This window comes from Coturnix japonica, chromosome 3 (assembly GCF_001577835.2).
Source record: "Coturnix japonica isolate 7356 chromosome 3, Coturnix japonica 2.1, whole genome shotgun sequence".
Taxonomy (NCBI): domain Eukaryota; kingdom Metazoa; phylum Chordata; class Aves; order Galliformes; family Phasianidae; genus Coturnix; species Coturnix japonica.
The window spans coordinates 24,803,750-24,874,142 of record NC_029518.1 but is presented as its reverse complement, the minus strand read 5'-3'; the positions used below and the strand labels follow the sequence as shown (position 1 = coordinate 24,874,142).

Sequence of the window (70,393 nt, the reverse complement as noted above, 5' to 3'; positions counted from 1 at the left end):
TAGAAGATCCTGGTGGCCAGCACCACATTTAGAATTTCCAAAACTGCTGGCCACAGGCTAAGGACAAGGTCTATGTTTCAGGGAACCACAGAACCAATGGGTCAGCCCTGAGCTCCCCAGGAGCCTACAGCAGCCTGGATGCCTTACAGGTGCAGGAAGGACACAGCTAGGGTATGGCCTGTGGTGCCTTCTGAGCCCAAAGGAGCAAACAGTGGTAAGGAAAGACATCAATAAAGAGGAGCATAGACCAGAGGGCAGGAGGAAAGTTCACAGAAATATATTGCTGCTAGAGGGGGGATTCAGAGAATTTACTAACTGGGGAGCTTCCATTAACATTGCACAATGTTTAGTCAGCTTTTATCCAAGTATTTTATTGAGGACTGAATGGATCTTCAACCCCTTTTTACTACTGCATCACAAGACTCAGATATTTGCTTATAGATACAGAGAGAAACATCAGCCAGGAATGATTTACATATATTGGCAATCCTGTCTGAGACAAAACAATGGATTACAGAACCTCTCTACAACTCCACCAGGTCGATATTTCTGTGGAGCTAAAAGCTAGACCAGCTGCAGGATGGCTCTGTTGCTGCACATTGCAAGCAGGATGGGAGGACTATTCAGTTGATCCAAGACCCAGAAGCTTGTTAATTTGGGACAGTTAGAGGTACAGTTACCCCAGTAATCACAATGGAATTATACCTGTAGAACAAGCCCAGAGAATCTGTCAACAGCATCTCCAGAGAATCTAAATCTAACCTGACCCACGCATTACTTTTCCTCTACTTAAGAACTAAATCATAGTTTCTTGTTTGACCAGTAAGATAACCGCCATCACCTTAAGTAGTGACTGGAACAGGATTTGCAATGCTGTAAAGGCCAGACACTGGGAAAGATTTCATTTTTGAGGAAGCTCACACAATTGAGAAGGCAGTCGGTGATCTAGAGTTTCCTTTGCATTTCCAGTCCCAAGGGCTTACAGGTCTACGATAGACCTCTTGCCACCAGCTCAAGCTATAAAGAAGGTCATGCTTTTAAACTCTTTTAAACCCCAACTCGACCCCTACTGTTAGCCAGCACAGTAGCCATCCCAGGCACATTATTGCTGCATTATTTTTGCTCTGCGAGTGAAAAGAAAGTCTTCAAGGCTGCCAATCCAGACTCTTTTTGGTAGGAATTCACTCATTTACACAAACAAAACCTGTAAAGCTAGAATGAGACTGACACATAAGATTTAGAGTAGAGTACAGAATAACAATGCTGTGGTTTGCCAGATAGCAAATTCACGTGCATCTCACTTGGCAACCAAGCAGAGACCTTAAAGATAGAGAAGAGTGAAAGGATGCCACCATTCACACACACACACACTGAGAGGTAAAGGACAGGATGGCCCTCAGGGCCTAGAACTGGCAGGATAAAAACGAAATATAAATAGCTTCAATTGCGGACTGGCTTTGAAAGTGTGTAATGATTTCTATGCCTTCCAGTTACCTTCTATTTCTCTTAGGGACTCCATTGCATCTGATGGGGCAGAATCAGAAGTGACAGAGGACAACAAATGTTATTTTCCTGCTGAAGGACTATGTGTTTTTCGTCTGTTTCCTCAAAACAAAGCCTTGACACTTCCATTCTCCACAGCCCACTCCATTTTTCCCTTCTCAGAAGCAGATTTCAGGGTTTTCTGGTTATATAAATTCTCACAAGGAAACTAATGTAGTGGAACTCACTTCTGATGCATGAACTATAGATGTCAGCTATGCCTCTCCCCTCCTCCTTCTCTCATCTTTATTGAGGTAGGAAGCCCCTTGCTCCTTCTGAGGGGGAAAGCTCAGTCCTGACAGAAAATGGCAAGCATAACAGCCCTGGATTTTGGAAGCTTCTCCATAGCGAGACCAGGGAGCATAATAGGCCAGCAGAAGTTGTTATATATTCACAGGTTGTCCCCAGAACGTGCATCAGCACTGCTCAGTGGGAAGATGGGCCTTCAGCTCCCAATCCAGGCTTTTCACACTCCTCCAAGGGTTCTACAGCAAGGGAGCCAATTAGCACTAACAATGGCAGAGGTGACTGAGTAGTATGGACACTTATGTATATGGAAATGACGGGTGCTGTCAGACGAGTGGAATACAAAATCATTCCCAGAGCAGCCCAAACGTGCCAGTCAGCTGGAGGCATCAGGTACCCAGAGAGAAGAGCATCAAATCCTGATCTAAAATTAGCACAAAGAGCATTTTTAGATCTTGTTCATTACTCCACCATACTGCTCTCACCCAGAAAAACATGAGATGTGCACATAATTCGTAGTATAGCCACATATATTGTTTGCATCCCTAAAGTTACACTCATCTATCTGGGTTGCTAGATGAAATCCTAGGAGCACCACATGGTTATCTTAAGCACCCAAAACTCCTGTGGTCACAATTCCCACAAAGTCACAAAGAATTAGGAAACATTCCATAGGGAGCTGTAAATTATAAAGATGGAACTGCAAAACCATATGTACACATCCATATATGTTACATACACCGCTTCACAGATAAATGCAGATACCAATACTAACTGCATCAGAATTTTTCAAATACATACCTGCATAGATTGCTTTCTCCATCTCTCGACAGTTTTTTTGGGTCACTTTGAATCACCAAAATCTCAGCAATACAAAAGGATTCACGGCAAGAGGGGGAGGCAAGAATCAAGACTTGTCATCTATGACTTCTGTAGCACTAAGAAGAATCTGTCTCATCTTTCTCTCTTCTCTACCTTTCTTTCCACTTTTACATCCTTCACAAGTATGACATTTCAGCAGGCATTCCAAGAGCTCATGCTTTCCCTCCACATCAGGCTGCTCACAGATTTTCTGTACCAACTGTCACCATTTCTTCCATCTGCTTTTCAAACAAAAGGAACTTCAGTTCTTTCACAGTCACACACTGGTGCTCACAGGTACGTGCCTACTTGCAGCATGACTCTGCAAAATTGCCTCTGTGCCTCATTAAAGCCTTCTAAAAACTCCCACGAACAGTGCTATAGCCTGTGTCTGCAGTTCTGAAGCTGCTAGAACTCTGAGAAACACCAGGCTCACATAGAATTTACAAAATAAACAGCACATAAGGGTCTGTGCCATACCAACAAGCAGCCACCTTCCCACCCTACAGTTGGAAGGCCAGGTGTCCTTAATTCCCATTTGCCTCAGCTGTACTTGACTAAGACCAGTCATTAATCAGTGCCTTCTGCAAGGAGTGATGCTGCTTATTTTGCACCCAACCCAAGAAGAACATAGGTTATCAAAGCTGAGAATACCAGCAACACTGACAGATGTAGAGAGAAGAAGTAAAGAAATAGTTTCTGAGAGCCATGGAGCTCCCATGGATCTGTTGTGCAAAGCTAATTTTTTAAAGATTGGAAATAAGTCTAGAAAAGTCTCTGAGCTTCAGACTAGTGGATCTGAATACATAAAGGAGAGCATTTCTTTATTCATTTAATTTCTCCAGTTTCTTTGAAGTTGCGGTGGAAGATTTGGATATGCAGAGATGTAGCTGGTTAGCTCGCTCTCTTCCACAGTAAAATCAATCCAGCAGACAAATAATTATATTTTACCCTACCTGCCTGTTCAAAAATACTTTGTATAGCCAGGACATCTCAGCCATATCAGACAAATTTGATTAAGATGGTAGAATATAAATGCAACTACTATGTTTTCACTGATGCTGGGAAGTTGAGTGGCACCTCTTTTTCTTAGCAAAACATGAAGGAATCCCAGAAAATGGCTTCAGATACTAAGCTTTTTAGGTTAGAATTATTTAATTTCATGTTATTTTCTTTAGGCATTAGGAGCAATCAGCAATTATGGCTGTTCCATACATGGAAAATAAAACCAACAAATGCTTGTAGGCCTGTTTTCCCTATCTGCTTGTTTGTGCGCTAGTATTGACAAACACTATAATTCTCCAGCCTTTTCTTTTTACACTGCTCTGAAGCCCAGACTGGGTAAGCTTCTGAACTATCCTTTAGCCTGCATGGGCTTCTTGGTATCCAGATCACCCAGTGTACAGGGTAAACTACAAGTTTTCTTCCTACAAGTCCCAGAGACAACCTGCAGACCTAGAGGTACAGATTTTCCAGAGCTACATAGGCAACCACTACTTGGCACTGACCCTTAGAGATGCTACAGGCTACAGCAAAGCTCCTCCTGCCTGTTCTCTCTAAGACCCGCTCCTCCCTGTCCTGCAATGTGGATACAACAAGGATGGAGGAGCTCTTGTGCTGGACCTGGAGACCTGTATACATACCATGCTGGCCAGCAGCTCATCAGCAGCAGCAAGTTGGAACAGCTGCTGTAACCAGTAATTATAGCAGGGTCTGGAGGCAGCTGCTTGTTTTTTACAAACCTCTACAGCCTCCTAGGGATACATTAGCACGTGCTCTGTACTAGTAACAGCCCAGGTTATCTCAAATTCCTCGCAATCCAGTATGTCTCACCTTTTCCTGCCAGTAACATGTACTTCATGAGCAAAAGGCCAAGTCAGCCCTTAAGGACCACATAATGTTCATAATAAAAGGATAGAGGGGCACCTCCCCAAAGATACATCACAACCATGCTTAGCCTCTCTCATTCTTCTCTCAAAAAGAAAATAGAGAAGAGAAAAATAAGAAAACTTCAGCTGAAACAAACTGTACTGTGACAATAATGGAAAGATGGTAGTTGTAAATACACAAAAGGTTATTTACAGGAAAAACTCACCCATATGGAAGCCTTCAATCTGCTGGGAACCACTGAAGCAAACTCCACCAAAGAGCAATCCCCAAGAGATGCTGCTTTAGTGGTGGTCAGCCCTTAAATGAGGTCTAAAGGAGATGGAGTCAAGCTCCACCCCTTCCGGGAGCACAGCTCAATTACTCTCACCTGTGCTCCCACAGCTGACCCAATACTTGCCTCAGCTGATTAATCAAAGGTTCAGGCTGTGATTACCAATTTCCCATACATTAACATAAATAATCCTTCTTTGTTGTTGTTGCTTTTGTCCAATCAGGGCAAGCCAAAGTGTGCATCTCAACAACATTTGGACACAAAACTGAGAGCAAGGCGCAGCTTCATTGACAGCTGGGGCTCCAAGGCAGCAGCCATCATTTGAAGGAAACTTAGGCACAAGGGATAACATGGCCCTGGAATACTTGTTACAACGTACAAGCTGTTTGTCCAGCTCACTGATGGGACCCTGTTCCTATTGCAGTGACCCTCCCAAAGGCACACAGAGCCTGGTGTAAAAGTGACACAGCCACAGCTTCTGAGCCGACTTCCAAAGGTAAGGCTGCTCCAGCAGCAGGAGCTGTTTCTGACCTACTGAGCCAAAGGGAAAAGACCAAGAGGCAGACAAATTGCTGAGGAAGGCACAAGGGAGGCAAGGTTCCAGGACCCCCACACCAAGGCCAGGCATCCCCCAGCCCTGTTCCCTCAACAGCAAGCAGGCTGGGGCAGTAAGCCCACCCCAAAAGGGATTTAATCATAAATCATAATGAGGTCGTTTTCTTTCACTCGAGTGTTTCCATAGCAACAAGCAGAGGCGATTCTAATCTCCCATATAAAAGATGCTGTGAAAATGACACGGTTTGGGGTTTGGAGTTTTTTGGGGAGGAGAGAGGATGGGTCTGCAGCTGCCAGCAGCCCCTGCATGGCGTGCAGCCAGCACCACCACGCGGCACACAGCTTGAGCATCATGGCTGGGCAGGAGGCAAGCCACAGTCATAGGAGAGATGTGAGATGCCCCTGCTGAGATCTCACTCATCATTTGCTTTGCTTCCCAGCTGCCAGCACACTTAAGAATGAGGCAGCACAGCCAGAAACAGAGCTAGTACTCATGCTGTGGCAATCCAAGATGGGACCTCTCTGGAGCTGCTGGTATGGCGCACATTGCAGAACAAGGCTGCACTTCCTGACAAGCCAAGTCTGCCCTCTCCATGTCTGCAGGGCCTGGCCAGAGGTGCGTGCCTGGAAGTGCCAGTCAGCAGGACAACAGGACATGGAAAGAGATGGAGGAAAACATGCATTCTGTATATGGATGTTTCCATATAGATTCATAGCATAAACCCATTTGTTTCTCCTTTCTGTTCCTCTGAAAAGTTTGTAGTCAAATTCCTGCAGCTGTGCATGGGGCATCAGATCATTCAACTGAGAGCATCTTCCGTGACACAGATTATTCAAAGCATAGTGGCTTCAGGACACAGGTGATACAACACAGTCACTGGGATAGAGGGATGTGAACCCAGGACAGAAGTAGGCTCATGCTTTAAAGCAGAGGCATGTAATCTGAATTGGCAATTACTGCCGTTTTCCTCCAGGAAAGTGCAAAGCACCCCCCAGACAACCATGGACTGTTAAATTAATTCAGTACTACATGCTTCAGAGGACAGATTCCACTCTAGTTAAAATGAGATGGGTGTTACTACTGTTATTGTTCCCACTCTCCTGCCCAGTTACCAGATACAGGTATGTATCTCAATTCATGACAAGAAATGTTCAGTCATTTCACAAGGCTATCAAATCCAACACATGACTCCTCAACTCTAATGTGGCAAGCAGAACAGAGGGGAAAATATCTTATTCTTCATTCACCACGGTCCCTGATAAATAAAGCAGTATGTAGAACAATTAGACCAGCACAGAAAAGAGCAAATCACAAGACTTGAAGCAGAGCTCCTAGGTAGTCTGGTAATTTAGGCAGAAGTGCTTCAGAAATATCAAACTGTTTATGAGATGTCGGATGAATACCAACACTAACACTGCGGTACCAACATCTCCTCTAAGGCATGCTAGCAGTAGCACCCATAAAATGTAAGACTTCCAGTTTCCCTAGCCACATCCTGGAGTAACATCTCATCTCTCTAGTTATGATATTAACATCAATATAATCTCCATAACATCAGTATCATTTGGGTCCGCAAAAGGTCTATTCCAAATTCCATACCAGGGTAGACAGAACTCCAAAAATGGGCTTTGCATTCACCATGCCATGCTTCCAAGCAAACAAACAACAACAAAATTAGATAAAACCTCAAGAATTTTTATTTCTGGAGAATTGTTTTTGTTTCCTTAGGAATTGCAAAGATACTCTCTCCAGGAGAGCAGGGGAGAAAACCCAAACCAAACTAAACCAAATAGAAAAGCCTGAAAGCCAAGTAATTTTGTTCCATATAAGCACAAGCGAACTGACGTATTTCACTCACATGCACGTACAAAAACATCTTAAGTAAAATATCTTTCACACATAACATAAGCATTAGTGTCAGAATTCAGCATATAATCAGATTGGCCTCACATACCCTATCTAATTGTATTTTCCTATTTTCTTTTTCAGTTGTAAATTTCTAAGCGGGGAACATCTCTTTTTCTGCACAGCATTACGCATATTCAAATTAGCATCAGCAGTCTCGGAATTAAATCACTAGGTAGCACGGTCTGACCTACACTAAAGTTTTCACACCGACAATGAACTTGGTTGGATGCCAGGTAAAAGTTTTCAAAAGGAATAAAAAGGTATTATTGCTAGAGGGAAACAAATGTGATGCGCAGCACTCTCTCACCTGCAACCCTCTATCATTCCCATGCAAAATACTTCAAAGCCTAGTAATTCATGGCAAAATAAATCTCTAAGTACATCAGTGCTACTGGACATGGACACATTCAACCCTCCATATTCCAATTTTCCATTCATTCACCTTTGGAAAGGGAGGAAGATGAAAGAATGAACAAGATGGTAAACTTCTGGGGCAGATGGGTCTGCAGAGCCCTTTACCAGGGACCAGAAAAAAAAGCAACTATGAGAGCAGAGCTTCATTCCAAGCCATTGTGTAATCTCAGTGTAGCTTAAAATTTGGGGATTACTTGGTCAATGAACTTCTCACTAGCTCCTCACACCTAGTAAAATCTTATTTCATTCGTCAGAAGAGCATACAGTCTGTATCTGGGCTGGTGTGCTAGACTTGAAATTTCTCTATTTCATGCATGATATACAGCGCTGTAAATTCCAAGTCTTCAAACGTTCAGAAGGGAAATGCTCACCTACAAGGTAAAGCTTCCATATGCACAAAAGGAGGCATCCAGTGCATGAAAGTCAGAAGCAACACAGCATAATGGGAAACAGGAGGTACAGATTTTACTCTGCCATTGCTTTTTAAATGTACAAACTATGCCGGTGCATTTCTAATCTCTGCATAAACAAGCTTCCCAAAGAGAATCAATAACACATCTCCCTTATACTGCAACAACACAGCTGAATCAATAGAGGGTTCAGGTTTGGCTTGTAGCAGTGTGTGTAACAGGGCGAAGTGAGTGTGGAAAGGGGATATGAAATACGAAAGCACGATTAAAAGTAAGACAGAGCATCTGTACTTGAGTAATATAAAGAAAGCACTTAAGACAGAGGCTTAAGCGGTTTAACTAAAGCCATGGAGAGCAGCAGATTTTCATTTTTAGCCTATCTGAGGTCTTGCAAATGAGCAAGCCATGCTGACAGCAGCCACTCTGTCCAATAGCTCCTGAAAATGGTGCAAAGGACTTTGCTTATGTGTCCTAAATTCAAAACTATTTCACAACAGTTTGGCAAATGCTTCATGTACAGGTGTTCTAATGTGGTATCAAAGACAGACCCAAGAGCCAAACCAGGCTGAACGTCAAGACCCTGGTCTAGCACATCCTGTGTGCTGTGGAGAACACTGGATCTGCTGTTTTAAGTAAGATGGGCAGTCTGCTTTTAGGTCAGTATTACAATTACAATGATAAGCAATACTGAATGTGTAGAAGAAACAAAAAATATCTGCCTAGCCAGAGGACTCCCAGACAGGAAAGGCTAAATTCAGACTGCTTAACTAATATAGATAGAGTGGATGCCTTTAGCTGAGGTAATCAAGTTGAATTCACTTTATTGGCGCACTGTGGAAAAATAGATACTTCTAAAACACCACTCATCTGACCTCTTTTAGACTCCTACTTCTAGGTCAGACCCATATTTACCTAAAAATGACTGTTTCCCTTCAGCTGCAAATAGGGCCCTGAGCAACAAATTTCAATGTGGAAGTCTAAAGTTCAGCCAGAGGACACCATCCAAAATGCTTTCTTTGTACTATGGCAGTCAAATAGCAAAGCCATCCTATAGTTGTTTTAAACAAAACAGCTTATTATGAACAAGTATAATACAGGTCAATAATATTTCAGCATCCACTGAAGCATATTCCAGCCAGCAGCAGTCATACCCAAATGGAAGAAAAGCTCACAGCTCTAACAAAACTCTCTAAAGGAACAAAGTACCTTTTTAATAGTAACTAAATCTCCAACAGACTTCTGAGAAGCAAATACTATTTTATTTTTTTTTAACAGTTGAGAAAACAGGGGCATTACAGTGTTCCTAGTAGTGACTCAGAGGGAATCAAAATAAAGATTTCCTGATACACTGGTCCTCTGTTCAACTACTGACTAGGCTTCAAATAGCTAGAATTTACCTCCCAGGAGGAGCTCTTAAGACCATGATGGGCAATTTTAACTCCAATGTCCATAAAAGCCTGTAGCCACACATTATTATTAGACATAGAGGAATTTAATGTTTGGCTTCCACTTCTGCAAAATGGAGAAATACAGTTAGGAAAAAAGAACTAAGGCTAGGCATGTTATAAGGAAACAAAAAAAAATACTGTGCCTGGAGCTCATCCTTTCAAGAGATAAACTTGCAATACTAAGGACAAATGGGAGGTCTGATAAATCTCTCTCAAATATCCCAATGGGTTACAGGTATAAAACCAGTTTAAGTGACTGTTCAGTCTTGATTCGTGTTCATGCTAGCTTCTTTTGAGAGAGATACTCACTGAATCAAGATAAAGACTGAGCTGATCAACTGAGGACTGTGCAGAACAAAAACTGTCATCAGTCAGCTGAGCCATAAAAGCAAGCTGTAAAATAGATTCTGCTTCAGACTAAGTTGTCAAGATAGCAACTGGCCTGAAGTGGCTACACTCAATCCAGTAAGAGTGAAGGAAAAGTTTGCACTGACAGCACCATCTCAAACCAATAGCAATAGCTGCTATATTCTCTCTGAAATACTCTGCCTTAAACAGTTGGTTGTCAACTTCCCTGATTAAACAATTGAGAAGCTAAAGAAGAAGCTCCGCTGATCTTGTCAGTAAGAAGAATCTTGAAGGTCCTGGCTTCTGCAAACAGGGAATTGTGGATTTAAAATCTTGTTTTTTCAAGGAACATCTTGGTGGGCTCTCATGAGGGACAACCCCGGTCTCCCCAGGTGGCCCAAGAGTGCTGTCTTACCTTCAAAGATTGTATTCTGAAAGTAGAACAGTCCATTCTGATGAGCACAAAGTAAAGCAGGCCTGACAGAAAGCCAGCACAAGTAACCAAGGAATTCCTGACTGAGCTCAGATGTACAGAAAGAGTACAAAGAAATGAAAATGAGAATGAGCTGGCCAGAAGAGATATAAAGACACAGTCCAAGCATGAAGGGAGAGAATTAGGTAAGACAAAGTTCAGCTGGAGGTGAAACCCATAGAAATGTGAAGAAGGACTTTTCTATGCACACTGGAAGCAAAAGAAAGGTTAAGGAAAATGCGGGCTTGCTGTTCAACAACCTGGAATCAAAGGCTGCAATTTGAAATTGATGTACTCAACACCATACACACTTTCACTGTTTGGTCTGCCCGCTGGGTCCACTAGAAGATTGTGAGAGGACAAGGTATTATGTACAGCAAAGGAAGCCTCAGTTAGCAGGAGCTTTAGCAATCGAGATGTGCACAAGTCCATGTAAACAGACAAGATGCATTTGAAGGCACCAAAGGAGCTGGCTGATGACACTGTAAGGCCACCCTCCAGCATCTCTGCCAGATCATCATCATCAGTGAAGGTTCTCCCCACCCGTAAAATTACCCTACTTGAGACTGTCTTGTTTCCAGCAACAGTTAGCAATTGTGTGGCCAGCATGGTGAAATTATTATTTCTCTCTGTACTGTACTTGTGAGACCTTAACTGGATGACTTCATCCACTTTCACGCTTCATCTTACAATAAGGGCACTGCAGCAATTTTCTTGGAAAGCCACTAAGATTGTTAGGGAACTGTAGCGCGGGAAAAGGAGAGGCTGAGGGAGCTTGGCTTTTTCAGATATAAGAAGAGGAAAAGCTAAGGAGAGATCTCATTGTTATATACGACCACTTAATATGTAGGTTAGAGAAGATGAAGTCAGACTGAACTGAGAGATGAACAGTGATGGAAAATGAAGCAACGAATATGAGTTGAAACATGAAAATTTCAGCTGGATGCAAGAATAATTTTTTCCTGCGAGGGTAGTCAAATGCTGGCAAATACTGCCCAGAGCTGTAGTCCCACCATCCTTGCAGATATTCAAAACTCAATGAGGCCCTGAACAACCTGCTCCATTTGCCTTGGCTGGACCAGAAAGCTCCAATCCCAATTATTCAGTGATTCCATGACTTAACAAATCTCCTCACAGCTATTTTCCACTTGTAACTTGTAAACATCAGTTTGCCAAAACAAGCACATACAGTTATCTTCAATCTCATGAGTACGGAAGCCAGCTATGAGGGGAGATGAAGTGCACCACACATCAAACCTCTTGTAATGATTTCATGCAAGCTCCCTCATACAACAGGGCCAGCCCCATTTATACATCATAGCCATCATAGAACTCTCTTAGTTTGTTTCAAGTCCATCAGAAATAAATCAAAAGGCCCCCTTTCTTCACATCTTCTTCATCTTTTTCTTGCAGCGCTGGTTGAAGACAGGTGAGGATCCCATCAGACTGTCAGCAGAATGAGAACCATAGCTGCTCTCAGAGCCATTGGGACTCTGCGCTATCCCAGCTTCACTCATGCCTGACATAGGCTCCTCAAAGACATCACTGCCTAAGACCCCATGGCCATGTACATTGGATTCCTCATTTTCCTGTGGTTCCATTTTCACCTGTGCCAAGTTCCAGAGCGGGGAAGCATTTACCTCAGCCCCTAGAGAAAGAAAAAGCATACATTAACAACCAAGTAAAAGGATAAATTACAAACAGTAAACAGACACAAGGGACAGTGGCACCAGTAAAGAAGTAAAAGCAAACCTACAGCTGAAATTGTCTGGAGAATAACCATCAACCAGTATGAAAGAATAAATTAAAAACAATATATGACAGTTTTGGTTTTTTTTTTAATAGCCTAGTAGTTTCGGCTGTAAAAAAGATATGATGCTATGCTTTCAGAGCAAATACGATGCTATTTTCTGTGTGTTTTCCTCCATGAAAAATAACAACTTAGAAATAAAAAGGAAGGAGTGTCTCAGCAGCAGTGCATATGCCAGCAGCACACAAACTGTACAAGCAGAACTTAAAATGGAACAGAATGGTTGTAATGGACCTTTAAAGATCATCTGGTCCAACCACTTGACCACTTCAGGGCTAACTAAAAGTTAAAGCATATTACTGAGGACATTATACAAACAACCCCTGAATACTGACAGGCAATGAATATCAGCCACCTCTTCAGGAAGCATGTGCCTGTGTGTGACTACTCTCACGGTAAAAGTAATTACCCTAATGTCCAGTCTGATTGTCCCCTGACACAGTTTTCTCATGTACTGCATCCAGTTACCAGAATCAGTGCAGACCCTGCCTTGTGAAAAGCATTCAGGCCTACACGACTCCAGCGAGGGACGGCCACCAACCCAGGGGCCAAGAGGGGTGAAAGTGCGCCGTGTGTCCCTGTCGTGGTTCCGGAGCTGCCGATAGGAAGCACTGCTTTTTACTGCCTCCCATTATGTCAAGGTAAACCTCAGCTGCTCTCAGATAGGGGAAATCTGTACAAGGAGGCTGGAGACTGGAAACAGGTACATGGTGAGTCCCAGGTCATCTTTATAAAGAAAAAGTTAAACAGTCCAGGGAATCATATGGATTTTTGTAAATATCTGATTAAAACAATTCCATTAAAACACAGAGAAAATCATCAAATATTTTATCTAAATTAACATGGAGGATCTTCCTTGGATTCCTACCATAGAATCATAGAATCACCATGGCTGAAAAAGATCTCCAAGCTCATCCACTCCAACTGTCCAGCATCTCCAGACTAAGCCAGGTCCCTTAGTACAAGACCTAAACTACCTCCAAGGACAGTAACTCTACCATCTCCCTGGGCAGCCAATTGCAATGCCTGACAGCTCTTTCAGAGAAGAAATTTTTCCTAATATTCAACCTGCTTTTCCCTGCTCCTTCACTGCAAACAAATGTAAAAAAAGTAAATCAGTAATAACTTTTCAAACCTTGGACCACAAAACAAACATCTTCAGGATGCTCTGAAAGTTCAATTAGCAACCTAAAACAAATCTTTGCCCTGTGTCATTTGCTTGTCCTTTTTTTGACCTTCTAACAGATCTGAGGGAGGACATTCACTGCAAATAACAACTACTAAATCCACCCCCTTCTAAGACATCAGTATGGTTCAAAACATAGGCCACAAATGTTTAATTCCTCTAAAACCTGTTTGAACATAACTCAACAGCAGCAAGGAATGAGTTCTTATCACATGAGTGGCCACATACACACTCAAGAGGACTCTTCCCATTTTTAATTCATCCCACAGAGGAAGACAGGCCAATCCATGCTAGTGTAACACGCTTTTGTTAGTTTTGTTTTTCATTTGGACTAGTGTGCAAACTGTGCACAGACTGAGGATTTTCTAAGATTATGAAACCATAATTCTTAAAAACAGCAAATGCTTTGTCCCCCAGAGTAGTAATTATAGATTGTATTATATCTTCTTATTTAAAGTTTTAAGAGAGTCAAAAATCCTGTTAAAAACATACTAATTGGGCCCCTTGTTGACATGTACATAATAAGTCCAAATCTTACCAAAGCCTAAAATCTTTTCTCACTTCTACATCTGATCCCTCTTTTGAGGGGTTAAATGCATATGGAAAATAAAACAAAGGAGCCATGTTTTCTTAAGTTTTGCAACTGTTTAAATCACAACCAAACCTCCTGTATGTATTATTACAATTCCCTGTTACTAACATACGCCTATCAATATTTCCTTAGGAATAAGTAGTTACACCAAGAACAAGTCTTCCAACCTGTTTGTATTGTAAACTTTCCTTTATGTAGGAATGGGGAATCTTTATCTAATCTAGCCATGCAGCCCAAACTAGGGCTTAGGGGGCAAGGGCAGACAACACAACCTGCATCAGATCAGTCGTCAGATAGAAAGCCAGAGCTGAAGTGCTTGCTGATGTCCAGCTGCCTTATTGAACAGTTCTTTTTCTGTTAACCACAAGTGAATGTATTCCTCTCAGCAACAGTGGACACATCATTAAAATGCTGTTAGTTCCACAGTGTTGCAGCTCCAGACTGCACAATAATCAAAGGTGCTCACTAAACTTATTGTTTCTTTCTTTCATCAATTGCTTTGCATCACTCAAACTTATTCCCTTCAGCTCTATTATCTGTCATCAAGAGTGTCACTAAGGACTAAGAGTACTTAAGCAGTGACACTGCACATTTCATCTTCAAAGCACTTCAGCTTCCAAGTACTTTACAAATGAGCTAATCCTCATTTGTCTGTCTGGGTGGAGGAACAAGATCCCCAATTTGACCTCTATTTCTCCAGCTGCACTGAAATTAGGCAACTAGCCCACAGTTGTAACCCCTGACATAAGCAAAAACACATGCAGAACAGACAAGGCTGAAAGGACATCTCGCCATCTGACACCGTTGCACTGCTACCCTCCCTACAGGTCTCACACTTGCATATTTGAGCTGGCGGTATCCTAATTGCAGCAGCTTTCTCTCACTTCTGGTGATATTACACTCTCCAGCCTGCCCATCTCTAGACTGGGACTTCTTACAGCGATGAGATTTCCAAAGACCCTTGTGAAGTGAAGAGGGATTTTCAGAGAGGAACAGAGCACTTGTATTCTTAATTAGAAAACATCAATTCAGTATCAGAGAGGCATTTAATATACAGCTAGCATGCTAACCTCTGGGTCTCAAGTGGTAGACGTTATACCAAGCTTGCCAGATGAATCACTTGCAACCCCAGATGAGCCAGAAGAACCTGCTATTCTCTCCCCTGCAAAAACGTGAGCACTTCACATCTCAGAAGTGCTATGGTAAACAATACAAGCTTTCAGAAACACAACTGATGGATTTGTGTCGCTTCTGTGTTTTTACTCCTGTTTTTTTATTACTTCAATAGAATATGCTACTTTTTAAAAGAGCTAAAGAACTGAGAGGTACACTCAGCATTCAATACATAATACATAAGTTAAGGTTCATATTTCAATGTTTTTAACCAGATTTTTAAGGGAAACATTTATTATTGCAAAGACTGGTAGAGTTCAGAAGGTTCTATAAAAAAAAAAACAACACAGATAACTCTTCGTTTTTGAAGAAAGAATAAAACTGGCATCTACAGACACAGAAATGGTAAAGCAGCTGCACATTGTTCAGTGCCGGCCACCAGCGTGCTTCAATGCCAACATATAGGGATGACTCTGAAAAACACAGTGCAGTCCCCATAACAACTACACTCATTGTTTCCCTTTCCATGGTGGCAGGAAACCTACAGCAGGCTTTCAGGAAACCTGCAGGAGGAGGAGAGACTACCACGAGCACATTACACTTAAACCAATGATAAACTTTCTAAAAGCAATGGCTGTCACTACCAGGATGTCTTCCAAGTATAGAGGACTGCACAAGAATCATTAATATTTTCCAAACTCATTCAGTGCCTAATCTACATAAAGTCCTGAATCTATTCTAGTCACAAGGAACACAGCCTTCAACATCTCAGTAACACGAAACTCTGGACAAGAATTCCAGACTACTCGGGAAAATAAGTACAAAACAAAACTAAAACAAGGAAAAAAAGGAACTCCCTACCTATGCTCCTACTTCACCTGAGTAGAAATGAGAATAAAACTCTGTTTATTTCTGTCTTCATTACATCAGACTGGGAGAAAGACTCCAGTACTCACTTCTGTAGCAACCAATAACAAAGTCAAGAATGACCATACCTTAAAAGTAAACACCATATAAAGAAGCTATTTTGTGTTCTTCAGAGGAAATGACTTGGCTTGGAAGCAACGTTAAAGATCATCTAGTTCCAAACTCCCTGCCATGGACAGGGAACATTCCATTAGACCAGGCTGCTCACAGCCCCATTGAACCCGGCCTTGACCACAACCAGGGATGGAATACCCATAGGCAATTTGTTCCAGTAACTCACCACCCTCTCAGCGAAGAATTGCCTCCTAACATCTAATCTAAGTTTCCCCATTTATTGTTTGTAACTGTTCCCTCTTGTTCTGTCACTATCTGATCACTCGGAACAGCTGAGGGACTAGTTCTAGTAGTTACACCAAGCAACTACCTGAAGTCTGCGGGGAAGCTTCTACTTCCAAATTTGCAGAGAATCGCTCACTTTGAGCTCCAAGAACTCCAACGGGCAAAGACTGGTCACCAGAAGCAAGATCTCCCTCCAGCTCCTCGCTTATGGGGAAAGTGATATCACTAACAGGCTCCTCCTTAATCTTCACAGGCTTTGTGTCTTCTGCTGCCTTTTCAGGGTTGACAATCTTCTCATACTCTTCAGAGAGCTGCTTGCTAACCTGTCAAAGATCAGGGGAGATCGAAATAAAAAAGAGGAAAGGTCACAGTGATTTCAATTACAGTTACATTGCAGTGTGCTTTCCTCTTAGAATATTATTGTCTGATATGGCTGAACAAATACACAGTTGTCAGCTACAGGGGAGGGGAGGGAGAGGGGAGGGAGGGGAGGGGAGGGGAGGGGAGGGAGGGAGGGGAGGGGAGGGGAGGGGAGGGAGAGGAGAGGAGAGGAGGAGAGGGAGAGGAGAGGGAGAGGAGAGGAGAGGAGGAGGAGAGGAGAGGAGAGGAGAGCGAGATGAGGGAGGGAGAGGAGATGAGAGGAGAGGAGAGGAGAGGAGGGAGAGGAGAGAGTAGGAGAGGAGAGGAGAGGAGAGGAGAGGAGAGGAGAGGCGAGGGGAGAGTGGCAGAGGACGAGGAGAGGAGAGGAGAGGAGAGGAGAGGAGAGGAGAGGAGAGGGAGAGGAGAGGAGAGGAAGAGGAGAGGAGAGAGAGGAGAGGAGAGGAGAGGAGAGGAGCAAGGGAGGAGAGGAGAGGAGAGGAGGAGAGGAGAGGAGAGGAGAGGAGAGGAAATAAGAGAGGAGAGGAAATAAGAGAGGGAAGGGAGGGGACGAGGAGAGGAGAGGAGAGGAGAGGAGTAGGAGAGAGAGGAGAGAGAGGGAGAGGAGAGCGAGAGGAGAGGGAGAGGAGGGGAGAGGAGAGGAGGGAGAGGAGAGGAGAGGAGAGGAGAGGAGAGGAGAGGAGAGGAGAAGATGGAGATCTGAGAGGAGAGGAGAGGAGACGGAGAGGGGGGGGAAGAGAGGAGAGGGGGAAGAAGAGAGGAGAGGGGGAAGAAGAGAGGAGAGGAGAGAGAGGAGAGGAGAGGAGAGGACGAGGAGAGGAGAGCGGAGGAGAGAGAGTTAGAGGAGAGAGAGGAGAGGGAGAGGAGAGGAAGGAGAGGAGAGGAGAGGAGAGGAAGGAGAGAGAGGGATGAGGAGAGGATGAGAGAGGAGAGGAGGGAGGGGAGAGGAGAGGAGAGGGAGAGGAGAGGAGAGGACGAGGAGAGGAGAGGAGAGGAGAGGAGAGGAGAGTGAGAGGAGGGAGGAGAGGAGAGGAGAGGAGAGGAGAAGGAGAGGGAGAGAGAGGAAGTGGAGAGGAGAGGAGAGGAGGGAGAGGAAGGAAGGAGAGGAGAGGGAGAGGCGAGAGAGAGGAGAGAAGAGAGGAGAGGAGAGGAGAGGGAGGAGTAGGAGAGGAGAGGAAGGAGAGGAGAGGAGAGGCAGTGAGAGGAGAGGAGAATAGAGGTTGGGAGAGGAGAGGAGAGGAGAGGAGAGGAGAGGAGAGGAGAGGAGAGATCAATTATTAATTAAGACTTCCAGCTTTAGTCTGCTTCTGCTAACAAGCATTTGTTTGTACCACTTGAATCCCCAACAGCAGAGCTTAATTCCCTCTTCTAGATAAGTTCCCAAATACAGAAGTTAGCGTGGACCTTAGCCTATATGAAAATCAGAATAAGCAAGACAGCAACTGGCTGTGGGATGAAAGTGAATTACATCAGCTGAATGATACAGAAAACCCAAATCCCAGAAGGAAACAACATCTGGGCATCAGGATGCAACCATTAAACTACAAGCAGCTTCACAGCCCTTCAAACCAGGGAAGACATTAAATAAATAAATAAACACCCAACAGCACAAGAGTATCTTTTAACTAAAGCAATCATGTAATCAGTCCCTTGGAATAAAAATACTTTTAATGAGGACAAATCTTGATGACGCTATTTTTATGCACGAGCCAAAGTCCATCACAATTTACATACTACACGTAGTTAGTTATAGGTGTCTCTGATTTATGCTACCTCTGTAACACACAAGGTGACAACCCTGGGATAAGAAGGAGCACGAGCAGCTGCTCCAAGATGAGTCAACTAGCACTCTCATACAGCATGACAACGAGGAAGAGAAAGATTATTTGTGGTAGGTTTTGGCCTTTGGTCATGGTCTACCTGCTTGATTCAAGTCTCGGTTTGTGATAAGTTTGTCTAAAATTCCCAGCTCAAGTCTTGCGTTCTTGTAACTCTTCTGTCACTCAAATAAAATGCACATTCAATTCCACATGGACCAAGAAAAACTATGCCCTTACTCATACAAACTACATTTCTATGGCACCTCTCACTCCCAGGAGATTTAACAACTCCTCTCCTTTCTCCACAGAAGTACAGTTCCCTGTAGATTGGGAAATCTTGCTAAATAACTCATTCAACACAGTACTAGTCCTATAAACTAATTGCTTAAGCAAGCCACCCCTTGTTAATGCCAACACAAGGCATTGTACATCTAAGTACTTTTTGTTCATCTGCTTCCTTATTTTATGAAATGGTAAGTAGACAAAAATCTCATTTAAAGCAAAAAATTCAGTTAATCTTACTGACATTACTGCAACTTTGGGCCATTACACAGCTGGGGGCCTCCCCTTAAACCTGAACTATCAACACAACACTCTTAGCCTCTGTAGGGACAGAAATAAGTCATCTCCACCAAAGAAATCCTATTTCCCTTTTCCTTTCTGACTCTTCTCCATACCATGGGGTTTTCTAATTGGAAAACCTCAATACTGTTAGAGGAATATACAATTGAACTGGAGCCATGCATCTTGGTGCTACCCACTCGCCACTGCTCCTCTCACCTGAAGCATATAGCTGTGATAATCCTTAATGCGGTGCTGCCAGAACTTCTGCAGTGAGAGCACACTGCCAATGCCCACTTCATGAAAGACCTGCTCCATGACATCCGGGAAAGGGGTGTGCCCAAGTCGGGCTTCTCGATCCACAGCAAAGCGCAGCAGTTTGGTGAACTTCAAGCAGTACTCGTGGGCTATATCTGTCAGGGTCTCCAGGACACTCTCGTTGGCACACTCAAAGCCTGTGTGAGCCAGAATAGTGGCCATTGACTGGTAGAGCAGCTGCCGGCAGGAGGACCAACTCAGCTCGGTCACAGGTTCCCCTTTTCCTCTAAAAAAAAAACAGAAAGGAGAAAAATAGCATACCTCCAAAAACTAAAATAATTTATCAGTTCAAAACATACTTTCAGTACGAACATGATCTACAGAGGGAAAGCAAGTTGTTTGGGGTTCAGCACAGTTTCTCCTTTACATAAGAATACATCTAGCGCAGGTTTATCAACTTTCCCTCCTTCCCTTACCCTCCAAATCAGTGCTACTGAGTCCCATTTTCACTTTTAATTCCATAAGAATCCTTGGGTGATTCATAAGTGTGGGATGCAAATCTTCTGAATCCTTAAGCAACTCCCTTCCCACCAAAGAGCTTTTCTCCCAGAGATGTGAATTAAACGGGTACTTGACACAAACAACAACAAAAAAAGGCATTTTAAATAACAAATGCAAATAATTTCCCCTCTCAGTCAATTACATTTCTCTTCCTTATTATCTCTGATGTCATAGGCCTAATAGTCAGATACAAAGGCTTCTGGGACAGACAAGATTTGAATTTATAATGCACAAGACACACGTAAGAAGTCAGAAATGGGAACAGTTCATAAAGCTACACTGTAGCCAGAAAGACCACTTCTGTATCCTTACTTCCAATAATCACAGAGCATGACAAAGAACAAGGTATCCCAACTTGTGACACAGCAAATAAACCCAAAGCCTCCCAGGAAGCCTGCAGAGCTGCCTTTAAAGCAGCATTCCTTGGCCTTGGGCCTGAGACTGCCTTTCTCTGTTCTGCTACGCAGGAATATGTGACAGTGTAGGACAGAAGAGACAGGACAACTGACATGAGCACTTCCCACATCATTCAGTTACAGTCAGTCAACCAAATTTTTCAACACTGTGTAAACAAGTAGATATTCCATGTAGGAAAAAAGAGAAGATGAGGTAGGAGTTTTAGCAAGAAATGCAAACACACTTCTACCATATTCCTAATCTAATAATTAAACTTATGCGATTTATTCGCCCATAGCAATCCCCAGCTGCTGATGTCAGAAATCAAGTGTCCTTTTGCTAAGTGTGGTATTTATTTACTTTCTTCCACTCCATTCGGAATCAATGGGTGAAGAATGCTAGCAATTTCACCCTTCATTTGTTTCTGATCAATTTCTTCCAACATCTCATTCAGCCCACTCTGAGACTTCATCTCACTCTCCCCATACACTATTTGTGCACAGTCTCTCCAGTAACAAGACCTTATTAAACAGCACGTAGGCAACACCAATGATTTACATAGAAGGCAGCAGTGATTCTCACTACTCTGCTTCTCCAACAAGGCATTGAGAACCTTTCAGCCTCATTAAGTCACCAGGTCACAGAGCTCCCACTGATCCTCAGAACTGACCCATACAAAACCACTGAAACACAGCAGTAGAAATGATAACATTTCAGAGAACTGACAATGGGAGGTTGAACTCAGAGCTATGAGGACCAAAGCCCAATGGTTCATTTTCAAGAACACCAGCTCAGCTCAACACTTTCTGCTTATTCAAGTAAAGAGGCAGAGGGGTGGCAAGCACAATATATTAAGAGCTGCAGGTGACGATATTACTAAGAGAATATTAAGAACAGCATGCGGATCTCAGGTCATGGATTCATCCCAGCTATTAATTGCTGGAAAATGACTCACATCCCAGTTCCCTACACAATTATGTGAGTACCATGGAAAGAAAACAGCCGGTGCTCTGTCAAAATGAATTAAAAGCTCATCAGTTCCCTTCTAAACCAAGTGCTGTTTTTACATCTCCCTAACTATCCCCTCCATCTCCCAGGGACACACTTCTGCAGCTTACAAAGAGCAATACTGGGAAAAGGAGGTTACAACAAAACAAAACGGGAAAAAAAAGGGGGGGGGGGAAACAAGCAAACAAATAGATGCCATTGATGTTTTGCCAGTCACACAAAGCAATAAGAGCAAACTTAAGCTGGACACAAAATGTGGCAGCCCAAGCAGAATATTCAGCCAATTCTGAAGAGGATATGCACATAAGAATGCATATCACTGTTCAGAAAGCAGCACAGAATGTCATGTCTCTTTTAAATTCCTAGAGGAGAAGAAACTAATTGCCAGCATTAAAATGCAGCTAGGTCACGGTGCTGAAAGGGATATAATCAACTTGAAGTCTAATCAATTAAAGACAGAGAAATTTCAGGTACTGTACTCAAATCCAACTCCACACCTCTTGTTCTTGCTAAGGTCAATCAATTTTGTTTTGTTTTTCTTATTTTTTCTTCCCTTGATTTCGTGTTTTCCACAACAAACAATAAGGGGAAGATGATTAAAAACCTGATTAGACAGGGGAAAAAAAATGGAAGCATTGCTATAGACATTAACAGAAAACAACATCCTTTTTCTTCCATCTCCTTTAACTTCCAGGTACCATCTAATAAGATGAAAAATAAACAGAAATGGGCATACAGACACATTTAAATCAAGAACATCTATCTCATGCCAAGTCTTTCCAGCAAACGGCTTCTTTCCTCCAGTCACCACAGGTAAAGTGCACTGGTCTTAGATTTCACCCAGATGCCCAACACCTCCAAGAGCATCCCCCCAAATACTATCATGCAGAATGCCACTCTCTGTAGCACTTGCTGCTTTCCCAAGAGGCTCTCTATCCAACTGCCATCTGGAACCAAGCCTATATTACCAATGTCATGTTAGCTTCAAGTAAACAAGAGAGCTTTAATCCCTAAAATTCTGTCACCACAGATCAACAAGACCAGCAGTTAGGCCTATGACTTGGAGGTGATCATCTCTGTGGAGGGTACAGCATGAAACTTATCACAAACACTGGCCACCTTCCCACTCTTCAGTTTTGTATTCCCAACATTTCCATGGGTCAACAACATTAGATGGTGTTCCGGACAGAAATCAACCTGTCAAGATACAAATTCATCAGGTCCAAAGCTCAGCCTTCTCCCATTGCAACCAAACCATCTGCAACATGCAGAACTTTGCATCAACACAAAAGAGAAAAATGACCAGTTTATACAAATCGGGCTTATTTTCATTATCCATAAGGTTTCAGAGCTAACAAAAGGCTCATTTTCTGCGTCAGCCAGTTAACATGACACAGTCATCCCCCCAAGGGCTCCACAGTCCATTCACCCAAGCTTCTCTCCTGTAAAGATTTTCTTCTGAAAGCAAGGGAGAGCTTATGGTCCATTTGCTGTGCCACCTCAGGGGAAAGAAAGTGCTTGGCTGAGTCAGTACAAAGATCAACAGCTGAGGCTTACTCACCTGAGGTAATGCACTGAGGTGCTCTTCCCCCACACAGGAGAGCATAAGCTACTGGCAGATGGAGGGAGGGATTGTTTTCTTACGAACACATTCGTTTTATGAAACATTTAAGCGTAGAGTTGAATTTCTACCAAATTAGGTGCATCAAGGTCGTTTCACTGCCATCTTTCCCAATACAATAAAATAAAGGAGAACATCAGAAAAAAAAAAGAGATTATAATGATCGGGGACTGTATCACAGAACAAAAAACACCAGCTCGAAATGAAAAATAAGCTTCCTTTTGAGAAAGGGCCTCTTTTCACCTCATCCTGAATAAGCCTCTTTTCAAATAGCTCTGCTATGCCTGCAGGAGGATGCGCAGGTATACACAGAAACTGTTCAGTAGATAATGGCAACAGGCAACAGCTAACATTTGGAAAATAAATTAGGTCCCAGTGGGACAACACAGAACACCAGAAAGTTTAGAAGGTAGAAATGAAATGCTTTATCCAACAGGCTAAGCATGTTCTGCCTGCTCTGATTTCTACTGCTCCAAATCCTCCCTCAGTGCTAACTTAGCTATCCCACCAACACGCACTTCCCTTCTTCTGTACAAACATTTAACTATTAGACCTTTTGCCATGAGCTGTCTTCCCATTGCGAGCTCCCAGTACAGTTCTCAGTTCAATACAAAGCACAAACACGATGTGGTCAGGAACACAAATGAGAGAATAATAGAGAAATCCATTAAGAAAACAACCATGTACATACACACCAAAAAAAAAAAATGAGAAAGTTAGGTTTCTTCCTACAGTGGATCCATATTAATAGTGGAAAGCTGAACACAGAGGAAGGAAGAGCTATCAGCCATATTATGGTAAGAATCTCCTGTTGAAATGGCAGTTGTATGTTACAGTTCCTTACTTATTCCTCATCAACTATGCTCTAAATTTACCTTCTGTTTTTATACCAGCCAAAATCAAATGTTAATCTCCTATTGTGTATTCCAAGAACTGTAACGTCAACGGTTTCAAATCACTGCGACCAGATGGCAACACATCCAGGAATACTAGAGGAATTCAGGGATGAAACATCTGAATAGCTGTGGTGAATCACCTCTTGCTTTAAAGTGCCACAGCCCATGAGAACCAGTAGGTAGAAAGTGTGAAAACACTCTTTCAATATATTTGGGGGGGAGGAAAAATGAAAAACTACAGGCTGGTAATTCTGTACTATTCTGGTACATCAGGGAAATTCACAGCAATGATAAGAACAGAGTTAGAGGACAGATGAGTAAATAAGATGCGTTCAGAAAGACTTCAGACAGCTCCTGTAAGTGGAAAACCTGCTTCACAAGGCTGCCACAGCCCTCCAAAGCCACTGACAAGCAAGTATATAAGAGATGTACATTGGAAAGCTAAGGACATTCCTCAGGGATCTGTGCCAGAGTCAAAGATTTTTTTGCACATACTTATCCACAGCCTGAAAAAAAAGCAGAAAAGGAACAGAGTCCTAATTAAATCTGCTGCTGGCACAGATTTCTGAAGGAGGTTGAAAAAAATCAGAACAACTGCAAAATAGCAGTAAATCAGGTTCTGCCTCCTCCACGCCACAAAAGGGATGTGGAAACGGGGATTACAGGTATGGTGTGGGGCAGAAGGCACTACAAAAAAAGAGAAGAAAAAAAAGCCAACCGAGGGGTTGATTTTGTTGATCAACAAAATAAAAGACAAGGCTGCGAGGTCTAAGGACAAAAATGAATAATGAGGAAACAGAAGAGAACATAGCTATATTGAAGAAACTTGTGGTCTAATTCAGGCTGGCCACTCTTCTTCCTATGAACAAACATACCTACACACTGCTTCCGAGACCTAAGTTATCAGGAAAGAAAATGGAACTAAAACATGCATTTAGTCTAACAACGTAACTCTGACAATGACACTTAAAAGGTATTGTAAAACTAAGCAATATCGTGTTTTATCAAGAAGAACAGTCCTCCCTCAATTGTTTTACCCACTAAAAACAAGCACTAACAAATCTTTTAACGTTATTCTTAATCCTGTAAGAATAGATGCTGTTCTTCATGTACGTGCATTAAAACAGCAAACACGCAACAGAAACCAAAAGCTTGCCTCCCAGAAAAGCAGAAACGTGTTTGGTTTAGCAGGCACACGGTTAAATTAGACTCTATACCACGACCCATAACAAATCAGTCGGCCACAATGCATTTCATGTCAAAACCGCCTATCTACACTTTGCAATCTAGTCCTTAAACTCCCCCATGTGGCTGACTGCTAAATAACATTTGTTTACCAGCACCATGGAGAGACCCAAGGGACAGCAAAAGTACAAAGCGGCCCCAAAATCACGGTTAGGGCCACTGAAAATTTAAAGTTAAAGCTGAAGGCACCAGGGAGGTCAGTACAGAAGACTGCAAGATACACAAGGCTGCTTCAGCTCTACAAACCGTAATACCATAAAGAGCAGGAGGCACAGGGCTCTAATTCATACTCACGGAATATCCCTTCACCCCTTCAGGCAAATCACTTTATTCCATCCCAGAAGGATGAAGGCGATGATTTAGGCTTACCTTCTGTTTCTGTACCAGCCAAAATCAAATGTTAATCCCCTATTGCGTATTCCAAGAACCGTAACATCAACAGTTGCAAATCACCAGGACCAGATGGCAACCCACCCAGGAATACTAAAAGAATTCAAGTTTGAAATATCTGAATTGTTATCCCAGCTGAAACCAGCGCAGCATGTAACTCTAAAAACAGCACTGAAGCCTGGCTCTGCTATCCAGACAGACTATGTTACCGACAGGAATGTCTTTCAGTTAAAATCACTGAATGCTACAAAGGCCATTAAAGATCCGATGCATTTAACCAATGATATTTTATGGATGTAAACTTTCCCCATCTGAAAAAAAATAAAAGGTATTGTTTTCTCCTATATCAAGTTTATTGGATCAGTCCTTAAGAACTGTGGGGATAAATCTCTGAATTTAAATGCACAGTCTAAGAGGAACCGTGAGATCCTGCAGGAAATAGAGCATCTCCTTATAAATAACACCAGGGTTAAAACATACGATGCCCCATTCAAGTGTTAAATTGGACATGAATGTGTGAATAATACGTATTTAAACATTTAATTGTAAATCTTTGTTGTGATGTTTACAGCCTAAGCTAGAAAGATGTTTGTCATTTTTACAGTGCCTCAGAAATGATTTCTATATCCATAGATGGGAAGAGCTTTGAGTAGTGTACATCAGAGGGTTGACAAGGAGGAGGTGACATTACTGTGTAAACAAAGATTGACTGCAAAGGAGCAATGCAACCTTCCTTTCTATTTCCTCAAGCCCATGGCTGGTGGAGCCAGCATTGGAGAGACGGGAACTCCCTTCACCAGCACTCACTGCCATATGTGACCAGACCACAAACACTGACAGTAGGATGAGATGGCAGCACCGTGAATCTTTGGGCACAGAGATCTTACAAGCAGTAATTAGCAAAGCATAATCTCAGAACCTAAAGATAATGGGCCAACAGCCAGTTGTGTATCTTCTGAATGGTGAGAACACAGACAGTCTAGCTGTAAGTGACCTAAATACAAAAGACTTTGCAGTCAATAACTAACTTTCTCAAAAGAACACTGAAGATGGCAAAACTGTTCACAAACATTAAGCTGAGTGCAGAAATCAGCACTATACATCTGCATTTTATGGATAGAAAGCAAAGACACATTTGTTTTAAACAACTTGTATGTTGTGTGCATCTCAACCTTTCTGTTCCTAGGCCTGCTTTATTCTTTACACACAATTCATCAGCCTTAGTGAACGGACAAAGCAACACATATATTTAAAAACACTCAGCTTTCCTGCAGCCAGGATTCATAGGATCATAAAGCTGGAAAGTCCACTAAGGTCATCTAGTCTAACCACCAACCCACCATCACCATGCCCACTAGTCATATCTTTCAGTGCCACATCCACACCTTCAACACCTTCAAGGATGGTGATGGCTCTACCACCTCCCTGGGCAGCCTTGTTCCAGCACCTCACTGCTCCTTCCGAGAAGAAATTTTTCCTAATACCCAACTTGAAAAGAAACAAGGAAATACCACACATACCTGTAGAAATCGCTCTCTGGGTCACTGTGCCTCAACTGGAATGGCATTTTGGGGGGCTTGCTGTCCAGAGGAAGCAGGTCATCAGGAAGAGGTGGGGAGGCCGGACGAGAGGGCAGAGGTTCGTTGTCTTCTGTCTTGATGCCCTCCGCTTGCTGCTGATTTTGTGCCTGGGCCATGGCGATGAGGCTGCGCAGCCGCCGGTTGTGCTGGATGAGCTGGATGGTGTGGATGGTGAGGCTGCAGGGCTCGGAGGGGACGTCCAGCATGGTGGTGGGCCGTGGTTTGTTGGCTGACGGCTGGTGCAGAGGAGGGTCCTGAACCTCCACCGTGCGGAACTCACGCTGGAGGAGGTCGAAAGAGCTGCGGTTGGCCTGGTTGGATGGCACCGGGATCTCACCCCAGTAACGCAGCATTTTAACACAGTATTGTCCTCAGAGTGCAGGGAAGGCACCCAGACACAGCAGGACGAGCTGCGGGGAGAAGCTCTTGGCTTTGGGCAGCAACAAACTGGTGCTGGCCTCGGAAACGAGCAAATAACTGATGTCAAGAAAACCCTTCCAAAGTCACCGTGAGAAACGCAGCTTTCAAGACAGCACAGCTGCCTCCCCTAAGGAGGGGGAACAAGAAAGCAAAGCAGCAGCGAGGGGGGCACGACTTCTAAGCAGCGCAGCGCAGCCCCAGTCCCGCCCTGGTGCCAGGGAACCCGGCGGAGAACAAGGCCGCACGTTCGGCCCCACCTCGATCACGACCCCGCCGTACCGCACGGCCCCGGTCCGTCGCCAAACGCGGCTCCCGCCGCACTTCCGCAAGGAGTGCGGAGCTCCCGCTGCAGCCTCCGCCCTTCTCCGCTCCTCCCGCCGCCCCCTGCCGCTCTCACCCCACTCTCTGCCCACAGCCGTGGTCGAAGCAACGGTGCGAACCGCAGCGCTGAGCCCCTTCCACCATCCGGAACCACAGCCCCGACGGCGCTCGTTCCCGGAGGACCCAATTTAGGATCGGACGCGACAAGATGGCGGAGGCCATGGAAACGGACAGCCGGCCTGCCGAGTTCAAGCGGCCGAGCGTCCCGCTGCCCGCTCCGCACAGCAGCGAGCCCAGCCCCGCACCCAGCCCCAGCCCCGCGCCGCCCCGTCCGGCCGCCTCCGCGCCGACGCCGCGCTACGAGGAGCCGCCGTGGGGCAGCCGGCCGCCCGCTGACGCCGGTTACGGGCTGGAGGTGCTGAAGGGCGGCGTGCTGCTGGGCTCGGTGCGGCTGGATGGCGGCAGCTGGTTCCTCGTGGGCCGCCTGCCCGGCTGCGCGCTGGCCCTGGAGCACCCGTCGGTGTCGCGGCACCACGCCGTGCTGCAGTACCGCGGCCGAGCCGCCGACGGGCCCGACGCCGATGCCGGCTTCTACGTGTACGACCTGGGCAGCACGCACGGCACCTTCCTCAACAAGGCGCGGGTGCCGCCTCGCACCTACTGCCGCGTACGGGTGGGCCACGGGCTGCGCTTCGGAGGCAGCTCCCGCCTCTTCCTTCTGCAGGTGGGTCGGGAGAAGGGTCAGACACTGCACAGCGGCTTCCCCGGGCCGCACGGGGAAATTCGGGCGGCTCTGCCCAATCTCAAGGGCTTGGAGCTTGTGGGAGATGCTTCTGAGACGTGGGGTGCTTTGGCTGCACGTGCATCTCTGAGCGGGCTGCCCCATCCATAGTGGTGTCAAGGCTGGGTTGGATAGGGCCCTGTGCAGCATGTGATGATGGAAGCAGCCCTGTCCATGGTATGGGGTTGGAAATGAGAGGACTTTGAGATCCCTTCCATCCCAAACCATTCTGTGATTCCTTGTGCCAAAAGAGAGCTTGTATTGGTAGGAGTCTAGAAACACTCAGACCGTTTAACTCAGAGGGTGTAGCTGCATGTTCCTCAAGTGCTTCTGTGTGGCACTGGTGGATATCCTTGCTGTCTGCCTTTAAATACAGCTGTGCTTGAGGTGCCTCAACTAAACAGTAATGCTTATCTCTTTTTGCCCCCTTCTTTGGCCACTGAAATTGATATATCCGAGCATGCAGGCTATAATAGTCCAGTAATTCAGCTTTTACATGAGCACTATGATCTGTTTATCTTTCTGTCTGTAATTTGCATGTCCACTGAAAAGACAAGGTTGTTTTTTTTTTTCATTCCGAAACACTCATAGAGTTGCTCTTTGTGACATAGGGACCTGAAGAGGACCAGGAGTCTGAGTCGGAGCTGACTGTGACACAGTTGAAGGCACTGCGGAAGCAGCAGCAAGCAAAGCTGGAAAAGACCATGCTGGGAGACGACTCTGATGAGGAAGATGAAAAGGAGGAGCAAGGAAATGAAGGCAGTCAGAACGTTGATATGAGCTGCTCATGGGGAATGGGTGAGTACTGACACAGAGATGAGCTGATACAACTTGGGAGCTTTTTATGTGAGTTTTCAGTGAGCTCAGGCATTGAAATTCCAGTTGGATTTCCAAGTGTCCAAAGCCAGTGAAAGTTTTTGACTACAGATCAGCCTATTTCTTTATAAAAATAGGAATTCTGTGAGAAGGCAAAACAGAGAGAGAACAACAATAGAGGGTTTTTTTCCTAAAACTGGGGAAAAGGGGGCTTGTCTAAACTTCAAAAGCAACATGGAACTGTGTATAGTTCATGCTATAACAGAAGCTATTAAAGGTTATAATCTTAGGATGATACAGCTGATGCTCCTTTCAAAATGACTGTATTTGTTTCCTGGTGTTCTCATTCTAACTTTTCACCACTTTGTTTGTACTTGCTCTTCCAGGGGAGGATGCTGAGGAGGATGAGGTTGAAGAAAACCCTATTGCTATTGACTTTCAGGATGTACAAGATGCCTTCTATATGAAAGATCCCAGGAAGGCTCTGCAGGGCTTTTTTGACAGAGAAGGTACTTCTTTCTTGTAGATTATTTTTCTTTAGTAGAGTTTGGTGTTTCCTATTTTTCTCTGGGAATTAAGGTGCGAAAGCAAAAACTTTATAGGTGGGGCTTTTTGTTTTGTCAGGGTTTTGGTGGTTATTTAATTTCTAACTTGTAATCTGGAGGCTGCAGAGAGCACCTTGTGTGGCTCTGGAGTGGCACTCAAACCACATCCATCTTTTGAAGCTATTGAAAAGTCCTAAACCATCCAATTGCAGATAGCGCTATTCAGAAGATAGAACTGGAAAGTATTGGAAAGTATTGAAAGACAATGAATTGACGTAAGCTTCCATTGGTAGCTAGCAAAACTTACAGAAGACTTAAGTGTTTTTTAAATGTGAAAAATTAATCTTTGAGATAGTATTTGTGAATCCAAATTGCAAACTGTCACTTCCTCAGTATTATTTACTTTTATATCTACAGGTGCAAGATTGCTTTTTCTTTGAAATATGTTTTACCAAACAAGTCACTTAAAGGTCCTTGATCTGAAAAAAAACCTTGATTGTGGAAAATGTCCAAATGAGCTTATTATCAATTGAAGATCACATCAGACTTTCTCTGCTCTAAAGATTATACTTTCTTATTTCATTCTTGCTAACTACATCAACTTCCTTTTTTTTCCCTCTCCAGGAGAAGAGTTAGAGTATGAATATGATGATCGTGGGCACAATAGCTGGCTATGCAGGGTTAAGTATGTATAACTTCATTCACTTCCATATGTAGAAACTGGCTTCATTGAATTCAGCAACAAAAGCTGAAGGAACTAGTTGTCTATCACACTTGCCAAGGAATTCAGCTGGAATTAGGCTTAAGGACTGATACTAAAAAGGTCAAGGATCAGTGTCTACTTTAGTGTCAACTCCTTTTTCTGGTTAGTTATCATTTGGTACTACTAAGAGATGAACACTGAGAAAACATGACACCAGGTGTATGGTGACAATAATGTAAAGATGGTAGTAAATATCCAAAAGGTTATTTACAAGGGAAACTCACCAATATGGATGCCTTCGGTCTGCCAGGAAACACTGAGGCAATCTCCACCAGGGAGCAGTCTCCAAGAGATGCTGCCTTAGTGGTGGTCATCCCTTAAATGAGGTCTAGAGGAGGTGGAGTCAAGCTCCACCCCTTCCAGGAGCACAGCTAAATTACTCTCTCCTGTGCTCCCACAGCTGACCTGACACTTGCCTCAGCTGATTAATCAGAGGTTCAGGCTGTGATTACCAATTTCCCATACACCAGGTTCTCTCAGTTCCCCTTGTTTTGAGAAATATATGAAATTGAAATGCAAGACAAGAAACTAGGAGACAGTGTTTTAATTCCTAATGGAAAAGAAGATGGAAAAAAGCATTTATTCTACTGTGCACCCCAGTTTGGTTATTTGATGGTATAACGTAGTTTTTGTTGAATCCCTTCCACTGGCCAGTAACGTCATTCTCCTACTAGGCAGGAGAAGGTGAGAAGTAAGCGAGATAAGTCTCAGGTGGGTAGGTACAATATCTCATTGTTTCTTAAGGAAACTGTTTCAATATGGCATAAAGTATTTGTTACTGGTGTTGCATGGATACAAGATGAATGAATAGAGGAAGATTTATAGCTTGGGCCAGCAAAGTAAAAATTTACTTATCAGCTTAGACAGTGTGTGCTTATGTTTGGATTAGTAGTGTATCAAATCAAATGTGAAAATAGGTAACCTACAATAAAAGACTATAGAGAGGTTGAAGAAAATGTCAGCATGACAAACACAATACGTGAGTAGCATCCATGAAAAGTTGTTTCTATTGAAGCTGTTCTGTGATCCTTTGAACTGAACAGATTGCCTGTGGATGATGCATCAGGGAAGCAGCTGGTGGCAGAGGTTCTCCATTCAGGCAAGAAGAAAGAAGCAATGATCCAGTGTGCACTGGAAGCTTGCAGGCTACTGGACGCTAGGGGAGTATTGAGGCAAGAAGCAGGTAAATAACCTGTTAAATGCTGAGCTAGTTCTAAAAAAGCAAGTTCCAGGAATTCAAAATTGTTATACTGAATTTCTTTGACTTCTCAGTGGTCTGTAAGTCATTTTATTCCTTGCTTTCTCCCTTGATCCTTTCCTAGTATCTCGAAAAAGGAAATCAAAGAATTGGGAAGATGAGGATTTTTATGACAGTGATGATGACACCTTCCTTGATAGAACTGGTGCTGTAGAAAAGAAGCGATTGAACAGAATGAAAAAAGCTGGTAAAATAGAAGAAAAACCAGAGACTTATGACTCACTGGTAAGAAGAATTATTAAATACATTCACTAAAGAATAGGCCTGGCATTATTACTAAGAAAAGCAAAAAAAACCTCTAGATCTTTTTTCAGATCTTTATCAACAGGCCAGATTAAAATTGATGGTTACAGAATGCAATGCTTTTTGATGTATTGAGGAAAAAAAAACTGGATCTAAAAGAAACCTTAGAATCTTAATAACAGAAAGTAATTTGTTACTTAAATGTAATACTTATACATCACAGAAACCATTATTGGGACTGGTACTGATATCTATCTTCTGCCTTATGCAAAAAGGATAACTGGCTATGGAGCATGAACTGCTTTGTTAGCAGGAATTGTCATGGCTTAAAACCAAGTTAACCTGCAAAGAAGGAGTCTTAGGCTGCTTCAGCTTCTCCAAGAGGAGGGTTCTGTCACTATACACAATCTTTAATGTGCCCCAAGCTAGAAGAGATGAGTTGAGTGCAAGTTCTACACAGGCGATATGGTGTGGGAAAAGTAGGTGGGCATAGGGAGGTTTAGAAAATTGTAATGATGGTAGAACATAGCTCTAAAAGCATTGTACGTTTCCTCATGTTCCAGAAAGTTCTTTCACACTGTTCAAATAACTTCGTGATACAATCTAGATCATTCTTAATGTTTTTCATCCCAGAAATTCTGGATCAAAAATCAGAAATAGAATAATAGAGATGATGTGGTAGGATATAAAAATCTCATAAGTGTGTGGGTTTTTTTTCCCTTCATAGGTTGCAAAGCTAAAGGAAGCTGAAAATGAGCTCTCTGAGATAACAGAAAAGCTGAAGGCTTCAGGGAAAGGTAGGACATGAAGTCTCTGATTGTAGTGCTTTTCATTAAAAAAAAAAATGAAGATAGTCATTGTTATATACCTTATACTGATACCTTATACTGAGGTGATACTTAGTCTCTTCTCCCCCCTCACGCAATATGTGTCTTACCATTATCTCGCCTAGGCCAATCCCAGCCAGCAGCTCAAGATTCCTTGGATGAATTCATGACAGAAATAAAATCAGGAAGCACCTTAGACAGTGTGACACGAAAGAAACTTCATCTGCGGTCATTTGAGTTGAAGAAAGAGCAGCAGAGACTGAAAGGGTTAATAAAGCTTGTCAAGCCTGCAGAACTGCCTGAGCTGAAGCCCCTGTAAGTTTTGGCTAAAGTTTGGGGGGAAAAAATTGCTGTTGTTACTTTCCATGGGCAATTCAGCACCTTCCCATTCAGTAGACAGTTTTCCAAATGCAAAGGCAGGTAATGCCTTTACAACTACCTGCCCTGTCGCTGAAGAGCCACTGCTGCTTCTGTGTGAACCCAGTGTGTGCTGGGTTCATCGCTTGCTAATGGCAATTAGATTAGAGGTTTAATTGCTTAATTTATTTAAATTTAGGTTTGGCCTCCAAGTGTTTATATATATACACATATTAATAATATTAATTAATTAATAATACATATTATACATATGTAAGTATATATGTGTATTTGAATTTGAGAGAAGCTGATAGGTTTGTTTTTTTCTTCTCTCCTGTAATAACAAGTGTCTGACTCCTAAAAGAGACATGTAGAATGGAGGAGTAATCTTTGGAAACCTCCTCTTTAGATGCTGCGAGTGAGAGAAATAAAGTCTTTATGCAAACACCTTTATTTGTTTGCACTTGTAAATATAAGACTTGATTAACACTTCATATACTGCTTTTCTTTGTATCTAACTTTCACTAGGTCTGGGAGTTGCAGTCTGGAAGCAAACAGCAAGTCTAAAAAGATTACTCTCCCTCTCTTTGGTGCTATGAAAGGAGGGAGCAAATTCAAGCTGAAAACTGGAAGCTTAGGGGTAAGTGCTCTGAGTCAGACATTAGATCTCAGATATCATCTCAGGCTACGGAGCCTGCAGGTGGAAACTGTGTTTATCACATGTACAAAAACACCATGGAGGAGCAAGCCTGCAAGATTGAAGAAATGTGCACAGTAGCAAGAAGTTACTGTCAGACCCAGGAAAAAACTGCATTCTCTAAGCACTTCTGCCAATATCTTTTCCTTTATAACATAACTATTTTTCATCCTGTGGGTATTCCCTACCAGTTGTCCCTGTGACTGTAACATGCATGCTTTGTCCTGTAACAAGTATTGGTGATATCTACTGCCATATTATCCTAGTACTAATGCACAAGTCTTTGTCGTGCAGAAGTTGCCTGACAAGCGTCCACATATCCCTGAAAGCTTGTTAAAAATGAAAGATGATGGACCTGAGGAGGAAGAGGAAGAGGAAGAAGAGGAAGAAAATGAGGAGGAGCAGAAAGTAGAAGCAATAAGCAGCAGAACATCAGATGTGGAAATGAAGGCGACAGTAGAGGAAGAAACAGGAAAAGAAACAAATGGTCCCAATGGCTCTACCTGTAATAATGATAATCTAGAATCCCTTCAAGATGGTAAATGATGAGTTTTGATTTTTCCAGTAGCAAAGCTGAGCCTGTAACCGTTGACTTTTTTCAAAGCTATGGGAATCCCCTATGATTTGGGTCACAGGTTTTCTAACAGCTTTTCCACAACGCTGGGCAGGTTGCTCTTGAAAAGTATGTTTTAACTGATCACAAGTTTTCCTTTACTATTATATTGCAATGCTCTTAGATGAAATAATGTGGAGGACTTCTAAGAGAAGACTTCTTCCTGAAACAAACATAGCTAAGAGTTCCTTTTAAGTTTTTTGTTCCTCAGGGATGCTAGCACTCCTACTCAGAGTTACAGCATAGCATTCACATAACTCCTTCTTTTATTTATTTAACAGGAGCTAGTTTTCAGCCTGAGCCAAAGATACTAAGGAATAAATCTCAGATGGGACCTTCACAAGAGAAATCTCAAGGTGAGATGTACAATTTAGATTACTATAGCAAGGTAACAGCTACATTCAGAAACTGCCTAAGGGAATTAGTGCTTACTTGTTAGCAGAAGGAAACCAAGCCTAATTTTAGACTCTAGAATTAGAATGAAGGATTGTTTTGTTTAGGTAGAGTTGAAGGTACAGGTAAGGAAAAGTCACTTCAGCCATTTCAATTCTCCCTGCTTTTCATAGTCATTACCACTGCATTGAGATTCTTTGTTTAAAAAAAAGGAGCATAAGAGAAGGAAAATTAATTTAGGACCATAAACATTATGGATTTCCCTTCCCCCCACCTTACTTTCTTGAACTAAGTTGTGTCACTTGGTAAAAGGGAAGTTCTACCATACTGTACTGTGATAAATGATATATGATAAAGACAAAGCATGTCGGTCCTGTGTAGCAAACTGTTGTGGATACATCCAAAAGGAAATATATCTTCATGTGAACTTTCTGTGAGCTTATTTCTGGTTTAAATTTCTGATTCATTTTAAATCTTTTTTTTTTCCCCCTCAGCATCTGAGGCAGCGTGCAAGGAATCCAGAGAGACAGCTGAGGAAGTTAAGAAAAGTAATGCTCCAAAAAAGGTCAGTTACAATTCTGTAACTTCTGCAGCCTCTGAGTTTTAAGGAATCATTTGGTAGATTCCTCATTAGTGAAATCGTAATAGTAGCATAGAACTACATGGTGACATTGGATGCAGCTCTTGAAGTCTCCAGTGAGAAGGTAAAGCACGGTATTTATGGCATAAGAGGGGTGTTCTGCAAGGCTGAAGTAAGCTAACAAGGCTTTCTAATTGAATTTGCTTGGCAGAGCTGAAGTTAAGCCTCTGGTAATTGCCTCCTTTCCTGTATCACAAGTGTTGTAGAGCATAGGTGATCTCTGGGCTTTCAAAGTGGTATTGCAAAACTTTCATGGAGAAAAGCCTGGCAAACACTGGCTGACAAAGGACATGCTGGACTCAAATTGTAGCTAGTCTGTATTGCCATTACCAAGCCTCATTCTTTTCACTGAGATACAGTAAGATATCTAACAAGACTATGGTTTCTTGCAACCTAATTTTTAAATTTGAGTGGATATACCAAATAACATGCTCCCCATGGATAAGACTTGTAGTAAAATGTCAAGTATGAGTCTTCAGCATTTCAGGACAGAGGAAAACGTTGCCTTCCTGGAAAAAGTGGTTAGGAACTTCTCTAATGGTTTGCTCTTAGCCTAGTGGTTACTGTGAGGCTCTTCCCTTCACAGCATCCCACCCGTACAGTGGCTACCAGAGACAATTACTCTAGTTGGTGGGTCCTGCGTTCTGAGCACTATGATAGTTTTTTTTGTAGCAGCCATTCAGTTTTAGCCCTGCTCGGCCTATTTAAAGAAACAACTCCCTGTAGCATGTGTGTGCTGCTGCTGCTCATGCTAGTTCTGGCAAAGGACCCAAAGATTTTGTAGACAAGGCCTTTAGAATCATCCTTTCTTACTGGCCTGAAGAACGTTCATAAACAAAGTAAGGGTAAACTTAGGCTGTTAGAGCCCAGAATGCACCATTTCTATGGATGTGGTAGAACAAGGCAGATTCTCATGCTGAAGCAGTCAAGTCAGCACCTCTCATCAGTACAGAGTTTGCTCTAACACTGAGCATTCTCCAAATACCAGATGGCTGAGCTGTATTCTCTCTCCCATTACAAATCACTTTTTCCGCATGCTCTGCCTGCTTCCAGGCTCAGATCTTGCATGGAAAATATCAGCCTGAAGTCAGCCTATGTTTTTTTTCTCTTCGACTATTTGCAGAATATCTTCAAATCATACAAAACATGAAAAGCAATTGTTGGGTCTTTTCCTCTTAAGTGGCTGTTTTCAAACCATATTTAGAAACTGAGCTCCAGTATAATGTTGTTCAGAACATTAGTGATACAGAAGAACTCTTTTAGAGGTTTACTTGGGGAAAGAAAGCTGTTTGAGGGAATGAAAAACTGCTTCAACTGCATAACTTAGGACTGTGTCACAGCGCTACAGAGTAGAAGAAATCAGTGCTAAGTGGGTACATTTTGAATTCTGAAATCTTTCACTTTACAGCTGTGTGATTTTATTTGTTAGCTACCTGTACTTGTTGAATACAAAAGGCATCCAGAAAATGCTGATGTGACAAAGAGCTGTCATGCAGCTGTATCAACAGTGGCCTGTTTTTGTCTACTTTAAATATCGCAGTGATGCCAAATCACAAAAATTGGTTTTCTTTTGAAAAACTAAGTTATAGCTGAACTTTCAATTCAAACTATATAACATCTAGTGTACTTCTATAAGTCACATTAAACCTGAAGTTTTCAGTGGGATTGTGCTGTGAGAACGCTAAAGTACTTCAAAATTCTACTCTAAAGCTTTTCACTGCATAAAGAAACTCGGCGCTGAATGACACTGACAAACATTAGAGTGAGACAAACTGTCTGGAAGCGAAGCTGTGAAAGCAAAGGGAGAGCTTTCTTTGAAACTAAATATTCTCAAATACACTTCTGTTACTCAGTGAAGCTGTTGAGTGTTGCATTGAATTTGTATTCCCTGACTACTCTGCCCAACCCTACTGTCTGAAGGCCATTGATAACTGGATTTGGTGCTGGCAACAGACTGTTTTGAGAGGGATTTTGCACTAGACAATCTCCAGAGGTCCAGTCTAACCACCGGTTCTGTGACGCTACTGGAAATAAACAGAACTAGAGTGTTTACTGTTTGTTTTAACCCATGGCTGTTGTAGAAATAATCTTTATCTGTCAGTGTTAGTATGTGAATTAATGAGGGATTTACTGACTGTGACACAATGCTGAAATAGCACAGCACCTTAGAAGTCTCTTCTCCTTTTGCAGGTCCAACAGCCTTTTTTTTCCTCACAGTACCCAGCTGATGACCCAGACTACTGCATATGGATCCCTCCTGCAGGTATTGACTGTTTCTTTGGGTTTTTTTTCACATAATTTTAGAATCTGTCTAACAAATAGTTGAGAGTCCCTGTAATGTACGGAGGAAAAAGTCATGGGAATATTTTACTGAGAACACAATGATTTTTGGCTTGTTATGCCCCATATTTACTTCTTTATATCACCATGTAATACCAAGTCTATGGTAGTTTCACCTCAGTGGACAGGTGCACCTGAAGTCTGGTTTTCAGTTTTCTAACTGAAACACTTGGGAGATCTAACTGCAGTGATATAATGATCTATCTGATCTATCCATAGCTCAAAAAACTTCACTAAAGATAAATATTCCAGCAACCTCAGCATTCCCAGTTCTTATGGAAGCTTGTGAAATCTGAAAGTGTTCTGCAGATTTTTGTAAATGCAGACTTTGGGGCATCTTTTAGAGAAAAAACTTGCTAATTCTTCGGTGAAGACAAGCAATCGATGCATACATCCTGTACACACTAAAACTGAACAGCTTAGTAAGTATATGGCATCCATAAGAGGGAGCTCCTTTTCCTCTCTCTGCAATCAGCTGTTTTATTAAGGGATCCCAGGAAAAGAAGAAAAACAAAGCAGGAATAGATGAAGTTTGGATGCTGATAGTACTGTTAAGAGGAGTTATAAATCAAAAGACAATTTGGACACTAGTATCCGTTCTGGGTTTTATTCCTGTCTGACAGTGCTGGCTGGAATAATACTTGTCTACAGATCTGTTTCATGCCAGTTTTTTGGTAGGTTTTGTTGTTTTAGGTCTTTTAGTAACTTTATCTTTGTCCCTTAGATCAGAGCGGTGATGGCAAGACTCATCTCAATGAGAAATACGGCTACTAAACTTCAGGCTCCCAAGAACAGCTCTGAAGTTTGAAGGTCCGCTCTACTTCAGATTCTTTCACCACCCATTAATTGAGGGATAAAAGAGCTGGGTTTCCAGACTCTTTTCCAGCTGTGCTGGCTGTGAGCTTTGTGTCCTGTTTGTCTTCCAAATACCCTTTTATTTTCTCTTTCTTTTTTTAAGAAGACTCCTGAGCCCACACATTCTTCTGCCTTTTCTTTCTACTGTTAGCCCCGTTATTTTTATTTGGTGTGAAACTACAGGCTCCTTTTGTAAATTAAAAAAGATTAAAGACATTAAGCACCTCTATGCTTCCAGGCTTGAAATGTAATTTAGGTTGGTTTTATGCAGTTAAACTGACACTGATTTTTCTATCTAGTTGGCGATAGTAACCCATTTCTTAATGCAGGTCAAGGATCTTCTCCTGAAGGTCCATATACATGTCAAGAACTGCTTTTTCTCATTAAGCACCATGCTGTGCACCCTGTCATAATCCTGCCATGGAAGAGGATCTAAGTAACTGGTATTTAGCAGTGCTAAAATATATATATTTGTATTTATACACACACTTGTAGGCCTTAATATTCCATAGCAGGAGAGAGGTACTTAATTTCTTTACAGTTTTGTGAAGAGACTCAGTAACAAACTCAGGCTGGTAAACTGATGTGCACTGCAGTACCCACTCTGGTTGATTAATTACACATCCATTTTTTCTACCACAACCATTTGATGATGCTTGTCCATATTAATCCCGCACTTCTCATGTAAGACCAATAACCTGTTGGCTTTGATGTTTTGTTTTTGAATGAAGTAATGCCTTGTGTCTCTGTAGCCATCCCCCAAAACCCACACCACAGTCTGTGGCACCTCACTCTTCCACCTGTGAGAAGTGCACAGTTACACAGCAAGCAGAGCCAGCAATAATATTCACATCCATTAACGTGATTACAGAGTAGATGATGAAGCTCATAGCAATTTCCCACCCCAAATGCAGTCCTGTCCTCCCCTATACAATTATTTTCTCTGTACAAAATGAAGAAAGAGGTCTTGGGTTATTATCAGACTATTTTTGGCCACAGGTCATTGCTCTCAGGGAGAAGGATGATGAGGTTATTAATAGAATCATAGAATGGCTGGTGTTGAAAAGGACCTCAAAGATCATCTAGTTTCAAACCCTCTGCCAGATGCAGAGCTGCCAACCACCAGACCAGGCTGCCCAGAGCCACATCCAGCCTGGCCTTGAATGCCTCCAGGGATGGGGCATCCACAACCTCCTTGGGCAACCTGTTCCAGTGCATCACCACCCTCTGTGTGAAAAACTTCCTCCTAATGTCAAACCTAACCTAAGGTTATTAACTTGCGGCACATCCTCAGGCAAGGGGATCTTACTCTGTATAACTCTCCTGGGCACAGACCTCTCCATTTTCCTCACAGAGCTCATTTGCCACACTCAACAGCTCTACATCAGTCAGAGCCCTCAATGCTGTAAGCACTGCGAGACTTCCAGCAAAACAGAGACCGGAACTTCTGTCCGTGACTTCAGAACAATGATTGACTGCAGGGCCCTACACAGCCCACCCCCAACAGCTTTTAGTCCCACCACAGACAAGACTGTTTGAAGCTGTGCATGCTGACAGCTTCAAGACACAGCTAGAAAAAGAAGTCGCAAAGATTTAATATCTACTGTAAGTCATCAGAAATTTGCTCAGCACAAGGTCCTCCACCATACAGCCCATCCCATCACCCACCCCTTCTGTTTAACACCTCCACATCCAGCTCCTGATTCAGCATCCAGCTCCAGGCTGCAAGGACATCTCTGCAGATACCTCTAGCCCTCGCTGGCTCTGACCCAGCACTACTAGGTTTGCTCCCCACTTCTTTTAAAACCCGCAGATTAGAGCAAGCAACCTCCAGAGGGTGCTCGTGATGCACAGACCTCGCTGCACCTGAGCTCTCCTCCATTCGCAAAGGAATCCCTCTGCGATTGAGGGTGTGTATAGGTCTCTGATGAATGGTCAGAAGAAAACTGGTGCTACAACCGTGCATGTAATGGCCACGTTTCTGGAAGGGGAAGGAGCATTCCTGTGGTTATTCAAAGCCTTCAAAGGAGCATGACACCTATTTGGTCACCTATTTGTCAAGCTGAGTTTGCAGTACAGTAAAAAGCTACAGGACACAGAGACATGCCTTTAACAAGCATGCCATCCTGTAGCCAGCTCACAGGCCTTGCTCAAGTGTTCCAGAAGCGACTACTTAAAGCTGCAGTTTCCTGCACAGAGCATTCACTTAGTAGGTGTTTTCTTTGCAACATGTGTTTACCTCATCATCATTCTTATTTTCTGCTGCTATGAAAATTCCAGTTCTGCATTCACCTAATAAATACTCCTAAATTTATAGAGTATCAACACCGTAAGGTCCATGAGCACCTCATATTTGGGCAGCTGGCTGCAAGGTGTTGCGGTTTTGCTGCTCTATGCGTAAAGCCATATACATTTTGATATCTGTATAGCTGTACATTCCGCTCTGCTGGGGCGCAAAGTTAAGCATATGTACTTGTGCACAGTCATAGACACTATGTGGTTGTTTTCTGGAAAATGAAGTGCTGTCTTAGGAGCTCTCATTTTCAGAGGAAGTGTGAGGGAAGATGTGGAAAGTGCTCCGTAAGTTAAAGGGAAAGGCAATACATCAGCTCCATCTGTTTAATTACGCTTTTAAATCGTGGCAGTGTTTTGTTGATTGTGCAGCTGTGTGGATGTGTGTGCAGGTGTATGCACACTTTCAACCATAAATATATCGCTTTGTTTTTCTGCTTTGACCTGTTAAACCACCTGAATCTCAGCTTCTTCACAGTCTGCTGAAACTGCAGTCTGGGCGTTTCAAGAGATCGTCTGGTTTTGCTTGAGTACCTATTTCAGATCCAGTTTATTGTAACATCTAGACATGAGCTGGGCCTGAGAACCTCATGAGGTTCACCTGGGCTCAGTGCTCAAGCCTGGTCTCTCTGGATGGTATCTCTTCCTTTGGGCATGATTTTTCTTTCATCCCTGCCTTCTTCCACCCAACCAAAGCAGTCGGGGAAGCTCTGAGGTTTACTTTCCTGAATTACTTCAAGGGATAAACAGCAGAGCTATCAGCTCCAGGTAGGGTGGGATGCCAGAGGAATGTCACTGTGAATCTCCTAATGCACTCATTCATCCATCCACCCCATTCCCACTACACTTTTCAAAGGAAACAGCATTCCAGACTGCTCCATAAGAGCAATTCAGTAACATCCTAATTGCTCTTACATGCTAAGGTAATTATAACGGGGTCTGTGATGGAAGGATGATTTATTTTCCGGTGTTGAAAGCACAGCTGTAACTACACAGACCTTCTCTGTGCTTCCTCCTGAAACAGCTCTCTTGGCTACTCAGGTGTCTCACCGCAGAACAGATGAAGCCATTTTTTCTCTCCAAATTAGCAGATTTGACTGAGAGCTCACATCTGCACTTGTGAAGCTGTCGTACAAGGAAACACACTGTGAAGCACTGAGGATCTGCAGATAGATTCCCCTATGCCGTTCAAAACGTGTAGATAAGTATTAAACAGTTCAGACTCAGGCCCAAACAGAATCAGCTACTGAGCTTTTGTGATTCGCTCTCAGCCCCTGATTTTCTTACAGCGTTTCCTTAGAGTCACAGAATCATTAATGTTGGAAAGACCTCTAAGATCCAGCCCATCCACACCATGCCCACCAACCTCAGAGCCACATCCACACACACCTGGAGGTTCTTGAACATCTCCAGGGACAGTGACTGCACCACCTCCCTGGGCAGCCTGTGCCACTGCCTCACCTCTCCTTCTGAAAAGAATTTTTTCCTAGTATCCAACATGAACTTCCTCTGATACAGCTTACAGCCATTAACTTTTTTAAACTGCCAGAAATAGCTTCCATGCCCACAAACACTGAATATATGCTTATTTCATATCTTCTTTACACAGACTAGATCGCATGAGGCGTGGTCTGTTAGGGGACAGAAAGAGTATGATATCTGGATTAGCTTCCCCAGCAAGAGGACTGCTTTGCCTCCAGGCAGCTTCCTCATTTTGCCTTAATGCTGGATGATAACTGGGCTTCACTGTTGGGCTGTAGGCTGAGGTACAAGTGGCTGTGCCCAACTTTCAGAGCATGGTGCCCAGCAGCATTTTACAACAGGTAGAGTTGTTCTACGGTGGCTATACACAGCAAAGGTTGCAGAGTTATCTCTGAACAATATTGTTGTCTTGTTTAAAAACAACATCAAATTTACAGCAAATCAGATTTCATTGTTCTGTCTTCTCTCCCCTCTATCTGTAATTTGCTGACATCTGTAAGGGCAGCAGAGTTAACTCAAACCAGTTAAAATCTCTAAGAATGCAGAGACTTGCTTAACATTCTGCTATGCTTTATCCAGCATCAGTGAGGCTTGACCAGAACAATTTTTTAAACTACAGGTCTTACTCCAATTTGTGTTTCGTAATAGTCACCTTTAAAGAGGAAAGAAATGTCACATCCCAGGCCATGAGGGGGCATGTGGCTAAATAACACAAAGGAACTGGAGCTGCACAACAGCCAGATGAGGAGGAAAATGTTGATTTTCCACAACTGCTTGGAGCTTACTAGGCATAAGAGTAGTAGCACTGGGCCAAGTCTCCATTCAGCTTGCTGTCAGATGGATGAACAGAAATGAAGCAGAAGAAATTGCATGTGTGCGTATGTGTGTGTGCACGTTTGCTCCCTATAGTCACCTGATAGGAGGAGATGTACTAAGATACATGGTTTAGCGGGGAAATACTGGTGGTAGGTGGATGGTTGGACTAGATGATCGTGTAGGTCTTTTCCAACACTGGTGATTCCATGACTCTATGCGTACAAAGGTGATAGGAACAGAAGCAGCAGACACAAGCTGCATGGTACATTCTCTCTTCAAATTCATGTTCTCTGTAAAAAAAGGCAGCATAACCTCTTGCACTACTGGCTTGTCTTTTCAGTGGGAAGAGAAAAGATGTAACACGACCCTTTAGATGTGCTTGTTTGGCACATTCTGCTCACACAAAATTCAGTGAAGAGCTCACTATTCCTGCGTTGGGTAGAGCTCCTGGCAGAGCTCATGGAAGTGTTCCCAAAGTCTGATTTGGAACTATAGTTTGAAGCCAAACTAGAGAAGACATGCTACAAAACAGATTCATAGGATCTAACTGCTGGATCTTTCTTTTGTGAGTTCAAGTTAGTGCCTGGCCAATGGAAGGAGACAGTTGTTGTGGAAGCGGATGTTCAGATATTGGGGAAAACTATGACCTTTATTCTGAAAGGAATGGTAGTGTGGAATGAGGGCTGTGTGTGAGGGAGTGAATGGGCTGTTGTCAGTTAAGCTCTGTTTTTAGTTCTTGCTTTGGATCCTATTACCTTTTGCATAGAAACTGGGTTTATTTCTACATTCTCTTCAGCCTAAAGCAATTTATAGCTCTTGTTCTTCCCCTTGTGAGTGGGTGGGAAGCTCTTATTTCAGAGTCCTTTAAATAACCAGACTCAATTTCACCCTCATAAATTTGATCTCCAACACACATCCCTTAACTAAATAAGCAAATATTTTTTCCTAAAGCCAGTTTGGCTTATACCTAGGTTGACCTTTTGTCAACAAAACATGAAGATATGATCATGATTGGAAACACTTCCATCAGGACCATAAACCAGGCAAATAAAAGGAGGAGAAGGGAGGGGAGAAAGGCTGGGGCTTAAAAACTTCATTTTGGAAATGTCAGCTGGGCAACCAAACAGCATGAATCATAAAAAAACAGTGAAAGAGGCAGGGAAACAATGTGTGAACAATTATTGCACTGAAAGAGCTGGTAATTCATTGTATACATAACAAATCTATCTGTTAAGCTGGGAAATGGTATTTCACTTAATCCTCTGGCACGGCTGGTGGTTTTCCACACAGAGAACTGAGCTTGGATGGCATCAGAGGATAGCTGGGTGAGCTAGGGCACGGGACAGCCTTGTAGAGGTCCACAGCTCATGCCCTGCAGCAGATGGTTCATAGTGGTTTTGCCAGGCAGCATACCAGGGACATAAGCCTAGGCAAGTATCAAACAAGGCAAGCAGCCGCAGCATCAAATTAAGATCTTTCCAAAAGCTGAGAAAAACCATTCCCTAAACTTTCATGGTTTCATTGGCAAGGTAAGGAAAGGCCTAGGGTAAGCAAAGGAGAAATGTGTTGGTGAATTCAAGAGTGGTGCAGGAGAAAGCTTGATGCTGCTCATGCAAGTCTTCAGCAGCAACAGTTCCAGGACAGTGGCCTGTCTGGCACCTGGTTCCAGCCTCTCATCACAGGAGACTTTGCTGAATGAGCTGCACCCTGTGCTAACCTCTGCACATCATCACCAGTGCTGTCATCAACCCCAACACGAATTAGGGGCGTTGGTGGGAGAACTGAGCAGTGAGTGTATGATGCTGCACTAGTAGGTAAAGACATCATAAAAATAAACCCAAAATCAGGCATGGGGCCTGAATTTCCCATCATCTGCTGTGACCAGTAGAGTAAGAGTGTCTATCTGTTCACACGTCCATGTTAGAGCTTGCTATGCCTTTGTGGGCTGTTTTCCTTCCATCATTAAGGGTAGAGAGAAGGAGGAGTTGAGAATACAGTTCTGAACAGATCTGGGGAAAGGCTGAAGCTGTAAATCAAGATCCTCAGTACATTTCATCTCATTTCCTTTCAGTATTTAGCAAGAAAACAAATGCATACACAGGAAATAAGGAACAGATGCGCAAGCGCATCTTGAGACAAATAAAATAACATGCAAGTAAGCAGGCAGGCAAGAGTAGCAATAAAGAGTAAATAGACCACACAGGCACCATCAACACGGAGCTGCATCTCCAAATGCTGCCAACACTTGCATGGGCCACAGTGAAGTGACCAATTCCACTTCCAATTTTGTCTGTGACTATCCCAGGTCAGAACTTCGACTGTCAGTACCAAATGCTTTGATGACTTGGATGTGCAGTGATTCTCCTCAAAAATAAGCAAACACTGAGGGATATGGGACAGAACCAGAGACAACTGAGCCTACTTTCCTCCTTTTGGGGCAAATTCCTTTTCCACATTGAGTATGCAAACCATACAGAACTTACAGCAGAGACTGGGAAGCTATCATATAGTCTAGCTACCCATGGGTTTGAGTGCGGCCAACACTTTCCCTCTCCCACGCCGTAGACAGAAAGCCATTTTTTATACTGGATCTATTGAGACTGAGACATTAATTCCCCATCCCCAGCCTTCCATAAATCCTAACCCAGCAGTGTCCCAGGGCACCAGTCCACAGTATTGTGCAGAATACCAGCCTGCAGCACCCACAGAAATACAACACAGCCTTGATGAACTCCTCCATACCAACAGCAGACCTTAGGCATCACACAGTCTTAGTTTTGCAGGGCAGGGTTTGTATGTGAGCACATGGGTAAGTACATATTCAACTCACTCCCAGTCCATTCTGCACAGTTTCTTCAGTCCCTTGTGTGTATTAGACCAACATCTCTGCATCACCACCAAAGTCTGCAAGGTCCCCATCACCATCCAGGGTATCCCTTGGGCTCAGGGAGGCTGGATGGAGATGTCCTCTGAGCCCAAGTTGTGACTGGTGAAAAATATCCATGTTCTCCCTGTGTCCAGCCCACCTCAGTGGCAAGGATGTACTGGTAGATCCTCACATGCTCCAGATCACTGTGCTCTGCCTTACGACTAGGCCAAAGCATTTGATTAATAACTGAGTTAGTTCCCATGTTCCTAGATGGAGCTATCATGAGATGTGCTGGAAGCACACAGCAGGCTGTCCCTCGGTGGCTGAGCACTTTGGTAGGGTGTTAGCATGAAGGTCTTTGCAAGCCACTGGCATGGGAGCAGTCTAGAGAATATGTGGCACCAAACACTGCCCATCTCAAGCAGGAAACAGCATGCAGGCAGGAAGGAGGTGGCACTTCCCACTATCAGAAGGACATTTTGCTTTGTGCTGTCCAACTTTTTGCTGGGGAAATATTTCTTCTTTCCTCCATGTCTTGGGATCAAAATGACTATTCCTCCTTCCAACCAAACATCCCACCACAAAAACAACAGTCAAAGCTTTTTGCTGCAGTGTGGAAGATTCCCTAAGCAGCTCTCTCTGGTAAGTCCTGCTCTCTAACCACAGGGTGATATAAATGGAAGGGAGCTCCTGGGCTGCATCTAGTCCTTTGCTGTCACAGGACCTAATGTCATAAAGGCCCTTAGAGAGATATACCCTTAGCTCTGTGTAGCTGCTCAAGGGAACTTTTGATCAGCAAGAGTAATATTTATGCTAAGTATGAACCACAATCTAACCTCAAGAACAGTTTTTGGTTCTGGTTTGGCATTTCCTGAGCCAAATCCCAAACACACATGAAATATCTAAAACCTCAGCTCTGCATTTCACACTGTCTTACATGAGTGCTTGCCTCCAACCAAGCTATCTCGGTATTTTACAGCAAAGAAAGAACAAGCTTGTTTTTAGATGAAAGGTTCTGCCGAAGACTCCTGTGTATTGCCCACATGGCAGATCCCCAAGTGCATGATGGGCTATAGAAATGTTTCTAGACATCATTTGGAATCCTGTTGAGAAGCAGCCACCTCTAAACACATTGCAGCACTCACTGAATGGCTTCCAACCATGTGAAAGCTCCATTTGTGAGGCTTCTAAGGAAATTGCATCCAGTTGTCATTGCAAAAGAGGGAATTTTAAGGCATGTACAATGTAATTATTCCCACTGGGAACTGCCAAAAACAGCAAGGGTGGCACCCCGTTGCTGTGAAAAAAAGAAAAAGGAAAAAAAAAGAAGTTGTAGACTATCTACTGCTGTGTGTGGCCAGGACTTTGATGTCACATCTCCTCTGTGCAAAGCCCTACCCTTCAGCCCCCTGCCAGCCTCTGGCCCTTAGTGCTGCAGGGGAGCATGGATCAGCCCAGGGCCTGGACCCACACTTTCATGGGGTGTTTGTGGGGAGCAGTAACCTTCTCTGGTGAGGCAGGCAGTGTGTCCAGGTGCAGAAATGTAGTCTGGAAGTGCTTTGGCCTTCCACACCAGGAGCCAGGCACGACACCATGGCCAGGAGCTCTCAAGCCAGGACACCAGCAGTGTCACCACGCTTGCTGCTGCTGCCCTGTGGTCCAGGGGCCTTCCAAAAAGACCTGGGAAGCAGCACAGGGATCAGATCTAGGTTTTATTTATCTGTAGCTTATCCTTTTTTTCTCCAACCAGGATCTTTTCCTCTCAGCACAAGAAACAAAACATAGCAAAGAATGAGCTCTGGGGGAGGCAGGGCCTGGAAGAGGCTCAAAAGAGCCTAATCTCATTCTTCTGTGTATGTTTTTGCTTTGTATAGTCTTTTGTGTATGCTTCTGCTCCAGATGTCACCAGCAGAGCTGAGCAACTAAGCTGTCAGTGACAGAGCAGTGGGAGAGGCAGCAGAGCTGAGCAGGGAGACTGGGCCCAGCAGGGTGGACATCTCATACAAAGCCAATATCACCACTGTTCTGCCTTTACAGAGGGCCTGTGGCACCACCTCAACTTCACTGCTGCTTGCAATGCTATTGCACGTATGAAAGAGAGCCTGGCTCCATTGTTCCAAGGAGCCAGGTCTCATTTGGCCTCCAAATGAAGAAGACAGCTCAAGGGAAGACACTAGATGGGGCTGAAGCCAGGTCTGAAGGCTGGGGCATAGGCATAGTGCCGTCCTGCCAGCTGCCAAACTGCAGAAAGCACCCACTGATAATCACTTGTACACTGGGATGGCCAAAACCCAAGCTCTAGATTGCAGCAGTTGTTTTGATCTGTCTTAAATAACACATGCGTCTCACTGACAGGACATTTGCAGAGGTTTAAGAGCAATTAAATTCAGATGTGTTTCTCGCATGGGAGCTTGGCTTCAGTGAGTATGGTTTCAATAACCCAGTGGTATTTTGTTTACATGCCATAATTGCGATATTAAAATCCATACACAAACCTCACTGAAGGCAACTACATCTTTTAGTGCATGGTCTGCAGGGCCTTGCATGCACGAGACTGACATCTCTGCAGGACACAGAGGTAAATGATGACAGGATGGATGTGGTACATGTTTCCATACAGTTAAGCAACACCACAGACACAGCTGAGTGGGGATCTTGGCATGTGGCAGGATAGGTATTGCCTCCAGCTCACATGCTAGAAGCTGCTGGTAAGATAGCTGATGACCCTGAGAGACAAGCACTAGCAGTATGGCCATGGTTAGTGTACACAACTGTGTTTTCCTCTTGTACAAAGCATCCCAATCTGAAGGCTTGAACAGTCCATCTTTTCACTGCAACAGGGAATAAGAGCTCAATGCAGGCAAGTAAAGACAAAAATAAGCAATAATTTAATGGTTTAAAGTCTGAGGCCACAAAAGGCACTTAATTTCTTTGTCATGTACCATGTTGATGACTTTCCTCCAAGCAAAGGAGATGTGGGGAGAGGAACAGTCAGGGGTGGAGATGAAACGGTACCTCCCGTAATAAAAGCAAAGCAGATCTGCCTGCAGTGAGTTTTCCTTTTGGAGAGCCATGCCTGGATAATCTCCATTTCTACCTAAGAGATAGCAGAGCTGTCAGGACAGACTCCATGTGGCCACACAAGAAAGCACAGAGACAACCCCTTGGCTCTAAGGAACGAATGTAAGAGGGGGGAGGAGGAACCATCAGCAGGGGAAAAGAAAATTACAAAACCCAAATCCATACAGCAAACAAAAGCACAGCTCCTATTTTTACCCAGTAATTTACAGGCCTGCCCCCCTTCCTATTTCAGCCATTTTTAATCTGCAGCAAGTATCTCTAAACTGCACTGAGACAATAAATCTGGGTCCCTTTGAAGACCTTGGGTGGCAGTGCAACAACAATATACTTTATAACCCAGAGATCCGTTTTCCCTTTGATCTGCAGCATGGTACCTCCGCTGCATACATATGAACCCACGGATGTGCATACGTCCCACTGAAACCTCTGTGCTGTTATCTGTTGATCCCCTGCAATGGACATCAGAGGGATCCAAGCTGGCTATCATACACGGCATACACCCTCACAAAGACACACATGTGTGCAAAGCCTTTGGGTGAAAGAACATCATAAAAGGTGTCCTCTCAAGAGCCAGTAAACAGAAGAACTGAGTGAAAGAGTCAGTGGTTCAGTAGAAGGGACAGGAAGTGGATGTAAGCAATCATAGAGTTTATTTTTGAAGCAGAGTGAGAGGAAAGGAAAGAAATCTTATTGCACTATATCTTTCTCAAATCCCCAGGGACCATTTAGCAGGGTCACATCTATGTGATCAACCATGCAGACCTTGGCCCTTGAACTAGCAGAATAAGCAAGGGCAGCAGCTATTTGTCATCCTTTGTGTAAGTCTGCTCTGGACACTTTGCCTGTGGATTTTGCAGACAGTTGTTGACAGTGGAAAAATAGTGAGGCACCAATCACTTCACCATTCTGGTTTTCTATCTCAACATCTGTTCTCTTGTTGGAGGCAGAGGGCTCTTCATGTCCACTCATCTCCAAGCAGAAATCCTCTGGCTACTGAATGACACTCCACAGAGGGCACCCAGTCATCTTTCAGACATTCACAGCCTCTGCATCCTTTTGTTTTAGAGATAAACACATATAATAAACTAGCTTTTTCTTTAGTTTAGCCTTGTACTGCCATCGTAGCAGCAGTAATCTGAGTTCATGCATCTCCCACGGTGAAGGGATGCAATGCATTTATGAGCAAAGCATTGATCACAAGAGTATCACTCACCTACTTCACAAATGTAGCTCCTCTGGACCAGAAATACAGACGTAGATTGGCATTTTAGGACAAGAAAGAGGAAAAAAATCATAGTTCAAAGAAAGTGAAATCAGGCATGTGAGAAATCTGTGATCTATGCATGGTGTGAAATCCTGGGGAACAGTAAAAGGGGCTCATTGCCTTTCATTCTTGCTTACTTTCTTTATAATCCAGCCTCTATCTATCTTGCCATTCTGTAAACCACGATTCAAATGTCAGAATACCAAGTCCTGCTGAAGGTGAAGAGCTCAGCTCTCATGCCTTATGAAAGCAGGCTCAAAGTGTGAAACAAGATTAGTTAAAGCTATGTCGTCTTCCGGAGTCTGAAGAGAGCTTGAAATTTAAACTCTGAGTGGCAAAAAAGCCTTTATTCCATATTAAGTTATTCATTCCAGGACCACAATTGGTTTAAGTAACACTGCTTGACTTACTGGCATTTCATCAGAAATATCCAGCTCAGATATCCTTGCCAGGTCTTAGACAGTCTCCAACACTTCCCAGCTGCCATACTGCCTTTTGCCCAATTGCCTGCTCGACTGCCTTTTGCTCAGTAACAAGGCCTTCAGTTTGCCCCCTACATTTTTTAACGGGGATACCGTTTGCCAATGTATCGGTCCAATAATGTGTCAAAACACGGACCCAAAGGAGTGAAGGGGGAAAGAAACAAGGAAAGGAAAGATGACCAAATGCATTCCCAAAACAAAGATACTTTTGGGGCTCATTCCTGGCACTAAAGTCCAGGGTCAAGTTCACAGCTACAGGGCCAGATAAATAGGACAATAGCTGCAGCTCATTGGATCAGCAGCTTTCCCCAAGCCCTGCCCTGCAAAAAAAGGACAAAAACCCATCATCTGACACAAATTAATTTCCTGGAAAGATGGCTGAGAGACTTAAAAGCACGTGTGCACACAATGCCCTGAAACCTGACCCAGCCACTGCAGCATACTGTCTGACATGGGCATCCCCAAACCTCCCTGCATTGACCTCGTGCTGCTTGGTGCTGACATGCACAGGGAAGCACCAGCGCTGAGGCAAATGCAGGTGGTAAATCACAGGCAGAAGGGCTGAGCAGAGAGAGCTGTGTCCCCAGCTGCCCATTATAGTCTTGCTCCTTGGTAATTTTCTAGGCAATTACCTCAGGTGGCACAGAACAGGAGATGGATACGCAATGACTGGGAGTGGTTGGGGTGGTCAGTGTTTTCCCCAGAATGATTAATTCTGTTTTCAAACTGTTCAAGAGGAGAATAAGTATGGGACTAAACAGTGCCTACAATCCCCTGTAGATTGTAGACACTAGAGGTTGTCAGTTTTGACCCTCCCTGCTCACAGCTTGCCCCCAGGTGCCACCACAGCACACTAACTCATTACACGATGGTAGATGGGTGCTGCACAGCTCATGGGTGTGACGCCATGAGCACAAAGCAGATGTCAAAGCACAGCAAAGTTCTGCCACTGGGAACAGCGAAGAGTATACTCAAGTCTTGACTGTTGTGCTCAAAAGGTCAGAAATTAGGGCCAAAAATGACTTCAGGAAAAATGTTCAGTCCAATACCAGTCCCAAGATAGTATCAGCTATCCCAACACTGCTCCTGACATAGGTGTGTCCAGCTTCTCCCATGAAACACCACCACTAATAGATTTCCATCACTTCTCTGTGTGAGCAATTGGCAGGGATGACCCAGAACATGTTTAACAGACTCAGCAGGGAACAAAACAAACACTGAAATGACTTGACTTCCTAGATGAAGAGAAGGGAAGGAAAGGGGTCAAATAAAAGTAAGGAAAAGGATGGGAAAACCAAAAGAAGGAGCAAAAAAATCCACAAAGATTGTTATTCTTGTCTCCTTGTATAATCCTAGAGCTACACAAAGCCCAATCCTTATCTTGCAACACCTGGAGGCCCAAGAGGCATCCAGATAGTGTACAAATGAAGAGTCAAGAGCCATGTCAGCACTCCACAAGGTAACACCACCACTGGGAGCTTTTGGGAGGTAACGCATTGAGAGTGTGATTATAAAGCACCAGTTTGCCACAACCCAGCGCTAACCCTGAGAGCAAGAAGAATGCAATGGGGAAGTTGGTCACTGGTGTGTGGCACTGCTGCCTCCCATCAAAGCACTGGTCATCTCCAGGCTGTCAGATGGTGGTGGTGCAAATCTGGGCCTTGACTCCACAGCAGCTCTCTGTCAGCCTGTGTGCTCAAGTCCAAGGTTTCCAAGTGGTTACAGGGCTATAAAGCAGAGTAACTCTGCACCGTGCACTTTGACATTACCACCGCTGTTGATCTTGGCGTATTATTTATCCATCTTCCCTGTCATAAATTTACTTCCCAGACTCTGTGACTTGCTTTATAACCATACTCTCTGTGCTGAGACTGCAGAGCCCCTGGGACAAGACCTTTGCTTCTGAACTTTCTATTTAGAGCTTTGCAGCTTTATGACATGAACAGAAAGAGTAACTTCCCAGATGGCGTTGCAGTGAACACAGAAGTTTTTGAAACACTACTTTTTTGGCTACTTAGAAGGTCACCGATAAGAGAGGGGATAAATCTCCAGCCCTCCTGCACAAGGCCTAGCTGCTACTACATGGGGAGGAGGAGATCCTGGTGGCCGGCCCGCAAATACAACCCACAACAAATCATTAAGCCCTTCATCCTCCCAAGAAAGTCAGCACGAAAGCTTTCATTTCTCAATCTCTTTTTTTCCCCACGTTTAGAGCCCTGAAGGAGGTGAGCAATCTCACCATATATATTATCACCAGAGGCTCAGTTGTCTGCATGGTTCTTTGCACCAGGCTTTGAGAGCTTAAGCAAGACCAAGGTTTGCCCTGCACATCCTAATGCCTGTCACTTAGAGAGGCTCAGAGCTCGCCAAGCTCCTGTCTCACACTGGTGACCTCAGAAGGCTTCTGATGACAGCATCCATTGGCTCACGCCCTTCTGAAGTCAATGCTTTCTACCAGCCTCCTCCTGGACCTCTGTGAGCAGTCTGCTGTGGGTCTCTTTTCATTCGGGTGAGTAAATTTGAACAATGCTTTCAATCACTGCCTGCCTCGGCTCAGAGTGGTCCCTCAAGTGCACCATGAAAGGAGAAGCACATCTGGGCTGGATTATAGAGTGGTGCAGTGGCGCTTATAACTACAGATTCCTGCATATGTTTCCGAGCAGGACGTATATATTTATACGTCAAAATGCAGTGAGCCTGCAGGGCTGAGTGCCTTCATTTCCACAAGTCCTTCCTGGTTGCTCCCTCTATGGAAGGCTCTATGGACACTTTCCACTGCCCAGCTCATCCACCGGGCATGAAGATCTGCTTCCTTTTGAGAAGAGAGGCCAGACCAGGGGAGTCATTTACACCAGTGAGACTTGGGGGGAATACTATGATTTCCCTGCATCTTACATCCAGTAATCCTTATGTGGGTGAAGACAACTACAATAAATAAATAAATAAGCAAGCAAACAAAAACAAGGAAGGAGAGAATGAGACACAGAGTAAATCCACTGAGATCAATAACACTACATCAGATTTACACTGGTTAGTAAACCAAAGGTTACTGCATGCTCTCCAGGACATTCGTTTATGACAGCTCTGGAGATTACAGTATGGTCACTAAAACCAGGATCTGGGCCCCGAGGCTTTGGAAACAACCTCTTTCACTCAAAAATTTCTTTAGTGATCCGTGAGCTGAGAAAAAGAGACAATGATGTGTGGATGGAAAAGCAATAAAAAAGAATTAAATTAAAATTAAAAGGCAGCAAGGCTCCAAAGAATTTACAGATGTCTCTCCTCTCCTTCCCCCTGCTTCTCCATGGTCAGCTGTAAATATTTATCTGTCAGGCTGCAGGGAAAGGCATGGCCCAAAGCACTTAATCACAGCTCCAGCATGGCTGCCCTCCAGAGCACCCCAAACCTGGGGGGTGATGAGTTTTATTTGCAGCTTTGTTCAAGGAAGACATCTCTGTCCTCGGAAGCTCAAACACAGGCTTTGAAAAGGGGCTGACAACATCTCAAACTTAGGATCCTTTTTTCATCTCCCCTTCTTTTTAGGATTTTTTTGATGCTGATACTGTTCTTTCTGAAGGGCCTAATTTTCTGTTTTAACCCTAAGGATGGAGGTCAGCTAGCCCTCCTGCCCCACTCACAACAGCCCCATGCTGAATTGACAAAGGAGGAGTGAGAAGTGGACTGCAGCAGTTGGGAGCTTTGAAACCTTCCCCAGCAGCAGAAGAATCAGTATATTTTTAGAATTAATAGAATCACTGTATCATTTTAGTTGGAAGGGATATTTAAATGTCAACTAGTCCAGTTCCCCTGCCATGATCAGGGATATCCACAGTCGGAACACATTGCTCAGAGCCCCCCTAGCATGACCTTGACTATTTCCAGAGATGGAGCATCCACCACCCCTCTGGACAGCCTGTTCCAGTACCTCACCACTGTAAAAACTTCATTATGTCCAACCTAAATCTCCCCTTTTAGTTTGAAACCATTTCCCCTTGCCCTGTCACAACAGATCCTGCTAAAGACCCTGCTCTTTCTTATAGCCCCCTCAAATTTCACAGGTGACAATCAGACACAGCCCCGTTTTCCCCAGCAAGACTGGCTGCATCTTGGTGGAGCCCAGCAGCTCCTATGGGGCACTCAGCTCCACATGACAGAAGTTTGGGACAAGTGGAAACACTGCTGGGAATGACCATCACAGAGGCTTTGGTTTTGGGGATATCCAATGAGAAGCACCCTGAAACGCCTTGTTTCTCAGGCCACAGTAACACTTCACTACTCCTACTCTGTCCAGTCCAAACTGTCCCTGTTTTGTCTTTCACATCTTCCTACCCCTTCTTCTGCTTTCAGACCCAAAGTAGCAATGAGAGGCCACAAATTCCCAGCAAAATACCGCTGTTGAGTTTCCTCAAATGAGCCATCCCCAGGGAATCGCTCTCCACTTTTGGGAGGAGGAGCTGGGAGAGAAGGGGAGGACAAGACCATGGCATGCACAGCTGCAGCCTCTGCAAAACACCAGCAGCCCAGCAGGGCCTCCCTCAGTCTCTCTCCCTGCTCTGCTTCAGCCCCACAGCAGCTCAGGAGCTGGAGAATGTGAAGAGGCAGCCACAGCCAATTTTGTGTCCCAGCTTCCAGCTGCCCTGATCCAAGTGCGGCCTGGACTTCCTTCTGAAAGGAGTTGAGATGTCCACCAAAAGCTCTGTTGCTACTTCACCTTTGGACTCCAGATACTTCGTTTTTATAGCTCTTTGCAATTTTCTGCAGGGAACACCACCCTTGTGCAAAGCAGACCCATGCATAAAGTTTCCTAACTGAACTTCACTGCATTCTCATTGCCTCACCACTTGTTGCACAGAAATCGGCTTAGCACCTGATTATTTCTTAGTCAGTCTTCATGCCTTCCTGGGCAATGAGATCCTCTTCATTTTTTCCCTCTTGCCAATGTTTCCTTGTAGAAATGCTCAGCTTCCTTCCAAAGCAAAACAAAAGGGGAACTCCCTTCTCAGCAGCAATTATTGTGACCTCACAACTGTGATGTGAAGGGAAGCTGAAAACATGCCCAAGCTCAATCCAAACATTTTAAGAACCAAACCAGAAGTAATCAGGCTCCAAACTGCACACTTCTGTAGTTTTAAAGCCAATGCTGTGATATTTGGCCCCACATTTGGGATTTCGCAATCTCCAGGGCAGGTAATTCTGTACCAATAAATCCTGTGCTCTGACAGATTACAGCATTGTTATTCTGTGGGCTATGGGATGCTTTTAGAGCACAACAGCCTCTACAGACAGGCTTTCCCAAAGGGGTGTTTGCTTTGATCAAAATGAGCTACTGGATATGCCCTGCATCAGGGTTCCCAGCTTCCAGATTGCCTCCAGAGATGCAGGGCAAAGTTTGGTACTACTAACAGGTTTCCATAAGGAACTTCAATACACTCAAGATAAGGCTGGATGGGGCTCTGAACAACCTGACCTAGCTGTAGATGTCCCTGTTTATTACAAGGGAGTTGTACTAAATGGCCTTCAAGGGTCCCTTCCAATTCTTCAAACCATTCTCTGACCAGAATAATTGGTTTGGTCTGCTCAGCTCATGAGCTCAAAGAGAGAGTTTTTCCTCCATGCAGCGCTACAGCAGATCAAGAAAAGCAGGAAAATTCAGTAGTTTGGCCTGCAGAAGAACTGCACAAATCCTGTTCACCTCAAATACCTTGTTGTCTCTCAAAGGCAATCACAAGGCTGCAGTCCATAGAGCACCACCATAATGAAAGGCACGGAAAGCCATCAATGATGGAAAGATTAGGTGATTTAATACAAAGCATACGTGCTGCTCAGAGTTTTCTGAGTAATCCAACTTCCTCATGTCCCTGCTGCATTACAAAAATGATGCATCATCTCCCCTTTTCTTGGCTTTGTTATGGGGAATGAATCTCCCCTGAGACCATAATTGCTTCAAACACTCTCTGCTCTATTTATATTTGATTTTATCCAGCGGTTTCAAGCAATTCTGATCCTAAATGACTGTTGATCTAGGGCTGTACCCTGTCTAACATCTGCTTTGAAGCAGTTGTGTGCAGGTCTCTTTGAATAACACTACACAGGGCACAGATGACTTGGCTCATCAATTAAAGACTCTATAACGATCCAGCCAGAACAGTGTTTATCTTGACAGAGACATGCGACCACTATGGTTTTCATATTTGTGGACTCAATCTCATGCTAACATGGTTAGTCTTTCCACTGTCTTTGCAAGATGAAATTCTGCTCTCAGCTGCGTGAGAGGATTTACCCTGAGCAATGGGAAGCAGCGCTTGGATCTCCCTCTCCAAATCCAAGCCTTCCATCCTGCTCACAACCACATGCCCAGCACAGTTGCGTTCCTGGTCCTCCCAGAGGCCTATTTGCAGCCAACACGTACTGTCCTGTTATCAGGAAGTAAATCCCCATGGTCACATGGACCATCCTACCTGGGTGATGCAGCTCCTCCATGGGTCTTGGCCTGGGCTCCAACCTTAGCTCTGGAACTGTTCCCCTTCATGACCTCAACGAGAGCAGAGAAGAACCCTCCTCTGTGACCTCAACAGGGGCAGGGGCAAGCTCAGCCTGCCGCAAGCATTGGGTTCTTCCCTTAACTACTCTGTGCCTCACTTTCCTCCTCACAAGGTGACAGTATCCCCCCCAGCACGAGTCAGAGAGAGGCTGAGGCCCTACTAACACACCATGCCCTACCTAAAGTGGGCCTTCCCTTCCCAGCCAGGTGGAAATACACACTGCAAGCAGTGCTGCTGGCAGTGTGCCTGGCAGCTCAGGCACCCAGAAGTCACCTGAAGGGGGATGCACTGCTTGCTGCTTCTGGGCTGAGAGGGGATCACTGGTGCTCTTCTCTGAGGGCACAGTAGGCTGAAGTCAGGTCTTCTTCCTCCACTACCACAAGGACAGAGACACTGCTCTGCCTGTGCAGTAGTGGAAGCCAGAGGCAGGAGGAGCACGTAAAGCAGACAGATGGCTGCACAGCCAGCCCGGTTATTACCGGAATAAATTGGGTAAATCACAAGCTAAGCAGTTGCTCTCCCTGCGGTAGAAGAGGATCTGACACCACGATTGAAAATTAGCAGCATCTTGGAGGCAATCAGGGCCGGGAAGCTTGCTGTGCGGGGAAGCGCCGCTCCGCCGGGTGCTACACTTGGACTGTGTTATTACTGCACTTTAAACCACAAGAACAAAATGTTTGGGACATGCTAATGACACCAGGAGAAACAGAAGCATTCTGATTTGGTAGTAATTGTTGTAATTATTTTCCACTAGAGCAGACACAAATATAATATAATGAGTCTGATTATTTATCAGCATTGCACACGAGAAAGAAAACAATGCCAGTAAATAGCGGTGGGTTTATTTTGGGGAACTGTTTAAAGCCAGGAGAAGACAAAGCATCGCTCTTCAAAACAGGGCCTGTGAACATGCTCCACTGAAGGTCTGACAAAGGCTTTTGGGGTTCAGAAGAGCTTTGTATAACCCAGTTTTTGCTCTGCTCTATTTGCCTCAGTCATACGGCTTGAAGCCAGGTCTGCTGGGCACCCTGCTGTTGAGCAGGAGCCTCTCTGTGGTCTGGGCTAAACATCAACATGTTGGCAACAAGACCATCCATGGTGGAAATCACTTGGGAGCTTCAGAGGAACCTGAAACCAAGAGGCAGTGAAGAAATAGAAAACGATGGCAGAAGACCTGGGTCAGGTGGAGGAGAGGCATTCACAGAGGACAGAGAAAAAATAGGTAGAGATAAAAAGGCAGATCTCACACCAACAGCAGCACAGTACGGGGCACTGAAGCGTCACCACCCTTCAACGGGCAGCAAACGTGGTGAAGCTTGCTGGTGTTATGTGCCAAGTGCTCCAAGGCTGCTCAACACTGAGGACAGCGGCCTGGGAGCAGTGTTACATTGCTGCCTTCAGGGACTCTGCAGGACATATTGGACTGAGAAAAATCCTCATGGGACCCTTCAGTTTCCTCCAATTTCTATTGTCATCAGGGCTTTGTTGTATCCATTTGTCACCCCACTTGACAGCTCAATCTCATAACGCTTTCAGTTCCTTCATTCACTTGACCTTGGTCCTACGATGCAGCAAACATGTCGGATGGGAACATGCCATCACTACTGGCCAACCCACTAACAGACTGAGCTATTATTACAGCGGGCAATGATGTGAGCAACCACAAAAAGGAAAACAGATTTTTGGGCTCCGCATGTGTCTGGAGCTATCTGCACATCCTGTCCCCAGTTAACTGAAAACATGTGGTCAAGGCCTGTCAGGCCACATGCAGCTACAGCCCTAGCTAGCTCCTGGAGCGCCTGCACCTTCCATTTCCTCATTCACTTTGTGAGTAAGCCCACTAAAATCTAGCTCAGGAAATGGTGAGATACCAGTGTGCTTACATGTAGTCCTCACCACCGATGTTATCCTCTTCCTGCAGCACAATGCTGTTTTGGCTGCATCCTCTTTGGCTTGCTCACCACTGCACAAGGGGTTACCAGACATTGGAGGACACTTGTCCTGAGATTTTCCTACATCCAAAAAGTATTGAACCACAGAATCATTTGTGTTAGAAGGGATCTTTAAAATCCTTTTAGTCCGATTGCCCTGCAATGAACAGGGAAACTTACAGATACATCTGGTTACACAAGGCCCTCTCCAGCCTGACCTTGTCTACAGGGATAGGGTACACATCACCTGGGCAGCCTGTCAGTGCCTCAATGCTCTTTTCGTAAGAAGTATGTTGGGGGTTTTGCCTCAGGCCTCTATGGAACTGAGATTAGCCTTTATCCAGGCCATTTGTTACCTACTCAGGATGTCCGAGACAATAAAATACAGTTAAACTGTTTTAATAATAACACTTCGTAAGAAAACAGAGTGGACATGCCTGTTTGGAAGCACTCACTTCAAAACCAGGAGAGAACAGCAAGGTGAAGAATCCCCAGAGAAGGGGCTGGCATGCAGCAAACTGCCCTAAGAAGCCTTTCCACCATGCCACCTTCCTCATCTGGAGGTAGCATTTGTGCACACAGCATTTCTCGGGAGCTATTTGATTTCCTCCTTTCTTTTCACGTCTGTAGCCATGTAAATATATAGCAGTTGCACTGTCCTGTGGCACAGGGTTCCCAGTGCAACCTTGCACTCTGTAGAACTGCCTCCAGTTGTTTGCTTTGAACCTGCCACCTGCTAGCTTTATTTGATGTCCCTGAAGGTCTTGTCTGAGGAGGAACAAAGCATACAATCACTCACTATGTTCAAACGAGGTGGCTTTGTTTTGAGTCACTGTTGTCCAGGTGCCTCCTTTTTAATGCAGGGGTGAAAACATCCCAACTGCCTCAAGGACACAGACCAGCCATCCATCACTTTTTCTTTACTTTCCCCTAACATTACTGACATAACACATTAGAAAAGTCTGCCAATTGCCACCACAAATGACCGAGACTGCAGAAACAGCACATAAATACTCCTCATCTCCTTTGCCTTCAGACACATAACCTGTATCAATACCCCCCCATCTACAAACACTGCAAACACACAGTCTCAAATGCGTCCCTCTTCAGCACAAGCTCTCCTGCCCATGTCCCAGCTGGGCATCCACCAGCAATCACTCTACCATGCTAATGTTTGCACACATACCCATCACCTTTACTCTCCTAAGGTTTCCTTCCACTTAGATATAAATGCCACCACCACGGAAGTGCCACTATACACACAGTCTGAGCCTACACAGCCACAATGCTGGTGCTTACTCCCTACAACTCTAACCTGATACACACACATAAAAGCACTCTTTCTCCCCATGCCTCACCACAATGTACTATGCAAGTTCAGAAAGAACAAGGGAAAGCCTTACTTTGTCATGAGGAGATGGTCCAGCCAGAGAAATGTTCTACAGCTGAGGTGCTTCCATGCCACATTTCAGTAGCCTCCATCTTAGCCTGGGCTGAGAACCCTAGCTTTAACAGCACTGCCTGATCTCACCTGCTTTCCCACTCAATCTAGTAGGCAAACATATAGATCAGCCCTCAGCTGGAAACAGGTGTTTTTTTCTAAGCACTCAGCACACATATGTGAGTGTGCTGCGAGGTGGGCTTCACATGTGCCAAACAAAAACACAGGTGGGCACAGGACACTGCTTTCCCAGTACATCTAACAGCACAGGGATGTTGGTCCCATGAAACAAACATATGTCATGTGCATAGCACAACCCGTTTTGCTGTTGCTGTGAGCTTGGTTTCCTTATTTTAAAAAAGATAACAGACTGAACTTGATTCATTAACTAGAGAATGCTATTAGAATATAATGGACCCACTTAAATCCCAGAGAAGCCATGGGCAAGCTCCTCAAGCAGGCACCTGTCCCCATTAACCCCTCTGCAAATAACGAACACCATCTCAGAGCCTCTGAGCTGCACCTCAGCACAGCAGCCCTCCCTCCTCCCCTTGCAGGGTCTGTTTTCTGCTCTGAAGGGAAACACCTGCACATCTCTAGCAAGATCAGATCAGGGCACAGAGATTTCAGCTTAGAAATTATGGGCTCCCCTCCCACTGAACCACAGCCCAAACCTACTGGGAGGCTGCTCTGCAGCCAGGAGTTCCAACAGTATCAAGGTCGTGAGGGCCCTATGCCAAGCTGACGGCGCTCACAAAGCGCTTTGCTTGTACCACAGCCTGCGTGCTGCCCTTTCCAACAGTGGAGGGAACATTTGGACAAAGTATTTTAGGAGCAACAGAAGTGGAAAGCCCAGCATGTCTGCCAGAGGAAGCAATGGGCGGCCATCAGGAGACTACAGCTCCCATTTCTCTGGCTTCTGCTGATGGCTTCCTCACTGGTCTGCAGCAAGCCCCATTCCCACATGCCACCATCCAGCATTCAAAGACAACCAACATCTTTAGCCTCCTTTGTAAACTACACAGGTTGCTGCAACCAGAAAGGACCACAAAGACCATAGTGAACACCACCAAACTGTTTTCTGTTCAGCTTCCAAGTTGTTGCTGTATCAAGGCTTATCATCATGTTTTACCACAAAAATTGTCCAAGTAGCTGACTGTACCCTGCAAAGCACTATGCCAGCTTTCTGCTGTACTCTGGCTTCAGCAGGGTACGTACAGCACAGCTGATATGAGTTAAGCACAGCCCTCTGCACACTTTTGCACTTATAAATAAGCACAGCCTGACAGAAGCTTACAGATTAGGCTTGTGGAGACATAAGGCCATTGCATTTTGAACTACATCTAAGGGACCAGAGACGGGCACACCAAAAAGTCAAGCTGTTAAGGAGGGAGGAAGGGAGGATAAAACAACACCACAAAGAAATAGCAACCCTGCAGAGGAGGCAGCAAGCACACCTTACAGCCCTCAGAAAACAGGCCAAGGCCAATTAACAATGAGCTACAGCTGACAGAGAGGGGAGGATTTCAGGATAAGAGAGGTGGCACAGAGCCTAAAGGAGATGGGAGCTTAGATGGAAGAGCAGAAGGGGCCTCCTGGGAATGAGCCTAAGCAGGACCGCTCAGGGAATTTAAGCTGGTCTCTGTGAGGCCTTAGAAAAGGGGCCAGGACTTTAAGCAATAGCCTTATGAGAGGTTGGTTTAGAAAAATTGCTAGGAGCGTGAGGGCAGAGGCAGGAATTAGTTCAGGGAGGCTGCAAGCGGAGGGGGATAACAGTTACTAGTACCTGAGATGGGGCTCTTAGTGCAAGATGAAGAGAAAAAGGTGAGCTTGTTATGCTGCTGAGGAGAGAAGAATGAGCACCCTGGCTGCAAGCAAAAAGGCTGCTGAGAGACTTAGGAGAGAAAAAAAATAAAAAGCATAAGACTTACAGAGGATTAAAATTATGAGCCCAAGCTCAGCTGTGAAGTCACCCACCCTTTTGTTTGTGAAATGGAAACCTCCAACCAGATCACATACAACCCCCATGCAATAGGCTGCTAACTCAGTAACCAAGGGAGCTCCTTGGTGGGAGGAATTCCAGTGAAGGCTGATGTACTGAACCAGAAGCAGCTGCACAAGGGAGATCCCTTACTTGTGGAAAAAAAAAAAAAATAGGTATTTGTTACATAAAAGTTGTTGATAATTTGTTTCCAAAGCTATTCTCTTGGAGGCACAGCTTGTGATTTTTGGAGTGCTTGGGACTAGCTGTGATGTAACACAACTTGCTCTACTCCATCCCCTCTTATACCCCTACCCACAGATGCCCAGCAGATGGAAAATGCACGAAACCTACCAGAGGTGTGAATATAGCAGCTGTTACACTTTATTTCATTATTTTTATTTTTCCTTCTGATTGAAAAAGAAAAGACAGAGAGAAAAGTTACAAAAAGTACTAAAAGGCAACAATACGGGCAGGACATCCACATTCCCATTCATGGGGCCCCCGGGGAAGGCAGCCTGCAGCATCCACACAGGTAAGAACAGAGCTCCAGGGATGCACCTCAAAAGCGCAGGTGAGGGGCCACGAGGGCTGCATTCCTCCTGCAGAACAAGTGGTGGGTTGCAGCTGTCCCTTCTCTTGAGCGTGGGCACTTGGTCTGAGGAGGTGATGCATCCTGTCCTGCCCTGGTCAGCTCAATCTGGCAGCAGCTAAAAGCTGTGGTGTGCCGTCCAAACGAAATAAGCAGTCTCTACAGGAGTGGGAAGAATCAGCAGAGGAATCAGCCTATGTCAGAAGAAGGGACTTTTGCAGGGAATCACAATGTGTGCCTGAAGCACCTCACCAGAAAACCCAAGCAGTCCTTTGGAGTCAGCGCTGGTGGGGGAGGTGGTCCAGCTGCGATATCCCAGGGACAAGGAACAGGCAGAGCCTGGGCAGCATCAGGATGGACATCTCCTCACTGCCTTGCCCAGCCACTCTGCTTGCCTGAGAGAGGCAGCTGGGGAAGGAAGGGTAGTGGTAGGGGATTCAGGGTCCTGGGTGTAGGTGGCCTTCAGGCTTTTCCCCAAGGGTTTCAGAGCACAGAAAGTACCAGCATATGCTGGTTCAGTCTGTGGCCTCCTACTGAGAGCTGTACTGACCCCTGGTCTCATCCAAAGAGTGGCATCAAAGACCTCTACAGTGGAGCAGATTTAAAAATAAAACCAGTTTTATGTTGTTATTCACAGTTGCTCCTTTTGATCCAGACAAGTAAATTACTCACTCCCACTTGCACCCAGCCTGATGCAGATTCAAGCTGAGGAATGCAAGACAACGAGGTTACTCTCTCCACCAGGCACTTGCAGTAAAGACTTATCAGATGCAACAAGAGGAACTGCTTTATTCCTCTGCCTCACTATGACAGGTGACAGCTTCTCCTGCTAGCTGCTGCCTTGTAGCACAAAGCACATCTGTGCCTCAAGGCCAGACTCCAGTGGTAACAAGACTTATTGTGGTTCCTAACTGCTGCAGGACTGTCAATAGAGAAGCTTTTTTCTTGTTTCTTCTGCCAACAGATGGCTACAAAAAAGTCTCCTTCCTCCCTCTTCATGCTACATACGGGAATACCTGCTCCACTGGGACAGAACAGAGGTCTATATGAATTTAATAGCCAGCCTAATGGGGTAGCAGACAACTTGCTGGAGACACTTGATTTGTCTGATTGAGTCTGATGATGCCAGTTGTGTTCAGTATCACTACAGGTGCAGCATTGAACTAGGACAACACTACGGACAAATGCTGCATATCCCAAAACAGAGGCAGCCTCAGCAGAGAGGAGAGCCAGGAGCATATAGACACATTCATGTTCTTCTCCCTAATGATGCCAAGAGAGAACTGCAGGTGGGCACTCTGCATCTTTGGATGGCTGAACACAAATCCTCCATTCTATAATCAGAATGCTCGTGCCTCCCGTTTCAATCTCACTTCAGATGATATTACTGAGCCAGCAGACTAGCTGGTACATGGAACTATATTTTCTACTTACCCCATCCCACATCCCCATCCCAGGGTCTTTCTCAAGAAAGCCAGAATTTAATACAATCCTAACAGCCTCAGAGAGGGATCCTCTTCCTTTGCAGGCAGCCCAATATAGCCTCTGTTTCCAACCCTGCCCTCCTTTTTCAGTGGAAGAATGGTCAGATCTACATCAAAGTACTGCAGACCCAAGTACTCTTGGAAAACTGTTTGGACCTGATCACTTTTCACTGCTGCCATGCAGGCCTATACTAGCTCCTGAACCCCTCAGGGATATCTTCAACTATCACATCCACATGTTCACCTCGGTGACTGTCCTCACAGTTTTGAACCTGTCATCTGTCTCATTTTGCACTCGAAAGACAAAATCTCTCCACCTGCTAATGCTCAGATGTGGCAATGGTATGAAACCAGTCACTGCTGCAAAGCTGTGTGTTTCCTGCTGCCAGGGAAACTGTATTGCAAAGATGTGTCACTGTCCCCTTCTCCCACACCCAACCCCCCGGGCGTAGCCATGTCCCTTCCCATTGCCAGGCAGGTGGTTGGTTGATAGTTCCTGAGGTTTTTGGAGAAATTCCTTCAGTAGGCACATGACGGTTCTTCCACTGGAGCTATTGGGCTCAGCGGCTTCAAGGTGCTGAGGGAACGGAAGGCAAAGGTGGATGGATCATACACAAAGTGAGGTGGCGGGCGGCCTCCGTTAATGCTCTGCAGGGGAATACAAAGAGTGATGAAGTCAGTAGTCACATAAGCTGCAAGCAGTGAGGTTCTTGCCTCAAACTCTTTCTCACTCCCTCTCTCATACAATCACACCTCCTTGTATGAGTGTGGTCATGCTTGTACTTGCAGCAAACAGCACCAGCCCAGGCTAGTTTTCTCGCTCCTGCTCCTCCTGTGCAGAGTATGCCACCCCTCTCAAGGCTGAAGTCTCTGAAATCTACATCACCAGGACTTACTGTGCCAGTAGCTATCCAGGTACACAGAACAAAATGAGGATAACCAGCAATGCATTTTTCAGAACCCCATCACCATTGCTGCCAGAAGGCAACATATGGATGAATAAAATTCAGATTCACTTGTCCTTAAAGCAGGGATCTACTAAGCTTTGAGTGCACAGAGATAAACCAAGTCACTTCTGAAAACTCATTTCTGTCCTACTTTTCAACAGCTCTCCTGTAAGAAATTACAAATCACTGTTTCTCAAACTATGAAGTCCTAGACACACAGAAACTCTCCAGAGCTTTGGTTCCAAACTTTACAGTTTAGGCTTTCATCATTTTTTTTCCCTCTCATCCCATTTACCACATCTCTTCTTACTTGTTGTTTTTGTTTTCTCTTCCTCTCTAACTGATTTGACTTGATGCTTAAATTATCTCACTTCTAATCCACCTGCAGCCTCTCTGCTCTCTCCATATTGTAATAGACAAACACAATGTTTGTTCTTGAAATCACTTTACACTCAGAAGTATTTAATTAACTTTTCTGGCAACCTTCGTGCTGGCAGGGCTTCTGTGAGCAGGTTTGATATTTAGAAGCTCCAGAGCTTCTTCCAAATCCTGGGGAAACTGGCCAAAGGGCCAGTGCTCAGCACTCTTGGAAATCAGGCCTTCCAGGTCTAAAGTGTAGACTAGAAGGTGACACCTAAGCCAACTCTGTCTCACGCTGGAATTGCTGTCCAGGCCTCTCACAAGGGCATTTCCCTGAATGAGGATTGTTTATAAGTAGAAGTAAAAATAAATGAAGACAGATTCCCAGAACAGTCCTGTCTGTAAGGTGGGTACACACATGTAGGACCTGGAGGAGGTGATGTTACTTGTAGAGCACTGGGTCTGTCTGATCCATGGTTTAATTTCAACGTTTCCAGAACAAATTGATGAGGAATGGCTGGGAGATGCTTGGTGGGAAAAATAAGAAGGAAAAATCCCATCTGAAGTTATTCAAGCTTGGTTTGTATCTTGACCTCTAAACATAGTTCTCCCTCTTCCTCTCCTGGTGTTCAGAGCATAGTCAAAGCAAATTTAGAATGAAGATCCAGTGTGACATGATAGAAATGCTGCTCCTCACTAGGCCATCCTGGATCCATAGATCCCAGAGGAACCACGATGCCAAATAAACAATTCAACTCTAACACATAAGAAACCTTTTCTCTTTGTATCTCAGAAACTTTGTTTCGGTGACCAGAAACACCAATGGACTTCAAGCACTTCAAAATCAGGTCATTCAGAGAGCAGCAACCATGTATCAGATGGCACATTGATGTTTTGACACCATCTGCCTCCATCCTGGTGGAGTTTTAACTTACCATCAGAAAGGCACGCACATTACTTCCCAGAAAGCTGCCCAAATAGCCAGGGTCACCCAAAGAGTCACACCAAATTAGACAGCCCTGAAAGCTTCCAAGCCAGGCCTCATGGCAGCAGGATCTGGAAGCCTCTACCTCCCACATCCTGGTCACAACTCACCCCCACGGAGCAGCCTTTGTATCAGAAACGGCCTCTCTAAAAGCCAGCACAGGCAGCGTGTTCCTGCCTGTGGGTCTCTCCTCTTCAAATTAAGATAGGCACTTGAAAATGGAAAATGCCAACATGGTGCTTGGCATCAGCCGTGACTAGAGTTCCAGACAGCAAATCATGCCCTGCTACATCCCCCTGACACCCTGGCCAGCAACATAAGAAACAAGAGAGGCAGATTTAAGGGCCTTTACTCAATAGCCACCTGCTGTGGGGTTATATATGGTGTGTGCTCTGGCAAGCCTCAGAGACGGAGGGTAACATAGCAACCCCTATTCAAATCTAAGGGGCAGAATAAATCAGCACATTTGTCCTTCTCCAGAGCAGAGAAGGTCCCCCGCCAGTGCCAAGAGGGAACAGGAACAAAGAACCTGGCAGTCCCCTCCATTTTGAGATGCCAGACAGGATTAGGCGAGGCAGCTGAATCAGTTCATTTCTGACAGCAGATGGAATAGAGGCTGGGGAAAAATAGGCCCAAAGAACAGATGAAAATCATCCACAAAACTCACCAGGCTTTAGATAAGAAAAAGCCATGGGGCCAAGATGCAGAAGCAAAGCACCCTTCCAGAGCACTGCAAGGGAGATGGGCACAGAGCAAGTGTGGAAGCAAAGTACAAGGACATGAGAAGACAGCAAGATGCAGAGATTCACAGGCAACTGGGCAGCTACAAGTAAAGTCACACTGCTCCTCACCATCTTGCCTCTCAAGCAGCAACAGAACAAAGATGGTTCTTGACAGTGCAACTACCACAACTGCAGGCAAGGGCAGGGCAGGAAGAACCTTGTGTCTAACTACAGGAGTAGGAGAGGCAGTAATGCAATTACCTTCATAAGATGACTGTACCACAATTGTTTATAACTTTGAGCAGTGTGGGGCTATCTTGTGCCTGCACGCCTGATGACAGAGCAGCAGCTCTGCTAGGGACCTTGCTGGAAGGAAGAATGAGCACCAGCACCAAACTGGCCCGCTCTTCACAGAAGTTCGTGCTTCCTCTGGAGCTTGTATCCTGCTATGGGGGTGACTGGCCCTGATCTGGCTTAGTCCCCGACACCGTTTGGGATCTCAGCATGAGGTGGTCTGGCTTTGATGAGCAGTGCAAGGCAAAACTCCCTAGACCTGCTCTCAGAACAAGGAACAGGGCTGGCTGCCAGAGAGGGAAACACGTTCCTCCTATCCTGCTGTTTGATCCAACTGTCTCCCTGGAGTCAGTGCAAGCGTCCAGGCCATTCTGCCTTTCTCCTCTCCTCACACGCCCACCACCAGCCTGTGTTGCCAGGGATGTCACTTTGACTAAGGCAGGCTATATGAATTGCTTCTGCTACAGCAGGCCCAGGGGAGCTTGCCACAAAGCTTCCTGACAGCCCTTGCTGAGCAACCCCAGGCCAACTGCCTCAGCGGCCCCTCAGCGTACAAACACTCCGCATTTGACATTAAAGCCCAGTGTGTTCACTCTAATGGCATTCAGGCAGTTGGATAACTTGCATAAAATGGAGCCTAATATGGGCCCTGTGCTAAAGGGGATCATTAGCCAAAGCCCTCAATTTGTTAAGCAATGTATTTACACAGCTGGAAAACAGCCCGAGAAATAAACCACTGCTGGCAAGAGGGCATACATGCTGGGGTGCACGCTCTGTCATACACACTTGTGCCCACTTGCACATAGTTTGTGCACTCACTTACCTGCTCTCACACACCTCATATTTCCTCCCCCTTGTACATGTACATTTTCTCAGTCATTTGTCCACGCTTCTCTCTGCATGCACCAACTTCTGAACTACAGAAGGATCTGTCCCCATCCACATGAACCTTGTCCACTCACACCTCAACTCAAGCCAAGCAGAGCTTTGGATGGGGCTGAGCTCCCTCAGCATCCTGAGGACAGCTCAGAAGGGCACAGCTTCTCACTAGGCTTATACAACTGTCTGGAGCAGAAGTTAGTTTCATCATCTACAAATATTTGCACACCCAATTCAAGTTAGATTAAACCCTATGGGAGCTAACTTGTGTTACCCACATTTCAGGTAAATGAGCATGTACAGCCTTGGCCACATGAGTTCATGTGCATGCACAGACATGTGCACATACCCTCCTTCATACACACTTCCTACATATGCTCTCTTAGAAACTTGTACTGTAATCACCAATTCTATTATTACCAATAAATACAGGAGGTAAATAAGCAACTAGGCTTGAAACACAAAACAAAACATACTCCTAAAGATGGTATGAATTGTGACTTGATGCAGGTGCTCCAAAAATGTCCACTGAGATTAAATAACACAGATGAAATGCACATCTTCAATAATATTAGCAGCTCCCAGAAAACAGAAATGGACAACTGCTCTGTAAATACATCTATGACATAACTGCATATTTTGGCAAGGAAAAAGTAGACAGAAAGAAAACGAACACATAAAGGGTAAATCTACTAATACAAAACACCACATTGCTCCCAGAAACACTCCTCTTGCCACAACGAAGTCTAGAAAAATACTCAAGGTGCGCATAATAAAATATATTAATTTTGGACTGAAAACTCCACAGAAATGTGGTTTTCTTATTTAGACAAAGAAGAAGCAAGCAGAGCTCCAAGTGCGCTTTCAGATGTGGAAATGACAATTACAAAAGGAGGAGGAAAAATGAAGTTATCTAACACTGCAATGTCCTAGAAGGGAGCAGTGGAGTTAGGGATGATACAGAACTACAATCTGCTTAATGCACTTTGATTCTCTTTCATAAGAGCTCTAGTATCCTGGTTGTACCCAAAAA

General features: G+C 44.4%; 3 protein-coding genes across 7 annotated transcripts in view; 1 reads left to right on the top strand and 2 right to left on the bottom strand.

The window, feature by feature from the left end:
• Positions 1 to 10,223: 10,223 nt before the first annotated feature.
• Positions 10,224 to 27,734, bottom strand: SUPT7L (SPT7 like, STAGA complex subunit gamma). The gene is made up of 4 exons (XM_015857513.2): positions 26,988 to 27,734; positions 19,312 to 19,636; positions 16,419 to 16,656; positions 10,224 to 12,014 (listed from the first exon to the last, which is right to left on the bottom strand). The coding sequence occupies exons 1-4, from the start codon at positions 27,398 to 27,400 to the stop codon at positions 11,752 to 11,754; spliced, it is 1,239 nt and encodes a 412-aa protein (XP_015712999.1). The 5' UTR covers positions 27,401 to 27,734; the 3' UTR covers positions 10,224 to 11,751.
• Positions 27,735 to 27,869: 135 nt separating this feature from the next.
• On the top strand, positions 27,870 to 39,642 carry SLC4A1AP (solute carrier family 4 member 1 adaptor protein). 2 transcript variants are annotated; one of them, XM_015857512.2, is made up of 14 exons: positions 27,870 to 28,512; positions 29,181 to 29,367; positions 29,772 to 29,894; positions 30,555 to 30,615; positions 31,737 to 31,876; positions 32,016 to 32,176; positions 32,922 to 32,991; positions 33,147 to 33,336; positions 33,907 to 34,018; positions 34,370 to 34,613; positions 34,970 to 35,044; positions 35,576 to 35,646; positions 37,912 to 37,984; positions 38,786 to 39,642. In XM_015857512.2, exons 1-14 carry the CDS (start codon positions 27,997 to 27,999, stop codon positions 38,833 to 38,835), a joined length of 2,073 nt encoding a protein of 690 aa, XP_015712998.1. In that variant the 5' UTR covers positions 27,870 to 27,996; the 3' UTR covers positions 38,836 to 39,642. The 2 variants fall into 2 exon arrangements, with proteins under 2 accessions (XP_015712998.1, XP_015712997.1); XM_015857511.2 differs by having other exon boundaries at positions 34,967 to 35,044.
• Positions 39,643 to 63,457: 23,815 nt separating this feature from the next.
• Positions 63,458 to 70,393, bottom strand: part of LOC107311139 — a 101,345-nt gene continuing 94,409 nt past the window's right edge. For all 4 annotated transcript variants that reach the window (XM_032443618.1, XM_032443619.1, XM_015857419.2 and 1 more), the window contains one exon: positions 63,458 to 65,821. In XM_032443618.1, coding sequence (XP_032299509.1) covers positions 65,693 to 65,821 — 129 coding nt within the window. In that variant the 3' untranslated portion in view covers positions 63,458 to 65,692. The remainder of the gene's footprint in view (positions 65,822 to 70,393) is intronic.

Coding starts and splice junctions, on each gene's coding strand:
- SUPT7L (XM_015857513.2), bottom strand. CDS start 27,400: ATGCTGCGTTACTGGGGTGAGATCCCGGTGCCATCCAACCAGGCCAAC. Junction 19,637..26,987: donor CCAGAGAGCGATTTCTACAG/GTATGTGTGGTA, acceptor TTTTTTTTTTAG/AGGAAAAGGGGAACCTGTGA. Junction 12,015..16,418: donor AGCTTCCCCGCAGACTTCAG/GTAGTTGCTTGG, acceptor TTCTTTCTCTAG/GGGCTGAGGTAAATGCTTCC.
- SLC4A1AP (XM_015857511.2), top strand. CDS start 27,997: ATGGCGGAGGCCATGGAAACGGACAGCCGGCCTGCCGAGTTCAAGCGG. Junction 29,368..29,771: donor GAGCTGCTCATGGGGAATGG/GTGAGTACTGAC, acceptor TTGCTCTTCCAG/GGGAGGATGCTGAGGAGGAT. Junction 35,045..35,575: donor TTCACAAGAGAAATCTCAAG/GTGAGATGTACA, acceptor TTTCCCCCTCAG/CATCTGAGGCAGCGTGCAAG.